Source organism: Triturus cristatus, chromosome 1_2 (genome assembly GCF_964204655.1).
Source record: "Triturus cristatus chromosome 1_2, aTriCri1.1, whole genome shotgun sequence".
NCBI lineage: Eukaryota > Metazoa > Chordata > Amphibia > Caudata > Salamandridae > Triturus > Triturus cristatus.
The window spans coordinates 753,859,482-753,931,570 of NC_140580.1; positions in this window are offsets into that span (position 1 = coordinate 753,859,482).

A 72,089-nucleotide genomic window follows, 5' to 3' on the forward strand; every position below is an offset into this window, starting at 1 on the left:
AAGTACTTTAGTCAGGTTTCTTTGCATGCAAATTATGCAGCAGGGAACTCCACGTGGTGTGTCCCACCCTTGACCCCAGGAGGAAAGAGAAGTGCCCCCTCACACGTTCGTTCGGCAGTGGGGGTGGTTCTTTGGGACCACCCGTGTCAAGTCTATTAACCTGCCCAGCCGGAACACGAACTGCGGACTTCGCAGTTCGTGTTCCGGCTGGGCAGGTTAATAGACTTGATACGGGTGGTCCCAAAGAACCACCCCCACTGCTGGACGAACATGTGAGGGGGCACTTCTCTTTCCTCCTGGGCTCAAGGCTCGGACACACCACGTGAAGTCCCCTACTGCATAATTTGCATGCAAAGAAACCTGACTAAAGTACTTTAGGGATTAAGAGTGTTTAACTCTCTTCCTTACACCACCTTCCTCACTTTTTGGTCCTTGACAAAGCAAGGAAGCACGTCAACAAATCTGTTTCTGCTTTCCTCCGTGACTATGGTATGGGTGCCATTTACCACAACAACTTGCGTTATGACATGCAAGACATTTATAGAGGAGATGGTGTGCACTTCAATGATGAAGGGAACAGAGTCTTCCTCTTGAACCTTAGACTCTGCATCGGTACTTACTTGTAGGTACCACTTAAAAAATCACTTCATAAACACAACGGCTCTTTTTAGAGCCCCCTAATATCTAAACTCTTAAATCTGCATTTCATTTCTTTTTTAATTTTTTTTTTCTTCCGTACGCTTACCGTAAGCTTACCGTACGCGTACCCCGTGATTTTTTAAAAAATCAATAAATGTTTTCTTTGTACTTTTCTGTCCTTCTTTGACCCCCTCACAAATGTAAGGGGGTCTGTAACTCTCCTCCTTGCCCCCTTTTCTTGTTTTCACTCTTTTTTTTCTGAGTGAAACACACAAAATGGCGGCCGCCGCTTCCTGGTTTCGGCCGATTCGAATGTTTACTAAGATCTAACAACCAATCAGAATCGCGCTCGCGCACGCCACCGTACACGTACGGTAAGCTTACGGTAAGCGTACCGTAAGCTGGCTCAGATATATATATTGATTTAAAGGCTATTTTCTCAGAATCTACTGAACAGATTTACACCAAACCTACAAAAGGCACTTCCTTGACCTAGGGACTACCTCTCTGCCAAATTTCTAGTAATTCTGTTCAGCCGTTCGGGCTGTAGCCCTGTCTAAAGGTCCTATGGAAAAATGCATGGGAAAACGCGTTTTGGGACCCCCCTTTTATCTCAGCCCCCGCTTGACGAATCCCCCCGAGACTTTCAGGGTAGGAGCGGAGCGTAGCGCCCCACCTATTTTGAGAAATTCGCGAGGATTCGTCGACCGGCGCCAAAGTTATTCAAAATAGAATGTTGCGGATTTCCTATGGAAAAGGGGTCCTAACTATAACTACCTACTGGCGACCGCCAGTAGGTAATATATATATATATATATATATATATATATATATATATATATATATATATATATATATATATATGTATATATATATTCACTGAAAAAAAACATAGGTTTCAGGGGCGTTATAGTTAGCTGGACATTTCCCTCATACAGAACCCTAGAAATTCCCCTGTTATAGTTAGTTCAGCTAACTATAACTCGCGCCTCCGCAATGCACTGCTGATGACATCACATATTACATCACTCATGACTTGGTCAGTGACATCACTGATGACATCACTGATGACATCTCAAATGACATCACTGATGACGTCATCCATTGAGTATGTGTTTCTGAACAGTTTTAATATGTTTAATATATATAGGGAAAGGCCGGTGGAAGAATGAGTGGGTGTACAAGTGTGTGAATGGATGATTTTCTAGGTGCGTAGCTGACTCTATAAGTGAGTCATTAAATGTATCTTACTGCAGACTAGTGACTAAACTGTGTGCATGTCTGTATCTGTCTATCTGTTGGTGTATAAATGGCTGCATGGTTTTTTGAATAGCAATATGAGTGTCTCTATGGGTTATTGATTGGTTGTCTGAGTATCTGTATGGGTGCCTGAGTGTGTGTGTGGGTGGGGTGTGTGTGACTCTGTGCATAGATGTGTGAGTGGGTGATTCTATGGGTGCATGGTTTTAAGAGTGCAACTGAGGTGGACTGTATGGTTGGGTGAGTGTTTGTAAGGGTGTGTTAGTGATTGAATGTATATCTCAGTTGTAAATGTGACAGTAACTACATATGTGAAACACAGTGTATGTGTGTATAAGAGTAAATAACTATCTATATGTGAGAGTGTGTGATTGCGGGACTGGCTGTATGGATGAGTGTGTGCTTGTACTAGTAATTGAATAAGAGTGTCAACATTTTTTAGTATTTTTATGAGTAAGTGAACTTGAGTGTGTTTAACTGTATAGGTGAGTCAATTGGACTGTGTTTAATTATTTGCACAACTGACTAGGTGTGTCAGTACCTCAATGGATGATTGGCAGTGTGTGAGTGTCTATATATCTGTATAAATGCATATGATAGTCTTGTACGGAGTGACTGTAAGTATGAGTGACTGTACAGGTGAGTGAGTGGAGGTGCATGTAGACCTAAGAGTCAATGAGAGGGTATGTAGTTATTGGTATTGGAGTATCTATGGTCTTCAAAATGTCCGTCTGAAATTTTGAGTTGGTGTATCAAAAGTTATATTAGGGTGTGAGAAGGTGTACTAATTTATCACATAGATGACGCCATCAGTGATGTCATCAGTGATGTCATTTGAGATGTCATCAGTGATGTCATCAGTGATGTCACAGACCATGTCATGAGTGATGTAATATGTGACGTCATCAGCAGTGCATTGCGGGGGCGCGAGTTATAGTTAGCTGAACTAACTATAACAGGGGAATTTCTAGGGTTTTGTACGAGGGAAATGTCCAGCTAACTATAATGCCCCTGAAACCTATGGTTTTTTCAGTGAATTTCTAAGGTTTTTTAAATGCCAATTCCTAACTATAACGCCCCTGAAACCTTTGTTTTTTTCAGTGAATTTCAAAGGTTTTTTAAATGCTAATTCCTATCTATAACTTATCTCTGAAGATATCATGAAAAGCATTCTTTTTTAAAAGTAGGGTGCACATTAGTTTTGTGGAAAAGCATCTTTGTGATTGGTTAAGAAAAAGCAGTTTCAACGTGGAGTACATATCAAACGATAAAACTTGCTCAGATCAACCACACCTGCTACTTGCATTTGGAAGGCACTGTTCGAACATAAAACAATCGTCAACTTTTAACCTGCACGTGTCGTTAAATATTCAAGAAAATGTTACAAAAACATATCGTTAAGTTTTAAAAAATTGATGAACTTTTAACCTGCACGTGTTGTAGAATGTTCTAGAAAGTGTGTTGATAGAATACGTTGCACTTCTGACTTCTATGTGTTGTTGAATATTAAAAAAACGGTTCATATGGAAAATTAAAAAGAAACCAATAGATAAGTTTTGAAACCTAAAACAATCAAGGAACTATTCTAATTTATTCTTTACATGTATTTATGTGTGCAGCAACACAATTATAAACACAACAGCACTAGGAAGAGGAAGAAGCAGGGAGTGGGGGGAGGGGGGAGATGGGCAGAATGGCACACATGCACAATTAAGTACAACACACATATAGATTAACAATGGCCAAAATGAAACACACCAACAAGCAGCACAAGTCACACAACCCGCCAACATCACACCACTGAACGAGCATAGAAGTGAAAACCATGCTGCATTCATACAGGATGTGTACAAAGGCCAGTCGTTGGTGTTGTGGGATGTCTGCGACCATGGTCATCATGGATGAGATGCCCAGCATGTGGCACATGGTCGAGTTCACTGTGTGTTATGTTGCCAAACGGCTGCACCTCCCTCCCACGAGCCCCCACACTTTTGTACGGTGCGCTGTTGTATCTCGTGCACTCGTACGGCACACCATTATAATGCCTATGTGCGCATGTCCTGCTACATTCCAACTACAACATCACAGTGCCGTTTGGAGGTAGTGCATGCCAGTTTACAACATCAACTGCTGCGGCTCTTGTAGCAGGCCACACCAGAACACAGAGACACACTTACCGCACTTCCTGTACACAGACATGTCCGAGACACCCCGTTCCCCTTGCCGGATAGGCACACCCCTGCACTGACCTGTGAACCCCAGACCAGCACACGCCAGTTGTGCATGCAGGAGGATGCGTGCGTAGCTACACATCCAGGCTCACTGCCAACGCTGAGGTGACAGCACACTGTGATGTTGCAGAGCTCGTGCCTATCATGCTAAGACAATGACCACAGGGACACACTTACTAAGATGTGGATTTGGGGGGCATTGGCAGTCCCGGACTTGTTGAGATGAGTCTTCTGGCCCTCATGGGTATCCCTGTATCATGCTCATTGACTCTATGGTACCTGTGGGTATTCTGGTGTGGCTCTTGGCTGTGTTGCCTTTCATGGTGCAGGTAGTTGTCCTGCTGAACACCAGCAGAAAGCAGGTGTAAAATCCCTGGTGCTAACGTGTCTTATCGCCGGAATTTGTTTCGCATTGCAATTGGTGTGAAAGTTGTGATGTGAGTTTTTTTCGTGTGCAGGACAATATACGAACTGAGCAGTGTATCTCATCAAGATCCAGCACCTGACACACTATTCCAAATCAATATAAATACAATGAGATTTCTTAATAGATTTTGTGTGTACACTGTAAGTGCAGCCAATACCTCAGTGCAATTCAATACAGGATTTTAGTATTTAGAATAAATCGGAAAGGTGCACCTTGTGTCTTTTTGCACGGGAACGGCTACTCTCCATTTTATTATCAGCACTTTAACGGAAGTAAAGTTGAGATAAATCTAACACACTATTCAGAAGTTGGTGCAAACTGCAGATATCACCAGTATTCCAGCGATAAGTGCCCCAAAATTTAACACCATGGTGGACTCCATCAAATAACAGTAATAAGAACAAGAAAGAGTCACACAGCAGTTAAGAGAACAACCAAAAACGTTATTAATTTTTTTTTCAAACTTTATTTTTTATAATAATAAATATATAAACGAAAAACTATTTTCAAACTTTTTTTTTTTATTAACATATATATGAACAATAAACTAGTAAACAAAATGTAACAACAATAATAAAAAACAACAAGGCGGAACACTACTGTGGGGACAATGGATTCTCAACAAAATACCACAAGAAACAAATCACAGATATATAAAATGCATACAGATAACAAAATGTTATAAGTTTACCTTACAAAAACTGTAAATGTTGCCGCTTTAAAATATTTACCGAATCTGAAGAAAATGTTTTGCAGAAGGCACCACACCAACAACGTTTTTCTTCAGTGGTGAGGAAATGTTTCACTTTTTCCAAGGAGCAAACAAAGACCCATGCCACCTTCGTCACTCGCAAGATTTGCCAAAGAGTTCTGTTACGAGGAGATCCTAACAAAAAATACTCGTGCGGCACAGCAAGTATGATGAAACACCTAAGGACCCTTCATCCAAACAATCTTGCACAAGAAGAGTGCAAACAGATGAGAAACACTCCTGTTCTGTATCTGTAAAAAAGAATCACAAATAAATGTATAATAATAACTTTCAAATTTATACTATTCCATTACTGTACAAACACATTTTATATAAAAACTGACAATGAAACTATAGCCCTGAACCACAAGTGTGACGATCATTAAAACACTACATGCATAGTGCATACTACTTTGAAGCAGTTCATGCCCTAAAGCCTACCTCACTAAAAGACTACATGCTAACTGACTAAATGATTACAGTACTATAAGGAGACACACTGGGTGACTCACAGGGTGTTTGCTAGAAGAGTATGAATACTAACTAGGGAATAGAAGGTGTGAAACACAACTGTGTAGGTGATTAGAGGACTACATCCATACTGCATAGGCATTTAAAGCAGTCCATGTGCTAAGGCCTGGCTCACTGCATGACTATTTGGGTACTGACTGAATGATTATCGTACAGCAAGGAGAGTGCCTAGGTGAATTTATAAGTGCTATGCTTTTCGCACAGGGAATAGATTAGTACTTTGTACTGAATGGGTCACTAGAGGAGTGCAAAGGCAGTGACAAGTGCTGGACTGTATGGATACTGACTAGGAAATTGAAAGTGTGAAAGAAAAGTGTCTAGGTGGTTAGAAGACTGCATGCATAGTGCATAGGGGTTTGAAGCAGTCCATGTGCTAAGGCCTGGCTCAGTGTATGAATACTTAGGCACTGACTGAATGATTAGAGTACTGCAAAGATAGTATCTTGGTGAATTTATAAGTGTTTGGGTTTTAGCACAGTGAATGGATTAGTACATGGTGCTGAATGGGTCACTAGAGGACTGCAAAGAGAGTGACAGGGTATTTCCTGGAAGTGTATGGATACTGACTAGGGAATTGAAGGTGTGAAAGACAATTGTGAAGGTGGTTAGAGGACTGCATACATAGAGGGTAAGAGTGTGAAGCAGTCCATATACTAAGGCCTGAGTCACTGGATGAGTACTTGGGTACTGACTGAATGATTAGAGTACTGCAAGGAGAGTGGCTGGGTGAATTTATTAGGGTTTGGCGCTGTGAATGGATTAGTACATGATGCTGAATGGGTCACTAGAGGAGTGCAAAGGCAGTGACAGGGTGATTGTTGGAAGTGAACGGATACTGATTGGGGAATTGAAGGTGTGAAAGACAAGTGTGTAGGTGGTTAGAGGACTGCATGCATAGTGGATATGGGTTTGACGTAGTCCATGTGCTAAGACCTGGCTCAGTGCATGAATACTTAGGCAGTGACTGAATCATTAGAGTACTGGAAAGAGAGTGTCTAGGTGAATTTATAAGTGTTTGAGTTTTGGCACAGTCAATGGATTAGTACATGCAGTTGAATGGGTCTCTAGAGGACTGCAAAGGAAGTGACAGGATGTTTCCTGGAAATGTATGGATACTGACTAGGGAATTGAAGGTGTAAAAGACAAGTGTATAGTATGTCAGAACACTTTTATTTGAAGCAATCTATTTGGTACTTAGAAACTGACTAAATAATCAGACTACTTCTAGGCCAGTGCTTAGGTAAAACTTTTAAATTTTCAGTTCTGCCACAGTGAACATAATAGTACATGGTACTGCACCTTAGTGTCAAACCCTGACTCATTTTATCAATGCATAAGCAAAGACTAGCTTCTAATGCTACTAAAACTTGACAACATGAGAGGTTTTAAATTAGTTATCTGTCAGCAAATACACGATGTTACCAAATGCTTCTCTCACACTGGTTCTCAAATGCACACAGACTCACAGTGTAATTCTAGACAAAACCACTAAACCTAGGAGTTTACCAAAAATCATTCACTACTGTGGAAGTGGTAAGCGAACTGCACACAATCTTCATATTTCAGGACTGCACTTTTGTGTCAAAGCCTGACTCATTTAATCAAAGCATAAGCAAAGACTGGCTTCTAATGCTACTAAAACTTTACAACATGACCGGTTTTAAAACAGGTATATGTCAGCAAATACACGATGTTACCAAATGCTTCTCTCACAATCCTTACCCAAATGCACACAGACTCACAGTGTGATTATAGACAAGCAACACTATTCTAGGAGTTTACTAAAACTCATTCACTACTCTGGAAGAGTTCATGGTACTGCACACAATCTACATATTTAAGTACACCACATCAGTGTCAAAGCATGACTCATTTAATCAACGCATAAGCAAAGACTGGATTCTAATCCTACTAAAACTTCACAACATGACAGGTTTTAAAACAGTTATCTGTCAGCAAATACATGATGTTACCAAATGCTTCTCTCACAGTGATCCCAAATACACACTAACTCACAGTGTGATTCTAGACAAGCACCACTATCCCTATGAGTTTACCAAAACTCATTCACTACAGTGCAAGTGGTAAGGGAACTGCACACAATCTACATATTTCACAACTGCAATTTACTGTCAATGCCTGACTCATATAATGAAAGCATAAGCCATAACTGTCTTCTAATGCTACTAAAACCTGACAACATGACATGTTTTACAGCACTTATCTGTCAGCAAATACACACTGTTACCAAACACTTCTTCCACAGTGGTTCCCAAATACACACAGACTCACAGTGTGATTCTAGACAAACAACACTATCCCTAGCAGCTTACCAAAACTCATTCACTATAGTGGAAGTGGTAAGGGAACTGCACACAATCTACATATTTCACGACTGCACTTTAGTGTCAATGCCTGACTCATTTAATCAACGCATAAGCAATGACTGGCTTCTAATGCTACTAAAACTTGACAACATGACAAGTTTTAAAACAGTTTTCTGTCAGCAAATACACAATGTTACCAAACGCTTCTTTCACAGTGGTTCCCAAATGCACAAAGGCTCACAGTGTGATTCTAGACAAGCACCAGTATCCCTAGGAGTTTACCAAAACTCATTCACTACACTGGAAGTGATAAGGGAACTGCACACAATCTACATATTTCACGACTGCTCTTTAGTGTCAATGCCTGACTCATTTAATCAACACATAAGCAAAGAATGGCTTCTAATGCTACTAAAACTTGACAACATGACAGGTTTTAAAACAGTTTTCTCTCAGCAAATACACGATGTTACCAAACACTTCTCTCACAGTGGTTCCCAAATGCACACAGACTCACAGTGTGATTCTAGACAAGCACCAGTATTCCTAGGAGTTTACCAAAACTCATTCACTACACTGGAAGTGATAAGGGAACTGCACACAATCTACATATTTCACGACTGCACTTTAGTGTCAATGCCTGACTCATTTAATCAACACATAAGCAAAGACTGGCTTCTAATGCTACTAAAACTTGACAACATGACAAGTTTTAAAACAGTTTTCTGTCAGCAAATACACAATGTTACCAAACGCTTCTTTCACAGTGGTTCCTAAATGCACAAAGACTCAAAGTGTGATTGTAGACAAGCACCAGTATCCCTAGGAGTTTACCAAAACTCATTCACTACACTGGAAGTGATAAGGGAACTGCACACAATCTACATATTTCACGACTGCAATTTACTGTCAATGCCTGACTCATATAATGAAAGCATAAGCCATAACTGTCTTCTAATGCTACTAAAACTTGACAACATGACAGGTTTTAAAACAGTTATCTGTCAGCAAATACACGATGTTACCAAATGCTTCTCTCACAATCCTTACCCAAATGCACACAGACTCACAGTGTGATTTTAGACAAGCAACACTATCCTAGGAGTTTACCAAAAGTCATTCACTAGTCTGGAAGAGTTAATGGTACTGCACCCAATCTACATATTTAAGTACAGCACATCAGTGTCAAAGCATGACTCATTTAATCAACATATAACCAAAGACTAGATTCTAATGCTACTAAAACTTCACAACATGACAGATTTTAAAACAGTTATCTGTCAGCAAATACATGATGTTACCAAATGATTCTCTCACACTGATCCCAAATACACACTAACTCACAGTGTGCTTCTAGACAAGTACCACTATCCCTATGAGTTTACCAAAACTCATTCACTACAGTGCATGTGGTAAGGGAACTGCACACAATCTACATATTTCACGACAGCAATTTACTGTCAATGCCTCACTCATTTAATGAAAGCATAAGCCATAACTGTCTTCTAATGCTACTAAAACTTGACAACCTGACTGGTTTTAAAACAGTTATCTGTCAGCAAATACACGATATTACCAAATGCTTCTCTCACAGTGGTTCCCAAATGCACACAGACTCACTGTGTGATTCTAGACAAACAACACTATGCCTTGCACTATATCAAAACACATCTAGAAGTAGTACTACATTTTAGTATAGAAACATAACATAACTCATTTCACAAATTCATAAACAATGACTGGTTTCTAATTCTACCAAAATATAAAAACTGCACAGTTATCTGTCTACAAACACATGAAAAACACAAATGCCTATCACAGAATGGTTTCTACATGCACACACATTGTAGAGAAAAAAAGTACTCCCTACACTTTAGCAGGAAAAATACATTAGTCTGATTAAAATCAAAATAGTCTACATACATCCCCTCACAATTAAATAACTCATCTTTCAAGTTCTTTTGTAGATTAAGGAGTATATCAATCACTCACCATATTTTCTTTTACAGAATCTCTGCACTGTGCACCTCTCAGCAAAAGCAAAGAATGGAAAAGTTTCCCTTTCATTTTCCACACATATACATGTAAACATCAAATCACACTCCTTCGCACATAAACTCAAAAGTAAACACACATTTCTATTGGTTAAACATTTCAACCCTTTCCAACTGAAATACATTTCAACCCTTCCCCCAATCTGCCTTCTGCCTGTTACCATAGAAACAGGTCATGGAACACTGCACTGAGCTCACAGGTCACAAGTTCAGCACACAATGTCCCTACACAAGACAGGAAGTGCGCTTGACTTTTCAACATATCAGCTTATCATATATAATGTTCCTTACAATCTGTTTTTGTTAACCAATAACAATCATACCTTTAAAAAACAAAAGTATACACCCTACCTTTCAGTGTAGAAAGTTGTTATTCAACCAAAGATTTCTTGTCGTTTTTCCAAAAACGTTGCCGTGGATCCGCGCACCCACCGCGAGAGAATCCGTGCATCCAACGCGATAGGATGCGCGCACCGTGCGCGCATTTCAGCGCTTTTTTTTTTAAAAAAAAAAGGGGGGTCACAGGGGGTCCTTCTGGGACCCCCTAAGCAGATCTAGAGGGTCAGAGTATTTCCACAGTGCCCCCTTTATATCTTTTACACACTTATTCCCCTTCTATCTTCAGCCTCGCTTCTACCGCGGCAGAAAATGTCCGCCAACAGTTCCTGGTTTCGAATGTATAGAGACGCTCGACAGCCAATTAGCATTCAGCATTCAGCGCGCGATCGGGAGGGTGCGCGCTCCGTTTGGGGAGGGTGTGCTTACGGTGCGGGTACGGTCCGCGGATCCTCCGCGGCCATAGATATCACTAACTTTTTTACCCTAATTTTCTCAGGAACTACTGAACAGATTCACATCAAATATGCAAAAGGCACGAGTCCGAACTGAGGACTACCTCTTTGCCAAATTTGGTGCCATTCCATTCAGCGGTTCGGGCTGTAGCTGCGACAACAGATCCTATAGGAAATTGCATGGGGAAAACGCGTTTTGGGACCCCCTTTTTTCTCGGCCCCCACTTCACGGATCACCGCAAAACTTTCAGGGTAGGAGCGGAGCGGAGCTGGCCAAAAGTTTGGAGAGTTTCGCAAAGATTCGTCAATCAGTGCCAAAGATATTCCCAATAGAATGTTGCGGATTTCCTATGGAAAATAGGTCTTAACTATAACTATCTACTGGCGGACCCAGGCGACATCGAAAGAATCTAACATTGCCGCCGTGATGGGAGGTATTTTCCAAACTTGTCAGCAAAAACAAAGCAGCCTGAGTGATGTGACCTCGAACATCGACCCACTGAGGCATTTGATAATAATTTTGTATGTGGAAAGAAGAGACAAGCTCAGAGAGCAATATTAGTTGCCAAAACTCAATGAACCACAAGGCGTAGCGAGCCACGCCCACAGAGGCGACAAAGTACTCAATAAAGAGGTAAAAAAACAGACTGTCTTACTGTGATGAAATGCCATTGAGAAAGGGAGACTTTACCCGAAACGCGTCTGGCGTCACTGAAGGTGCTCCTGTTTGCATTGCAAAGTCTGCTGCTACAAGTAAATTCGTGATTAAGTAAACGTACCTGTGTTGGCTCTCTGTTTGTGGACAACCTTTCATTTGGATATATTACAGCTCGTCCAAGCCGTGGAGAGCCCCGCCGCGAAACAGCGGACCCAGGCGACATCGAAAGAATCTAACATTGCCGCCGTGATGGGAGGTATTTTCCAAACTTGTCAGCAAAAACAAAGCAGCCTGAGTGATGTGACCTCGAACATCGACCCACTGAGGCATTTGATAATAATTTTGTATGTGGAAAGAAGAGACAAGCTCAGAGAGCAATATTAGTTGCTAAAACTCAATGAACCACAAGGCGTAGCGAGCCACGCCCACAGAGGCGACAAAGTACTCAATAAAGAGGTAAAAAAACAGACTGTCTTACTGTGATGAAACGCCATTGAGAAAGGGAGACTTTACCCGAAACGCGTCTGGCGTCACTGAAGGTGCTCCTGTTTGCATTGCAAAGTCTGCTGCTACAAGTAAATTCGTGATTAAGTAAACGTACCTGTGTTGGCTCTCTGTTTGTGGACAACCTTTCATTTGGATATATTACGGCTCGTCCAAGCCGTGGAGAGCCCCGCCGCGAAACAGCGGACCCAGGCGACATCGAAAGAATCTAACATTGCCGCCGTGATGGGAGGTATTTTCCAAACTTGTCAGCAAAAACAAAGCAGCCTGAGTGATGTGACCTCGAACATCGACCCACTGAGGCATTTGATAATAATTTTGTATGTGGAAAGAAGAGACAAGCTCAGAGAGCAATATTAGTTGCTAAAACTCAATGAACCACAAGGCGTAGCGAGCCACGCCCACAGAGGCGACAAAGTACTCAATAAAGAGGTAAAAAAACAGACTGTCTTACTGTGATGAAACGCCATTGAGAAAGGGAGACTTTACCCGAAACGCGTCTGGCGTCACTGAAGGTGCTCCTGTTTGCATTGCAAAGTCTGCTGCTACAAGTAAATTCGTGATTAAGTAAACGTACCTGTGTTGGCTCCCTGTTTGTGGACAACCTTTCATTTGGATATATATATATATATATATATATATATATATATATATATATATATATATAGATCAAGGACACAGCCTGTGTCCGAAACGCGTCAGAGGCAGCACCCTTTTTTCTGAAAATTAAGCACTAATTTTGGCATCAGCTATAACGTGAGTCCCTGGTCCTGTGTGTGCGTGATTGCACGAGGATATATATATATATAATATATATATATATATCAGCGCGCTTGCCTTTGTTCCTCTGTTCCACGTGAAGAAAGCAAGAGTAGACCCAAATTCGTCTTGAGTGATTTTTATTTTGCAATCACCATGTCGCCATGACGCGTTTCGGCCGGAAGAGTCGGGCTTGATCACATGTATATATATAGAGAGAAGAGAATAGACGAGAAGAGAGAGAAGAGAAGAGAGAGAGAGAAATATAATCCCTTACAGATGGAGAAAAGACAGGTACAATGAAAGCTGGCAGGTGGGGGCACGTTCAATGACAAAAATGAGATAACAGTAATGGAAAACCCCTCAAATGCTGTGAGTAAAACACCAGCTCAACTGGTTAAGGAATTGGAGAAGGCAAGAAGAATGGAAGCCAAGCAATGGTGGGACATGACATCACTGACTGGGCATTTAGACTGTAAAAGAATGCCAAAAGGCTTCTGGGCAATGTTGCTGCCAACATATGAAGACATTGAATAGGATTTGGTGAATGAATGGTGTGAGAACACAGAGGAGAATTCGATAAGATTGACGAGGACCTTGATTAACCATGCCAATAGGAAGGTGGAATTACAATCGGCAAAGGTGAAATTGATTTCAAAAGAGTTAGAAAAATGTAAGGATGATAGTGCAATGAAAAATCAAAGTGCAAAAATGGAAAATTCTTTTCAGGACTACAATAAAGAGATAATGGAAAGTAAGGAAATACACCAAGGATAGGTTGGATTACCAATATGGCTGCATTTATACTTTTGCAAAAAAGTTTGACACCTTGAGAGCCAAAGATAAATTGGAAGTACCAATAAGTAAAACTATGAGTGAAAGTGAAGTTAGTTCTGACCTAGGCTCCAGCGCAGATGAGGCACCTATGGAAAAGGTGGATTTTCACAGAGACCAAGGTGAGGGGACCAGGACGCAACAAAATTACAGAAAATAAACTGTAGTACAAGGAGGGGCAAGAGGAACAGGATGAGGAAAAAACAGGGGATGCAAGTAGGAATAGTACACATGGATAAAATATCTGAGAAAAAAACCTCTTGTGGTGAACATCTCGTCGATTAAGTTGAATCGTAATCAAGTGAGGCTACTCAATTTAGGCCTAAACATTTGCCCTACATCACACCCTGATTTTACGGACTGCAGAATCTAATTGTACAAATATACCAGAAACTTAAAATTCCATAAGTACCACCAAATGAAATGTAAAACACCTACCACCAGGACCCTCAGGAGATCTAAACCATCAATGTTTAGAATATCTGACATCACTGATCTCACTGTCATCCAAGATCTGGCAATGGAGGGTTTGAAGAATACCATGCAACAAATTGATATTGATGTGAATAGTGAGGCAGAAGCTGCAGCAAATACTAACATCAATAATGAACTGGGGAATCAGGAATCAAGAGAAGTAATTCTTCAGAGGGATGCCCGGACAGATATGGGATTTGAAATGCACCATCAATTAGGGAGTGATTTAAAGTAAAGAAGTAGATTCTGCCCTCAGCTAACTCAAATAAATCGAATAGATGTGTTGCAGGAGTTGGTAGTAGAAGATGTGAATACATTACAGAAGAAATTGTAAAATTATCCAAAAAAGAGCAACTTTTTATTGAAAGATTGGAAGGGCATCTTCAACTTAAAGAGCAACCCCTCCTTGGCTATTAAACCTTTGGATGAGGGGGACAACATCGTTTTCATGGATCGCGGTACATATATGTTAGAAGTAAGGAGACAACTTAACAACAGTGCATACTATAGTTGCTTTCCCAGCAATCCCATGAAAGAATTAGAAAAGGAATGCCATCTAAAACTGAAATCATGGTTTGACAGTAAACATTTGGAATGGGATGAGTACCAATACTTATGGATGGAGCATCTAAGGATTGCCACCATTTACCTCCTCCCAAAGAGACATAAAAAATTCAAAAACCCACCATGAAGACCTATTATAAGCTTCATTGGATCTTTACTGGAGAACAGCTCATGATATCTTGACCTATTTTACAGGAATATTTTATCAGTCTGCCCTGATATCTGAAGGACTCAACAGATGTCCTAAAACAATTTGACCATATCCCAAGGAAACAAGAATATATAATGTTCACGCTTGATGTAACATCGCTACATATATCTCTTGACAGAGGAAGCCGAACAAGTGAGTACTTTTTAAAAGACTGACCCATTGAGTTGTTCGAGCACACCCAGATGCCACTGGAGATTTTAAAACACTGCTTTACACATAATGTTTTTCTTTTCAATAATACATTTTATTTACAGCAGCAAGGCAAGGCAATGGGCACCCCCTTTGCCCCCAACTATGCGAATATGTTCATGGAATGGTGGGAGAAAGAGGTGGCCTGGGCCGATGGGAATGAAGATTTTCTCCAGATGATTGCATTATGAACAATATTCATAGATGATCTTTTTTTTTTTTAAACAGTTTTTATTATTTTTATATTCAAGGCACATATCTTTCTGACATATCGATACATATACATATAAACCATTTCCTGACAATAATGAAAATGATAACACTTGGTTTTATAAAGTCGTAAACCCGTCCTTTGACTGACAACTGCTTCGGGTTCTGGGGGTTCACAAATGTATCCCCTGTATTTATTCCATGCCCCCATATTGTGTTCCACTTCCCCGGACAGCCCCGATTTATAAACACCGCTTTCTCTGCCACCATAGCCAAATCGAGATCTCCACACCATGCGGCCAGTGACGGTGTTTCCTTCCCTCCCCACTTTTGTGCAATGTTGCGCTTTGCCACCTTTATTCCCATTGTTGCCCATTCCTGTGCTGGGCGCGTGAGGTCATTTGGCTCCCATATGTTTAAAATGCATCTTCGAGGCTCTGGCGTCAATGATACTTCCACCACTTGCGATATGGTCCTCATCACTTTTACCCAATACTCCATTATCTTGGGGCATTCCCATAAGGTATGGAGGAAGGTTCCCTCCTCCCCGCAGTGTCTCAGGCAGTACGGATGTGACGCTGACCCTATTGTGCATAAGATGCGTCTAGTATAGTAAGTTCTATGTAAGATTTTTAGTTGCACTTAGTTTTAGCCTAGAAGGTATCCCCACCTCCCGCGGTGATGCCAACGCCTCCCGCCATTCATAGTCCTCAAAATCGCCAACCTCTCGCTCCCATTTTCCCCTGAGCACCTCATGAGGGTCGGGAGGTTGTTTACTAGATTTTTATATGTGAAAGAAATGGCGCGCTTATACATACAATCTGTCAGAAGCCTGTCTTCTAAGGGGGTGGCCTCCGGGACCTTCGTGCCGGGTGGTATGGCCGCCTGCAGCGCATGCCGAATTTGAAGGTATCTAAAGTGCTCAGTGGGCGCCCTGAGATGCTCGAACATGGCGATCCCTCCCTTGTGCCACAGATCACCCACAGTTGATATTCCAATTGCATCCCACTTGTCAAAGCCCTTGCAATGCCCTAAGTCACCCAGCCTTCGGGTAACCCACAGAGGGGTGAGCTGTGTTATTTGTCCTGCCCATCCCAGCTTTCTGTGCGCTTCATGCCAGATGTTTACCGTCTGTTGAGTGGGTCCGAGTAGCAGTGGTGTACGCTTTTTGTTCTAAAGTGCTGACAGCATGCCTTCAGCCCCGAACCCATATCTATCTGCCTTATAGGTGGGATTCATCTGCGGAGCATCCACCCATTGATTAATGACTTTCAAATGCGCCGCCCAGTAATAGAGCTGGATGTTTGGTAGCGCAATGCCCCCATCAAACCACCCGTTATTTAGCTTGCGTTGCGCGATGCGTGCCGGTTTGTTCCCCCACAGTAGCCCCGTGACCTGAGCCGCAATGCGTTTAAAGTATGTGGGCGGCACCGGGTACGGCGCATTTTTGAGGGCATATAGGAATCGGGGCAGTGCCATCATCTTAAAAAGTGTATAGGTAGGAAGTGCCTTCAAGGGGTTTGTTGAAAACTTAATTGTGTAACTTGTTTATAGGATAAATATATACCTATAACTGAGATCAATCTTATCTTTTAGATTCCAAAAGGTTATACACCATGCAATAGTCATATGTATAAGGATCTCTATTTACATTAATTTCAAAACAGTTATACAATCAGAATACAGAGAAATGAAAAAATGGACAAAAGGTGTGTGAGGAACAAAATTCATTTATATCAGTGAATGGTGATAAGGGTACATAAAAATGAGACAGTTGTATATCAAAGGGGAGACATGATTATACATCCAGTTATTACTCCACTATACAGTATATCAAACACTTTTTCAAAGATATATAACCAATTATCTAGAAAGAAGTGTGACAGTCGACGTTTCGGTCTTCATACGTGAGTTTGTGAGACCATCTTCAGGACAAGAAGTTTAAAAGTTGACCCCTATAAGTTAAAAAGTATATAATGAATATAAAGACTATACAAAACACACACCTAAGCCAGAAAAATAACAATTTGAGTAATCGACGTCTAAAGAAAAATCAATTATGACATTTCACAAATGTTGTATCAGTCAATTAAACATCCAGTGATTGTAAGACATACTACAATGATGAAACACTTTAGTCAAAGTAGAATGATCAATTATGTTAAGGCTCCATCTTACTAAATTATACTGCACTTTAACCATGATCGTTTAAACCATAAATTCATGTCGTTTCATTTCATAAACAGAAAGAGCTAAATATTCATTCTGTATCTTCACTAATAGTGGCATGTTCAGATAACATATTATAAGGAGAAAATTTGATTCGTCCTTTCCTTAAAACTAAATAAATTTTGGGTTGTTTATAATTGCCTGCGGCCATGTTTGAATCGAATCGCGACAAAGTTTTGTAATAAGGAGGAAATCAATCATAATTACACTTAAAACGGTGAAATTATTCACGTTGTAATGTGAAAAGCTGTTATTAAATCACCGTAATACTCAATAACGGTCCAATATGTATTTTAACCAAGAGAAACATCTTTCAACTAATGCACGTAATCGAAGTAATTTTACCTCGTAATGTTTGATTTGATTATGAAATTCGCGGATATCTTCCTTTCTTTGTATCGAGATTTAAATTATAACCTCTCGGTGGGCGCTATATAAAGAAAGATCATATCGTAAATCTTCAATACTTTGGAGCAACTTAACGTGTATCTTAGCCCAAAATAATTAAAAGTGTATCAAAGTACCTTTTAGATTTGAGGATATTTGAAAAGCAAAACTGTCAAAGTTTTAGCGGTACTGTGTGGTTTCACCGGCAGAGAACGGCATTCGTGTATTTAAAAACTGCAAGAGGGAAATGACAGCGTTTAGTCTGTTGTTGTTACAGTTGTTAATAACCGCATACAAAGTAAGTGAAAGAGATATCTACCAACCTAGTAGTGGTCTTACTGTTGGTTCAGATACAATCACGCCGAATGTGAATGGCGCTGTATTCGCTTGCTGCGTGAATCGAGCACTGGGAATTGTTGCCACAATTGGGGGGCGTTTTACTTAAATCCCACGGAAATTACTGTAAAGGAAAAATGGGTAGTTTTAAGTTAAATTGTACTACCTTGGGGGCATTGATGGCAGAAGCCAAACGAAAAAATATCAACTAACCTGGCGTGAGCACAGCAGTCATCTCAATTGAATCGCGGCATGTAGCATAGGATTTGCCGAGATCGGTTGGTCTTAAATATACGTGTTGCAGCGGTATAGAGATAGGACTTGAAATTAGGTCACATGGTATGTAGGTAACGAAAACGTGTCGGCCATGTTGGAATGGGGTAAAAGCATCATGCTATTCAGATTTTAAAGTAAATCGGCAGCAACGCTCGAATGTAGTATATCTGTCAAATTCTTTTAATGTATCGATGATATACTAATTATATTCTGTTTTCACCTATTCGATCCCTGTAATCGAAGTATATGGGATAAAATATTTGGATCTCGGCAAATCCTATGCTACATGCCGCGATTCAATTGAGATGACTGCTGTGCTCACGCCAGGTTAGTTGATATTTTTTCGTTTGGCTTCTGCCATCAATACCCATTTTTCCTTTACAGTAATTTCCGTGGGATTTAAGTAAAACGCCCCCCAATTGTGGCAACAATTCCCAGTGCTCGATTCACGCAGCAAGCGAATACAGCGCCATTCACATTCGGCGTGATTGTATCTGAACCAACAGTAAGACCACTACTAGGTTGGTAGATATCTCTTTCACTTACTTTGTATGCGGTTATTAACAACTGTAACAACAACAGACTAAACGCTGTCATTTCCCTCTTGCAGTTTTTAAATACACGAATGCCGTTCTCTGCCGGTGAAACCACACAGTACCGCTAAAACTTTGACAGTTTTGCTTTTCAAATATCCTCAAATCTAAAAGGTACTTTGATACACTTTTAATTATTTTGGGCTAAGATACACGTTAAGTTGCTCCAAAGTATTGAAGATTTACGATATGATCTTTCTTTATATAGCGCCCACCGAGAGGTTATAATTTAAATCTCGATACAAAGAAAGGAAGATATCCGCGAATTTCATAATCAAATCAAACATTACGAGGTAAAATTACTTCGATTACGTGCATTAGTTGAAAGATGTTTCTCTTGGTTAAAATACATATTGGACCGTTATTGAGTATTACGGTGATTTAATAACAGCTTTTCACATTACAACGTGAATAATTTCACCGTTTTAAGTGTAATTATGATTGATTTCCTCCTTATTACAAAACTTTGTCGCGATTCGATTCAAACATGGCCGCAGGCAATTATAAACAACCCAAAATTTATTTAGTTTTAAGGAAAGGACGAATCAAATTTTCTCCTTATAATATGTTATCTGAACATGCCACTATTAGTGAAGATACAGAATGAATATTTAGCTCTTTCTGTTTATGAAATGAAACGACATGAATTTATGGTTTAAACGATCATGGTTAAAGTGCAGTATAATTTAGTAAGATGGAGCCTTAACATAATTGATCATTCTACTTTGACTAAAGTGTTTCATCATTGTAGTATGTCTTACAATCACTGGATGTTTAATTGACTGATACAACATTTGTGAAATGTCATAATTGATTTTTCTTTAGACGTCGATTACTCAAATTGTTATTTTTCTGGCTTAGGTGTGTGTTTTGTATAGTCTTTATATTCATTATATACTTTTTAACTTATAGGGGTCAACTTTTAAACTTCTTGTCCTGAAGATGGTCTCACAAACTCACGTATGAAGACCGAAACGTCGACTGTCACACTTCTTTCTAGATAATTGGTTATATATCTTTGAAAAAGTGTTTGATATACTGTATAGTGGAGTAATAACTGGATGTATAATCATGTCTCCCCTTTGATATACAACTGTCTCATTTTTATGTACCCTTATCACCATTCACTGATATAAATGAATTTTGTTCCTCACACACCTTTTGTCCATTTTTTCATTTCTCTGTATTCTGATTGTATAACTGTTTTGAAATTAATGTAAATAGAGATCCTTATACATATGACTATTGCATGGTGTATAACCTTTTGGAATCTAAAAGATAAGATTGATCTCAGTTATAGGTATATATTTATCCTATAAACAAGTTACACAATTAAGTTTTCAACAAACCCCTTGAAGGCACTTCCTACCTATACATATTATCTGCCCAAGCCCTCAAGGGTATATTGGGTTATCCACTACACAGATTGTATCATCTTAAAAAGGCTGCCTTCCCCAGCAGCGTTAGGGGGAGAGTCCCCCAGTGGGCAGCGTCTCTTTTGAGGTGTTCCAGGGGTGGCATGAGATTGTGCTTAAGAAATTCATCGGGATCCGCTGTAATATAGATTCCCAAATATCGGAATCCCGCCACCGAGATCTGCAGTGGACAATCCCCCGGGAGCTGCGGCGGCGGGCCCCGTAGCACAAAGAGTATTGATTTGGACCAATTAATAGTGTACCCTAATGCGCGACCATATTGTTCAAATAAATTGAGAAGTACCAGGATGGAGCGTCTGGGTGAGGCCAGGTAAAGCAGAACATCATCCGAATAGAGCAATATGCGATCTTCCCAGTCCGCTGTCCATCGCAGTCCGCGTATCTGCGGTTCCCACCTGATCCATGCCGCCAGTGGCTCAAGCACTAGCGCAAACAGCAACGGTGACAGCGGACAACCCTGACGCGTGCCTCGAGACAGTGGGAAGTCCTTGGATATGTGGCCGTTAGCTGCTACGTGGGCCATCGGCTTTGTGTAGAGTAGGCGCACCCACGCACAAAACCGTGGGCCAAATCCCAAATGCGCGAGCACCGCAAATAGGAAGGGCCACTCCACCATATCGAACGCCATACGGGCGTCCAGTGAGAGGATAACTGCCAGTTCCTGAAGATAAGGCACATGGGCCATCACTCCATGCAATCGCCTCAGATTCAACGCCGTGTTCCTATTAGGCATAAACCACGATTGATCCGGGTGAACCAGGGTCGTGAGATGCGGAGTAAGCCGTAGCGCCAGGACCTTCGCTAAAATTTTAGCCTCCGCATTAATGAGGGAAATGGGGCAGTTTGATGTGCACTCTTCTGGGGGCTTCCCTGGCTTTGGGATCGCCACCATCGTGGCCACACGCTGATCCCGCGGGAGATCTCCCTTCGTCAAACTATCACAGTACATGGTAAGTAAGTGTGGGGCTAGTGCCCCCACCAGCTTCTTGTGAAGCTCTACGGGGAGTCCATTCGGTCCCAATGACTTTCCTGTCTGCAAGGAGCCGATCGCCACCTGGAGCTCTTCCGCCGTCAGATCCGCCTCCAGTGTGAGGGCTGCCTCTGGGGCAAGCTTGGGCATCGCTATATCCTTGATATAGGTCAGCGCTTCTTCCAGTGTCATCGCTGATTGTGACGTGTACACCCGCTGAAAGTGTTGCGCCAGCCTGTGGACGATGGCTCGCAGTTCAGCGTTCAGCGTGTTATCCGTCAGTCTGATCTGCGCAATCCATTTACTATCTCTCTCTTTTTTATTGAGCCATGCTAACAATTTCCCTGCCTTATCACCGGCCTCGTATATTTTATGTCGTGTGGCTGACAGGCCAAGCGTAGTCACCCCCTTCAGATGTTTCCTATACAATTGTTGTTGGTGGCGCAGGGCGCGGGCCGTATCAGGAGTTGGGTCCTGAGAATACCTTGTGTCTGCCTCTTGGAGGTCTGATTCCAAGGCATCGAGTTCCCTCCGCTGTTCACGCTTATGGCCCGATATCGCGGAGATTGCGTGCCCACGGAGCACAGTTTTATAGGCCTCCCAGAGGGTGGACGGGGAGCCAACCGACCCGGCATTTTCCCTGAAATAGTGCTTTGTGGATTTGCTTATGGATTTCATAATCCCGGGAACTTTCAGGTAGCCCGGAAATATGGGAAATATTCGCTGCCGTCCCCCCTGACGATACGTGTACGTTAAGACCACTGGTGAATGATATGATATACCTCTGGGCTTAATGTCCACTAAGTCTGCGTGTCTGAGGCTTTCCGGGGAGGCCACAAAGTGGTCTATCCTTGACAAACTGTTATGTGCCGCAGAGTGGAAAGTGAAGTGACGCTCCGAGGGGTGCCGATGACGCCAGGCGTCCACCAGCCCCATTGGCTCCAAAAACCCACCGAGCCATGTCCACCCCCCGCCCGCTCCCTCACCGGGTGCCGATCCATATCTCCGTCCACCACATCGTTAAAGTCCCCTCCAATCAGCAGCTCTCCATCCGGGAGATCAAGGAGGAACTCACTCAGGGCCGGAAGCGTAACTGTCTGTAGCGCAGGGGGGACATAGACCGACACAATGTTGACGGAATGCCCCTCCCACTGTCCCACCAGCGCCGCAAAGCAGCCATTTGTGTCCGTCTTTGTCTTGTGTATTATTAGCGGCGATTGTTACGTATCAAGATACCCACCCCCCTAGATCCTGACGTGAACTCTGAGTGTACCACCATCTTGAACCCCCATCTATTCATCGCCTTACATGTATTTCCCGTGAGATGCGTTTCCTGCAGCAGGACTACAGCCGGGGAGCTACGTTTAATACACTGCAGCACCAGCCCCCTCATAGATGATCTTTTAATCCTGTGGGAAGGAGATGAGGCTGATTCAAATTATTTTTTTTAGAGAAATTGAACTGCAATTACCTCAATCTACAATTTACAAGCACATGTAGTCGGACCCACTGTGACTTTTTGGATGTGGAATTAGATGTGGCTAATAATCAGTTGATAACAAAATTACCTACAACAAGCCAAAAACTACAAATTCCTTGTTACATGCTCATACGCCCCCCATTGGGCTCTGCGATCAAGCTCCAAATCCCTACTCAAGATCCCCATAATAAAAAAGACACAAACTGGAGGCAAGTCTTTCTCTTACCAAGCCCCACTCATATGGAATCATCTCCCCCTCGCCTTAAGGCAATGTCCGGATCATCGGAAATTTAGGAAAGCCTTGAAAACAGCTCTGTTTCCAGAATAGCCCACTGCCGTTACTTCTGCTGCATCTTCCGAGCGCTGAGATATCCTTCAGAGGGTGATTCAAGAGCTATATAAGACTGAAAATCAAATCAAATCATAGTGGCCACTCAAATGCTGTCAAATGGAGCATTCCATACCACCAGACGTTGAGGGCCAGGAGAACATGTTTGACTGATGAGCAGTTTGATAAAGAGATATGTGACATGTTGGTGAGAGTGGCTATTCTAGGAGCATTTTGGGAAATGCAAAAAAAAAGAGCCAGTGAAAAAATGAGGGAACAGCTATTATATTCATAAGACATTGATATGAATAGAAAGGACAACAAAGGGAAGAGGTTGTTTTGGAATACAATATGGAAGAATCTAGTATCAAAAAAATAAATTGGCAGGTGTTGAATAAGGATAAACATTTGAAGGATGTCATACAGATTGGCCCTCAGATAACATCGCAGAAAGCCAATTCACTGGAAGACTTGTTTACATCTAGTCACTTTGACTCTGGCAAAAATTATAAGAACTGGTTATCTAACAACATGAAAGGCTTTGTAAAAGGTAGCTCTTGTAAGGCTTGTCGTTATGGATTGCACTGCAAGAGCTACCGGACCTTTGATGTAACCATTTTAGCCCTGATGATGTCCCATTACGGACGAAACGCATAGGCTGATCATGAAACCTTGAACTTTTGGCAATAAAGGCACGGATGCAAAGGAAGCTTGCGTTTTGATTGGATCATTAATGGACTGCAATAATTAATTGAGGACTATTGTAAAAATAGCACGCTCCTTCTTCACAGCAGTATTTTTCAATTTGAGTGATCTGACAGCAGTGGGCCATCAGAAGTTGAGTGTGGTTCGAGGATACTGTTAGAGGAAATATAATAGTGAATACTTACCAGTGCATACCAGGTTTAGAACCCCATGAATTTTGAAAGTATGCGTTGAGAGTACTATCAATAAATTGAAGATAAGAATTCTAAAACACATGAGGGTGATCCCAAATGGTGATAAACATTACCCCATGGATTGTCGTTTTGAATAATATCCTGAACGATCATTGGCAACTTTTAGGTATTATGGAATCAAGCACATAAACGCTCATGCAAGAGGCGGTGACAGAGAGAAAGAATAGCAGAGACAAGAATTGTGGCTCATTGTAATATTTGAAACTGAAACCCTTTGGGCTAACAATGCAGATGCCGAGCTGCATGTCGACTTATGATTGGATACTTCTCTCTGTTTAACACCCCCTCATTTTTTGCCTCTTTCAATATGAACATAATGGTCTGAAAGGATATGAGTGATAATAGCTGTTGGATATTCCCTGCTTCCCCGGACGACCGGCGCTACGTGAGCGATTGGTTTCTCACTCATGCTCATCTCACAGAGATATAGTGGGCGAGAGGGGGCACATCAGGGGCCTTGGGAGCAGGCCCTCCTCTTTTGGGACTGAGGCAAAGGGTCACACTTAACCCTTTTCAGTGTAGCCCGCAAGGGTGAAGGTACAAAACCCTGGCTAAGGGAAGCGTATGGACCCGGAAATCCAAAGGAGGGAAAGTCACCCAATTTGTCTTATGTTTAGTTTACTTTGCTTTATCCTACCCTACTGTCTTTTAGGATTCCTTGTTGGGCCCTAAGGGACCCCTATCCTTCCCTTTCGCACACATCACACGTGAAACAGTGAAGGAACCAGCTATTGTTTGTTTTCGGCCTGGATAGTAACTACCTGTGCTTTCTCTATATTACCTGAGGGTTCTTCCGTACATGAGAGGACGTGAGAAGGGCGAGAGCACGACAGTCCACCCAACTAAGCAAAAGAAAGAGGAGGAGAAAGAAGGGAAGGAAGGATACAAACTCAGAGAACAGGACACAAAGACAAAAAGAACTCCTGGGTTACTCACCTAGGGTCGCTTGTTATAATAAAAACCCACTGGTTCAGCAACCACTAGGCAGTCTCCTGTCTTGTCTTGTAACAAGTGGTGTCAGAAGCGAGATTCCCTTCCGACAATCTACAGGACAGGACCATGCCACAAATCATAAGCCTTGATGATATGATTAAGCAACTCGCAGAGGGGCAGCGCCACCTGCAGCTGGTGGTGTAGGGGCAGACCACAGAGGATCAGAAAGACCGCGAGCACCTACAGGAAGCGCTACAAGCACAAGTGGGGGTGATCGCCAATAACCAGATGGTACAGGACTCCGCCATTCAATGTCTAACGGACACCATAGCCAGTAGCAGGGTTCACCCCAATGTACCCAATTCCATGTGGCAGAAGTACCAGCTGGGGGAGGACCCAGACTTCTTCTTCCCAAATTGTGAGAGAGTGGCCAGTACCGCACAGTGGCCTGTGGTACGGTGGGGCCAATACATTGCTTCCCTGTTGTCAGGGGTGCAACAAACAGCATATCAAGCTGCTAATCCTGCTGGAACCATACGGAGAGATTAAAAAAGCCATGCTGAAAAGACTAGGGTACGATCAGGAATATTACAGAGTAAAGTTTCGGAAAGAAAGAGGGATGCCACAGGACACTCCCCGGGCACTCTTCTATAGGGTACAGGATCTCGGCATCGGTGGCCACAACCAACCACCTCCATAATGGAGGAAGTAATGGAGAACGTCTTCCTGAAACAGTTCCTGGAGGGGCTCCTGAGTCTGACACGGGCATGGGTTAGACAACACCCAAACTTAACCGTAACCAGCGCCATTGACCTGGCCTGTGCATACCAACGAGCACCGGATTTCAGGGTCTTTCAGCCTCAAATGCCAAGATTGGTGGCTTTGCGGTGGAGGTTTTCTGCTCCCAACCTCCCTTCTACCCCTCTTAGACCTCCTCTAGACCCTAGACCAACTGTACGACCAGTAAAAATAGAGACTGGACAAGGACCACAATGCTACCATTGCACTGACTGGGGCCATATCGCACGTAATTGCCCACAAAAGACCACCACGTGAACCGATGGAGGTGGGGTACACACGGGGATGGGTGCTATGGGCAGGGAACAAGCTGAAGTCATACCACCTGCCACTCCTAGTCAACATAAAACAGTACGATGGCTCTAGTGGATTCGGGGTGTTGCCACTCTGTTTTCAGTAGCAAGTGAGTTCAGGATCACCAGTGGCAGATCACCAGTGGCAGCCTGGGGAGATGGTGAAGATAACCTGCATGCATGGGGACTGTAAGGTGTTTCCATTTGTTATAGTAGACATGGAGCAGGAAGGGAAAAGAAAACACATCAGGGTTGGGGGAATGCCCAGACTCGTAGAGGTGATGACAGTGGACACAGAGAATCTGGACTTCCCTGAACTATTGTCAACAGCAATCAAAAAGAAGGACAAGTGTGTGTGGCTGAAGGATGCCACTTTTTCTAAAGAGGTTTTAACCGTCGGTAGGTACAAAGTAGGGAGATTCCGTAGAGAGAAACGGATTAACAACCATCGAGTTGTTCTGAATTGTTTGTCTAACAGCCCATCCACTTCCTCCGTTGCAAATGGGGCTGAGAGAGTACCACGCAGCTTCAGGGCAGCCCAAAAGGAAGACCTCAACCTGGAGAACGCCTGGGTTCAGACCGTGTCGGAAGACAGACAGGTAGGACCTTACTTTTGTCTTTCAAGGAGTTTATTATACAGAAAAGTTAAAAAAACCCACAGAGACAGTCACCCAACTCTAGGTTCCTCTCCCTTTTCGGGACCAGGTCCTACACTTAGCTCACAGTCATGCGGGTGAGGGTCAATTCGGGAGAGAGAAAACCGAAGAATACCTCTGGCGGCTGTTTTATTGGCCTGTGGTGTTCGTGGACATTAGATGCTTCTGTGTGGCTTGTGTTCAGTGTCAATAAATTAACCCCCCCACGTATCCAAGGCCCCCTTATGCCTGTTACCCATCATAGACATCCCTTTTTCCAGGGTTGGTATGGACCTGATGGGGCCTTTGGTTTCCTTGGCCCGGGGATATCAATACATATTAGTGTTGGTTGATTATGCCACTTGATACCCCGAGGCAATACCACTCACCAGTTTGACAACCAATGCAGTCGCACCAGCAATGATGAGGTTCTTTAGCAGAGAGAAATTTCCCAGAGAGATCCTGACGGATTGTTGCAGGGATTCTGCACATACACAGAATTATGCGCATGAAACCATGACCTCAGTGTGTAGTGGTGTGCGAAAATACCCACCTCGGTGCCCAGGACCTCAATCCGACTAGCTATAGTGTCTCATTCATTCTCTGTGCTACAGCGAAGCTACCAATGATTAGACATCCTAGAGCATGCTACTCCGTCCCTTTCAGGATACGTGGGAACAAGAACACTCTTTCGTTCAAACTCTCGTACTTGTCCACAACATGAGTAAATAGAGTCAAGGAATAGTTTAAAATGTTTATTTTAACTAACGTGCTCTATAATGCAGTACACTAGACAAAACTAGCAGCAATATACATAAGATCAAACAAATCAGCATTGCTACAATTCCATATAGAACAAAAGGGGAAATCATATTATAATGATGGTGGAAACAGGACTATAGTGCTTTGCCACCCTCCCCGCGCTAGAAGCAATTTTATTATAATTATAGAAGACCTCCAGGCTTTGTCAGGGGGACCCCATACCTCTGAGTTCAGATGCAGGAATTTACATCTCTGGACTAGCACATCTCTTCTATCCTGGAAAGCGATTCTCCAAGTGTGTCAACGTGCATGCAAGCCAATATTAAAAGCACCAGATTTCCAGGTTTGCAGCTGTGTTCTATGTTATGGCTAGGGATGTGAGACTGACCAAAGCAAATCAACAGAGCTCATTGTTTTTTTACCTTGAACACGCTGTACAGACGAGGAGCAGAGTGTTTTCCTAAATATGTGAAATGCAGACAGTTCTCATGTGAAAGCGAGCAAGCAAAGTGTTTACGAGAAATGTGGCATGTAGTAACGTTAGCAAAAGAGGCAAAATGGTGGCCAAGCATATACTAACATATGCTAACTTAGCAATGTCCGCAGGTGTGTCCATATCCTCACTGCACCCTCCCCTTGGCCAGTCCATCAGACAGAGTGGTCTTAAAGAGAACACAGCTTTCAAACAAAGTCTGAGCAAGAATCAAGAGCATATGTATCAATGATTTGTCAGATTTGCAGGGAATGTGAGCTGAAAAAGAATTTAAAAAATAGTTTGTGTCCAAAAAGGGCACACAAAAAATACAACAATCCAGCAAGGATAAGGTGGCTGAGTCAATCCAGCAAGGTGTACGAACAGTAGGCTGCGATAGCTTCCAAGAGGAAGTCATTGTTATTATCAGAAAAAAGTGATGACACCCAATCAAGCAGAGTAAATGAACATATATGTTCCTCAACAAAGGGTGCTTCCAGCACCATCAAAGGGCAACTTGTGTGATACTCTATATAACTCCATTGTAGGAAATCCTGTGCCTCTGCACATATATCCCATTCAGCCAGAACTTCCAGCACTGCTGCGCAGGCCATAATTCCAACACCGGAACATTCTTGCTCATGGGCCACTAAGGGACTCATTAGCAGTTCAAAATCAGGTGGAGGAAATGCCGTATTGGAGAGGCAAAGATCCAATACCCATTGAAAGGAGCAATCCAAGCAGTTGAAGACAGGTTGCACGCAAATGTAATAGGCAAAGCGAAAAGATAATCCATAAGCCACGCTGAATGTGACCAGGGGCAGAGTACCGTAGCATTCAAGCATATGGCTACGGAGCATCTACAGACAGTCTTGGTCGTGCAGGACCACAGGAAGAGCATCCATTTCATAGCAGGCAAAGTAACAGCAAAATACCAGCGGCTAAGGCAAGTAATAGTGGCAAGCCACCGAAGACGCTGGAAAAAATAGAATGGATAAATGATGGGATCACACCAAATATAGTTTGGAAAGAGGTCACAATTCCAGAGCCCACAGCTTTAAAAAAAATGGGCAATGCCTGTAGTGTTAGAAGCATTGAAGACAGTGTGAATCAATGCACAGAAATGTAGTGGGAGGTCAGTATTAAGAAGCGGTTGTACCTCTGTACGAGTGTTAGCCACGTGAAGGACGAATGTCTCATGGGCAGATGTGAGTGAAACTTCTTTTTGGGATAACAATGCTCTTATTCTGCTCAAATTGTTTAAGTCTGCCTTCATGGTCGGAATGGAAGGCCAAATCGAGTTATCGAGCCTGCCATGTGGGGGTGAGAAAAGCACATTTTTACAGCAAACCACACGCTGTGAAACCGTTACAATGTAATGGATGCTGGCTAGCATACCGCAGCATTCTTCCTTATTTAAAAGCAAATAACTACCATTTGCAAGCAGAGTGAAAGTGGGTGTAAAAGCTGGCATACCTTTTAAAACACATGCAAGATTCGGGGCCGTAAGGTTACAAGCGCCATGCAACTGGATGTTCTTACAAACAAGAAAATGACCTATTGTGGTATCACATGATTCCCCAGTTAGGTATACTTCTTTTTCATCCCGTAGGCATCTGTAAGTGAATGGTAATGACCAAACTTCATGTAGAAATGTACTGCCTAAGGGTTCGAAGTGGCCTAGTGGATAGTGTTTCATGCATGAGGTAAATTTAAACAATGAAAATGGGAGAGTTGTCCCCCATGGATGACCCAGACAGCTGAGTCTGTTTCTGCCACAGAGAATGGTCACACGTGAAACAGTGAAGGAACCAGCTATTGTTTGTTTTCGGCCTGGATAGTAACCACCTGTGCTTTCTCTATTTTCCCTGAGGGTTCTTCCGTACATGAGAGGACGTGAGAAGGGCGAGAGCACGACAGACCACCCAACTAAGCAAAAGAAAGAGGAGGAGAAAGAAGAAAAGGAAGGATACAAACACAGAGAACAGGAAACAAAGACAAAAAGAACTCCTGGGTTACTCACCTAGGGTTGCTTGTTATAATAAAAACCGATTCAAAAGTTGGTCGCACTCTGCTCGTCACACCAGCAAGTTGCCCCAAGGAACTGTTGTAAATGTAACACGAAACACGTGTCCAGGGATGGCTAACGCAACACATACTGATCTTTATACACCGTGGCATAGGCGTACTCGCCGTCGCCACTACATTTACCACAGTTCCTTGGGGCAACTTGCTGGTGTGACGAGCAGTGTGCGACCTACCTTTGCACAATTTATTACGGCTCCCTTGAGCCAACGGGCTGACGAGCCTTGGATCTGCACCTGCGCGCCATGAGAGGTACTTGACCTGTTTTAATTACATTTTGGCAGTCCACGCGGCACCCCTTACACTGACCTGCTCCCTGCTGACGAGAGGCAACTACCTCGAAACACGTGTCCAGGGATGGCTAACGCAACACATACTGATCTTTATACACCGTGGCATAGGCGTACTCGCCGTCGCCACTACATTTACCACAGTTCCTTGGGGCAACTTGCTGGTGTGACGAGCAGTGTGCGACCTACCTTTGCACAAATTATAATAAAAACCCACTGGTTCAGCAACCACTAGGCAGTCTCCTGTCTTGTCTTGTAACAAGTGGTGTCAGAAGCGAGATTCCCTTCCGACAATCTACAGGACAGGACCATGCCACAAATCATAAGCCTTGATGATATAATTAAGCAACTCGCAGAGGGGCAGCGCCACCTGCAGCTGGTGGTGGAAGGGCAGACCACAGAGGATCAGAAAGACCGCGAGCGCCTACAGGAAGCGCTACAAGCACAGGTGGGGGTGATTGCCAATAACCAGATGGTACAGGACTCCGCCATTCAATGTCTAACGGACACCATAGCCAGTAGCAGGGTTCACCCCAATGTACCCAATTCCATGTGGCAGAATTACCAGCCTGGGGAGGACCCGGACTTCTTCTTCCCAAATTGTGAGAGAGTGGCCAGTACCGCACAGTGGCCTGTGGTACGGTGGGGCCAATACATTGCTCCCCTATTGTCAGGGGTGCAACAAACAGCATATCAAGCTGCTAATCCTGCTGGAACCATACAGAGAGATCAAAAAAGCCATGCTGAAAAGACTAGGGTACGATCAGGAATATTACAGAGTAAAGTTCCGGAAAGAAAAAGGGATGCCACAGGACACTCCCCGGGCACTCTTCTATAGGGTACAGGATCTCGGCATCGGTGGCCACAACCAACCACCTCCATAATGGAGGAAGTAATGGACAACGTCTTCCTGAAACAGTTCCTGGAGGGGCTCCTGAGTCCGACACGGGCATGGGTTAGACAACACCCAAACTTAACCGTAACCAGCGACATTGACCTGGCCTGTGCATACCAACGAGCACCGGATTTTAGGGTCTTTCAGCCTCAAATGCCAAGATCAGTGGCTTTGCAGTGGAGGTTTTCTGCTCCCAACCACCCGTCTACCCCTCTTAGACCTCCTCTAGACCCTAGACCAACTGTACGACCTGTAAAAATAGAGACTGGACAAGGACCACAATGCTACCATTGCACTGACTGGGGCCATATCGCACGTAATTGCCCACAAAAGACCACCACTAGTGAACCGATGGAGGTGGGGTACACACGGGGATGGGTGCTATGGGCAGGGGACAAGCTGAAGTCATACCACCTGTCACTCCTAGTCAACATAAAACAGTATGATGGCTCTAGTGGATTCGGGGTGTTGCCACTCTGTTTTCAGTAGCAAATGAGTTCAGGATCACCAGTGGCAGATCACCAGTGGCAGCCTGGGGAGATGGTGAAGATAACCTGCATGCATGGGGACTGTAAGGTGTTTCCATTTGCTATAGTAGACATGGAGCAGGAAGGGAAAAGAAAACACATCAGGGTTGGGGGAATGCCCAGACTCGTAGAGGAGATGACAGTGGGCACAGAGTATCTGGACTTCCCTGAACTATTGTCAACAGCAATCAAAAAGAAGGGCAAGTGTGTGTGGCTGAAGGATGCCACTTTTTCTTAAGAGGTTTTAACCGGCGGTAGGTACAAAGTAGGGAGATTCCGTAGAGAGAAACGGATTAACAACCATCGAGTTGTTCTGAATGGTTTGTCTAACAGCCCATCCACTTCCTCTGTTGCAAATGGGGCTGAGAGAGTACCACACAGCTTCAGGGCAGCCCAAAAGGAAGACCTCAACCTAGAGAAGGCCTGGGTTCAGACCGTGTCGGAAGAAGACAGACAGGTAGGACCTTACTTTTACCTTTCAAGGAGTTTATTATACAGAAAAGTTAAAAACCCACAGAGACAGTCACCCAACTCTAGGTTCCTCTCCCTTTTCGGGACCAGGTCCTACACTTAGCTCACAGTCATGCGGGTGGGGGTCAATTCGGGAGAGAGAAAACCGAAGAATACCTCCTGCGGCGGTTTTATTGGCCTGTGGTGTTCGTGGACATTAGATGCTTCTGTGTGGCTTGTGTTCAGTGTCAATAAATTAACCCCCCCACGTATCCAAGGCCCCCTTATGCCTGTTACCCATCATAAACATCCCTTGTTCCAGGGTTGGTATGGACCTGATGGGGCCTTTGGTTACCTTGTCCCGGGGATATCAATACATATTATTGTTTTATTGTTGGTTGATTATGCCACTTGATACCCCGAGGCAATACCGCTCACCAGTTTGACAACCAATGCAGTCGCACAAGCAATGATGAGGTTCTTTAGCAGAGAGAAATTTCCCAGAGAGATCCTGACGGATTGTTGCAGGGATTCTGCACATACACAGAACTATGCGCATGAAACCATGACCTCAGTGTGTAGTGGTGTGCCAAAATACCCACCTCGGTGCCCAGGACCCCAATCCGACTAGCTATAGTGTCTCATTCATTCTCCATGCTACAGCGAAGCTACCAATGATTAGACATCCTAGAGCATGCTACTCCGTCCCTTTCAGGATACGTGGGAACAAGCACACTCTTTCGTTCAAACTCTCGTACTTGTCCACAACATGAGTAAATAGAGTCAAGGAATAGTTTAAAATGTTTATTTTAACTAACGTGCTCTATAATGCAGTACACTAGACAAAACTAGCAGCAATATACATAAGATCAAACAAATCAGCATTGCTACAATTCCATATAGAACAAAAGGGGAAATCATATTATAATGATGGTGGAAACAGGACTATAGTGCCTTGCCACCCTCCCCGCGCTAGAAGCAATTTTATTATAATTATAGAAGACCTCCAGGCTTTGTCAGGGGGACCCCATACCTCTGAGTTCAGATGCAGGAATTTACATCTCTGGACTAGCACATCTCTTCTATCCTGGAAAGCGATTCTCCAAGTGTGTCAACATGCATGCAAGGCAATATTAAAAGCACCAGATTTCCAGGTTTGCAGCTGTGTTCTATGTTATGGCTAGGGATGTGAGACTGACCAAAGCAAATCAACAGAGCTCATTGTTTTTTTACCTTGAACACGCTGTACAGACGAGGAGCAGAGTGTTTTACTAAATATGTGAAATGCAGACAGTTCTCATGTGAAAGCGAGCAAGCAAAGTGTTTACGAGAAATGTGGCATGTAGTAACGTTAGCAAAAGAGGCAAAATGGTGGCCAAGCATATACTAACATATGCTAACTTAGCAATGTCCGCAGGTGTGTCCATATCCTCACTACACCCTCCCCTTGGCCAGTCCATCAGACAGAGTGGTCTTAAAGAGAACACAGCTTTCAAACAATGTCTGAGCAAGAATCAAGAGCATATGTATCAATGATATGTCAGATTTGCGGGGACTGTGAGCTGAAAAAGAATTTAAAAAATAGTTTGTGTCCAAAAAGGGCACACAAAAAATACAACAATCCAGCAAGGATAAGGTGGCTGAGTCAATCCAGCAAGGTGTACGAACAGTAGGCTGCGATAGCTTCCAAGAGGAAGTCATTGTTATTATCAGAAAAAAGTGATGACACCTAATCAAGCAGAGTGAATGAACATATATGTTCCTCAACAAAGGGTGCTTCCAGCACCATCAAAGGGCAACTTGCGTGATACTCTATATAACTCCATTGTAGGAAATCCTGTGCCTCTGCACATATATCCCATTCAGCCAGAACTCCCTTCGCTGCTGCGCAGGCCATAATTCCAACACCGGAACATTCTTGCTCATGGGCCACTAAGGGACTCATTAGCAGTTCAAAATCAGGTGGAGGAAATGCCGTATTGGAGAGGCAAAGATCCAATACCCATTGAAAGGAGCAATCCAAGCAGTTGAAGACAGGTTGCACGCAAATGTAATAGGCAAAGCGAAAAGATAATCCATAAACCACGCTGAGTGTGGCCAGGGGCAGAGTACCGTAGCATTCAAGCATATGGCTACGGAGCATCTACAGCCAGTCTTGATCGTGCAGGACCACAGGAAGAGCTTCCATTTCATAGCAGGCAAAGTAACAGCAAAATCCCAGCGGCTAAGGCAAGTAATAGTGGCAAGCCACCGAAGACGCTGGAAAAAATAGAATGGATAAATGATGGTATTACACCAAATATAGTTTGGAAAGAGGTCACAAGGCCAGAGCCCACAGCTTTAAAAAAAATGGGCAATGCCTGTAGTGTTAGAAGCATTGAAGACAGTGTGAATCAATGCACAGAAATGTAGTGGGAGGTCAGTATTAAGAAGCGGTTGTACCTCTGTACGAGTGTTAGCCACGTGAAGGATGAATGTCTCATGGGCAGATGTGAGTGAAACTTCTTTTTGGGATAACAATGCTCTTATTCAGCTCAAATTGTTTAAGTCTGCCTTCAAGGTCGGAATGGAAGGCTAAATCGAGTTATCGAGCCTGCTATGTGGGGGTGGGAAAAGCACATTTTTACAGCAAACCACACGCTGTGAAACTGTTACAATGTAATGGATGCTGGCTAGCATGCCGCAGCATTCTTCATTATTTAAAAGCAAATAACTACCATTTGCAAGCAGAGTGAAAGTGGATGTAATAGCTGGCATACCTTTTAAAACACATGCAAGATTCGGGGCCGTGAGTTTACAGGCGCCATGCAACTGGATGTTCTTACAAACAAGAAAATGACCTATTGTGGTATCACATGATTCCCCAGTTAGGTATACTTCTTTTTCATCCCGTAGGCATCTGTAAGTGAATGGTAATGACCAAACTTCATGTAGAAATGCACTGCCTAAGGGTCCGAAGTGGCCTAGTGGATAGTGTTTCATGCATGAGGTAAATTTAAACAATGAAAATGGGAGAGTTGTCACCCCATGGATGACCCAGACAGCTGAATCTGTTTCTGCCACAGAGAATGGTAATAGTTCTAACTTTTCAATATGCAAAAGAGAATACATAGCATCTTTCGTGGACATAAACTGCTGTTTTGTTGTCAAGTTAAAGGGCAAAAATAACGATGAGGCGTTCAAGTAATCCCATGGAACTTTCCCCATCCTAAAAGTCTGTAGAGTCCACTCAAATTGCATAACTGAATGCAATTGATTTTGACCATGATACAAAACAGAAACATCCTCGTGTACAATGTCAACAACAGATGAAACAATATCGTCCAATGTGTAAATGCGGGAAGAAAGTGTATTAATTCTATTATCAACAACAGCAAGCACTTTTTCAAGATTAGCCTGATCAATTGCCCTTAAACATGAAGCTGCTTCAATTTGGGATAGCTTCCAGATTTCATTGTGAGCTGCATAAAGAAATCTTTTTGATCTTAGACCAGCAAGTTCTTTTATAAAATATGTCAAATCAATATCACCTGATAATAACGACAAATATTTCACTGAAGCTAGACTCGAGTGTTGCAACCAATTTTGACATAACTTTCCAACGGAATATGTAGTAACTGAATGGGAGTTTGCTAAACGAGGATCAGGCCTATCCTGTGTGTAACCAGGAGCCTTGTCATGGAAACGAAGTTGGCAAGTATCCGAACTAGTTTGCCAAACCAACCAACCTAGGGGGTCCAAACTAAAAAAATTAAAGGTGTCATTGTTAAAAAGTAATTGTAATTTAGCCATGGAATAATTAGTACAATTGCTCCAGTTCTGATATGCAGCAAGGGCAGGAATAGCAGGGGCATTCATTTGTTTAGAAGTTGCCAATCCAAAACAAGTAGTTTGATAAATTGATTCATTTAAAAATAGAATCTGTGATGGGATGAGGCACACGCGGTGTAACGCTTCTGTGCCTCGCACTTGCCAGGATCTAGAACCCCAAACTGATTTAAGGTCAATTGTGGATTTCCACAGATCATAGCCACCCACTGACAATTTATCAATAAAGGATTTAGAATATAATAATTTGGTGTGGGTGAGCATTACTTTAGAATTTGAAGAAACATTTAATTTAAAATAGAACAACCCAGGGTTTGATTTATCAAAATCTGTAAAATATGTGAATTTAAAAAAGAATGTTTTAGAGCTGCCTTCCAAAGGAGCCGGGCAATGTTCTCATTGTGTATAATTAAAAACATTTCTAAAAGTGTTAGCTTTATGCAGATAATGATGACAATAGTGCTGATAGCAAAACAAATCCGCATAATTTGCAGTACTCAAATACAAATCTTCAGCATCAAATGCAGCATAGTATTTCAAATCTGAAAACAAAGATTGTATGGCTTGTACGTCCCAATCATCAGACCCTATGTTATGTTTCACTACATCACACATTGAAACACGAAGCACATTTGGCACATTAATTATCTCTGTAGGGCCATGGATTTGAAAATTGACAGCATCCCAAACTATGCCACCTATAACTGGCCAGGCAGTGATGTTGACAAAACTCTGGTCTCTTTTCATTATGTGAGAAGAAGAGTGCGGAGCCAAAGTTCCATCTACCAGTTTAACAGCAAAGCATTCAGGAAGGTAGTGACCATTGATTAGATGGAAAACAAATGTCACAAAGCCAATGGACATGAACAAAAAAATTGCAATGAGCACCAACCAGATGTATGTCCAAGGGGGAACCAAATAGGTTCCTTTAAACCAGACGACAAAAATAGAAAATTTGGAAGGGGCCTTTGATGATGTGGAATGTGAGTCAAAGGAAAAACGTGATTCATTAATGGCCTCAGGCTGCAAACCAGGTAATGACACAGTAGTGGTATAAGCATATTCAGTTTCATCATTATGAGTGGAAGCAGGCGGGAGATGCAAAGGATTGCAACAGAGTCCAGCTCAATGGAGGTGTCATCCTGCGTGTTGTTAGTAGCGGGTAAGCCTAGATCCCTCGATACAGTTGTTGTAGAGACCGCTGGCGTGATGCTATTCAGGATCGGCCAGATGTTGTAGCTTGACATTGTCCACTGAGATGTATCTGTTGTCTTTTTGACCAGGAAGCGGTGGTAAAATGACTGTATGAGTACCCTTCACTTCAAGCACTGGAACAGGTGTACGATAAGAGGGGCCAAACTCTTTCTTGTTCTCCACCTTCTCTCTAACCAGGTCTCCGATTTTGGGTAGCCAGCCGACTATCGGAATCAGTGGGTGAGGGTAAATGTTCCTTTGCAAGACTGTCACGGGTCTCTTGTAGATTCTGTAATACAGCAGAATGATTATCTACGTCAAAAGATGCGGCTGATGCCGCCATGCCTAGACCATCAAGGTCTGGCACAAACATTTTCATGCCGAAGATCATTTCGTATGGGGTCCGTCCACCCTGAGATCTTCTAGGGAGATTATTTAGTGCACGCTGTACGCTATACAAATGGGCGAACCAGTTCCTGTCACTCCCTATGACCCTAGCTGTCAAGGATTGCTTTAAGCCGCGGTTCATTCGCTCCACAACCGAATTGCCCTCAGGCCTCTATGGAGACAAAAATTTGACCTACACCCCCAAAGACCTCATGGTATCCTTGTACGCCTTAGAGGCGAACACTTGACCCTGGTCCGAATGGAAGGTGCCACATGCACAATTTCCCACAAAGACACGCAAATCCCTGATGACAGTTCGGGTGTCAGCACTGCGTTGTGGCCAAACCCATGGAAAGCGTGTGCACGAATCAACCGCAACTAAGATAAACTTATAGGCAGTATCTGAAGAAAAAGGACCGCAGTGATCTAAATAAACACAACCGAAAGGTTTGTTAGAAATGAAAAGCTGTGTTTGTTGTGGGCGCGTAGCCGTAGGCGGCTTAATCTGCTGACATATGTCACATGAAAGTACATAATTACGGGTTTGTTTATACAAGCCGCGCCACCAGTAACGCTGCTGCAAGATAGAAACAGTCGCAGACACCCCAGCATGCGCCAAAGCCATACCTTTGTGTGCGGCTGTTATCATTGAAGGTCTGCGGTCTGCGTTGGGAATCAATCTGTCACCAGCATCGTTAATTCTCACGTATTGAACATTATCGGGACTTAAATGATAAGAGTATTTGGAAGGGAAACCCTGCAGGTAATTATCTCCCCTCTCTGTACCAGCTATTGCTGCCAAAATGTCATTATCAATCTTATTCATGGATCTTGTAACTGCTGCAACTGAACACGTGGCTACTGCTGATTTGGCAGCTTCATCTGTCAAACTGTTGCCAACTGCGTGTACTCCTACACGCTGATGACCAAGAGTATGAATTACCTGTGTGAGAGGCAGACGGTCTGTAAGATCTGCGACTCGAACACAAATCATTTTATGTTTAATTGCGCTGACTTTAGAATCACAATAGTCATTTTGAGACCAAAAGAATAAGTTGCCATTGAAAGACTGAACACAGTAGTAGGAAACGCTTACAATTAAAGTAGTCACATTTGGATCTGCAAACTCCAGAGCTAGCACCAATGCGCGCAGCTCCGCAAATTGGGCTGTACAGTCTCCTAGTGCCTGTGTATGGACAACATTGGACTTGAACTCCCCGTTCACTATGGTACCTGCCACTATAGCAAAGACCGCCAAGTAAGAATGCTTCGACCCGGTAGCCGGCTGCGCTGAACCATCGGTGTAAATAATACATTGGTACTACTCAAGGGGGCGCATTGATGGAGGAGGATGAACAAAGTCATACTGCAAGAACTCCTGTGCACGCAATTACGAGTCAAAAATAAACGTGACAGCTGGAGAGGTCAAAGATGTGGCCCATTGTATCCAATGTACAATTACCTTTGTCACCACTTCAAGAGTGGGACATGGTGTTACAACCAAAATCTGTTTCCCTTGTGCCAGTGCGCGTTCCTTTAGGATCGCCATCTGGAAAGCTGTCAAAACTTTTTCGATAGAGGAAAACCGCAATTCTGCTTAGGTGTACAAATGTGATTTGTAAGCAATAGGTACTGTGTCACCTTCATTAAATGTCAAGTAAGTGAAACCCACATGGCCTGGGACAATTCGTATCACTAGGTTAGTATGGTTATCACAAGTCAACAAGAATTTTGATTCAAAAAGATCAGACTGCAAAGATTGCGGTACAGTAGAATGTTCCTGAAGCCAGTAAGCTTTTGAAAAAGTAGGTTGTATCAAAGCATACAAAGGCTTGATACGCTGGGAATAATCGGGAATGTATGTTCGTCTGAAATTCAAAAAACCCAGACTGTAATTTTTTCAGTGTAGTCAGAGGGCGCCAACGTGCACATTTTTCCAAGAAGTGAGGTGCCAAGCCTCTCCCTTCATTGTTGAGCTCATCACCCAAAAACAACACTGTGTACTCTGCAATGTGTGAATTTGCAAAGTTAAATTTGTAACCGTGGTCAGCAAACAAAACTATGATGCGATCCACGCAACAAAGATGCGGCCATAACTCGTCATCTTTTAGATAGAGATCATCAATGTATGTGTATGCGTCTTCGTCTATACTGTCTAACAAAGAGACAATATGGGCGGCTAAACACCAGGGCTATTTTGGTAGCCTATTGCCAAACGTGTAAACGTTTTTTTGTTTTCCGCCCGCTGTGAAGGCGGTCCATTGACTGCTTTCAGGTGATAGATTGTGTGTGAAAAAGCCTTTCGAAATGTCTAGTGTAGTTTTGTATTTTTTACGAACAAGACTGTCGACCAACGCAGAACTATGGGTATTCTGCACCGCACAAGTCTGACAATGTGAGTTCAAATGTCGGTAATCCAAAACTAAGCAGTACGACCCATCGGGTTTTGCTACTGTAAATAAAGGATTATTAATCGGTGACACACATGATACAATTACTCCTTGATACTCTAGTTGATCCAGAATTTTCGCAACGGGAGCTTTTGCCTCCTGCCAGATCGGATATTGGGGTTGCTGCTGTAGCATAGACCGTAATGGTATCTCATGCAGGGGGATTCTTTATCCCAGCCCAACTGAGTATGGTACAGAGCCGGCGGAAGCACCAAAGCCCACTCTTCTGCAAAACCCTGTGCCTGCTCCTTGGAGACGTTATGTGAAAAACTGGGGAGTATAACCTCCTCACCCCTGGGAGCAGATAGAACAAAAGGCGGCGGCCAAGCTTTCTCTGCCAAAAGTATGTCATACGAAGAAGTCAGATTTTCCCAAAAATCCCTTTTATTACACGTTGAATGTCACCTTCAATTAGAAGAACTATATCATATAATCTGTCAGGGGGAGCCACTCGGGTGTCAGCCATTTCAACTTTGAGGAATGTTTCAGTTGCTGTCGCCTCCAGAAATGGACGCAGTGCTTGCCGCACTATTGTAACCTCCGCTGTGCTGTCTAGCAGCGTTACTGCCCATGTTATGTTCCGGAGCCGGATCCTCAACGTCTGTGGCATATCTCGCTGTTAAAGCAGCAACTTTCTTTTTCTGAAAAGGCGGTCGCGGATGAGGAAAATAGTCTTGTTTCCCTTTGCTTTCAGTCTGACGAGGCTGCTCAAGACCTTGCGAGGCACCTCGACCTCTGCAGCGATCCTGGCGTTCCCCTCCCCTCCCCTCCACCAGCTTGTGAGCCTGATGTTGCCTGTGAAGAACGAGGAGAATGCTGATCAGGAACCTGAAACCTGTCAGTTGACCTAATTCTCGCATGGTCACGCAAATCATAAGTGCGCTCAGTGGGTTCGGGAACTGGTGACGCAGCACATGACCCTTGTGTTTGTAGTTGCTTTCCCTGTTTCTTATTTCTCCAATTCTTTTTAGGGAAGTTTGGACAGTCGTCTTTAGAAGACTGTGCCGTCTGTGTTAGCTGTTGCGCTGGAATTCTAGCGAAAGGCTTAACACCCAAACTATTGCGCCCAATTGTCCTGTAAGCTTCTGCAATAATTTTTGGTAATTCTCAGGGTTTCTCCTCATCCCGGACAAGACACTTGAAAGTTAACCGCATCTCCCTTGACATTAGCATGGATCAGATCAGCAACTACATCAAACACTCCAAACAACCTCAACCCCAACTCCACAGCCGCCTCCGGTCCATGTTCATCCTTAACATGCTTAATCACGGAGGGCAGCACAGTCATAGATGGTGTGCCAAAACATTTCGCATACATCTGGGGACGCTTGCACATAACCGAATTAACCATAACCGGACTAATAGTCAGTCCCTCTGTTTCGGCTGGTTGCGCAGCAACCCCAGGTGCTCCCACCTGTAGATTGCGTGAGACGTATTGTACTAGAGCCCTGTGCACCTCGATCAAGGAGGTGTGTAAGACACGTAACTCGTCTACAGAGATTGTCAAATAACGTGGCTGTGGTGAATACCCGGCCAAAACTGTCCAAGTGGCCCCCGGAATCGATAAAGGGCCTAACCGGACCGGAGTCTTGGTTTGGGGTAGGGTGCCATTAAACCAAATACGGTGTTGCCATGCTGAAATCGGAACTTCGAGAGTCGTATATGGCCGATACACTACAGGTATTGCAGTGAGAGTGTATTTATGGAACAAATTATCATCTCGATTCACTGCCGGAAAGGTTACACAAGAATAAAGCACCTCAAAGTGGTGAGCTGCATTAGCTCCTACCACAAAAATGAGTGAGATACCCACGTCGGGCACTCCAAAAGTAGTCAAATGACGACGGAGCGCCCCGCGGCTATGTGCCGCAATATCTACCGCCATATAGAGTGGAAAAGAAGAACAACTTAAAGCGTGGCAGCGCAATAGGGTAGTAATTCAAAAGAACTATAAAACCATTTAATGTATCAAGCTTGAAGAAAAACCTATAAAAACATCAATATAGGTAGGTTATGCCGTCACCGCTGTTTACCGGAAAACAGAAGCGCGGGAATCATGGACAAGAACAAGTACTACTAAAGTGCCTCATATATAAGAACCAGACCAAACGTTAGGTGCGCCATGTTACAGGGATTCTGCTCATACACAGAACTATGCGCAGGAAACCAGGACCTCAGTGTGTAGTGGTGTACCAAAATGCCCACCTTGGTGCCCAGGACCCCAATCCGACTATCTATAGTGTCTCATTTGTTCTCCGTGCTACAGCGAAGCTACCAATGATTAGACCTCCTAGAGCATGCTACTCCATCCCTCTCAGGATACTTGGGAACAAGAACACTCTTTCTTTCAAACTCTCGTACTTGTTCACAACATGAGTAAATAGAGTCAAGGAATAGTTTAAAATGTTTATTTTAACTAAAGTGCTTTATAATGCAGTACACTCGCCAATACTAGCAGCAATATGCATAACATCAAGCAAATCAGCATTGTTACAATTCCATATAGAACAAAAGGGGAAATCATATTATAATGATGGTGGAAACAGGACTATAGCGCCTTGCCACCTTCCCCATGCTAGAAGCTAGTTTATTACAATTAGAGAAGACCTCCAGGCTTCATCAGGGGGGACCCCATACCAGTTCAGATGCAGAAATTTACCTCTCCAGACTAGCACAGCTCTTCTATCCTGGTAAGCGTTTCTCCAAGTGTGTTAACATGCATGCAAGGCAATATTAAAAGCACCAGATTTCCAGGTTTGCAGCTGTGTTCTATGTTATGGCTAGGGACGTGAGACTGACCAAAGCAAATCAACAGAGCTCATTGTTTTTCGACCTTGAACACGCTGTACAGATGAGAAGCAGAGTGTTCAACTAAATATGTGAAATGCAGACAGTTCTCATGTGAAAGCGAGCAAGCAAATTGTTTACGAGAAATGTGGCATGTAGTAACGTGAGCAAAAGCGGCAAAATGGCAGCCAAGCATATACTAACGTATGCCAACTTAGCGATGTCTGCAGATGTGTCCATATCCTCACTACTGGATCAAGGTACCCCCTTCATGTCGAGATTCTTGGCTCAAATCTGTAAGGCGCATGGGGTACAACAGATACGCACCTCGGTCTATCACCCACAAACGGACGGACTGGTGGAATGGTATACCTGTACCATCAGAACCATCCTGAAAAAGACCATATCGATACCTGGAAAGGACTGGGACAGACAGATGCCACTAATCCTGTTTGCAATATGTTCCCACACCCAGTCTTCGTTTAGGTAGAGTCCGTTCGAGTTGGTGTTTGAGAGTAAGCCAAGGACTCTCTTAGACATGGCCGCCGAAAGGTGGGAAGATGAAGAAGAGGAGGGAAAAGCCCTCCTTGACTATGCCGCAAACCTCAGGGAAAAGATAACCACACTGTGGAAGGACAAGCAGTAGAGCCTAGAAGTAGCCCAAACTAGACAGAAAAGCAGTTATGACCACAAGACAGTGTTGAGGGACTTGCAGGTAGACGATAAGGTCCTGCTACTCCTTCCTTCCAGAGACAACAATTTGTTGGCAAAAATGGAAGGCGCCTTATGTGGTATTAGCCCAGGTGACCCCAGTTACATACCGAGTAGCAGTGCCTCATTCAGGGAGAACAGGGCAAGTGTATCACTTCAACCTACTGAAGAAATGGGTAGACAAGGAGTACCTAACGGCTATGTCTTTGACTGACCTATTAGTGATGGATTCCCAGCCACTGGCCATCTCCTTTCCCTCAACGGACAGGACAGCAGGGACAGGGCTAGTCCCCATGGGTCCCCGTCTATCAGTAGACCAATCAAAAATGCTTACCGACCTCATGGATGGCCATCGCAATGTATTCTCCCAACGACCAGGCAGGATACCCCTTATACAACATGACATTAGGACCGAAGGTGTAAGACCCATCAGATTGCAACCCTTTCGGATACCCTAAGCTAGACGGAAAGCCATAGAGGATGAAGTTAAGGAGATGTTAAGGGATGGTATCAATGAACCCTCCCGTAGTGCCTGGTGTACCCCCCAGTTGTGCTAGTACCAAAACCAAATGGAACACTCCGGTTGTGCATTGACTTCAGACAGATGAACGGAGTATCTCATTTTGATACTTATCTCATGCCCAGAGTTGAAGAGATGATCCAGAACCTGGGCACGGCCAGGTATCTAACCACTCTGGACCTGACCAAACGATCTTGGCAGATACCCCTGACACCAATGGTCCAAGAAAAGATGGCCTTTTCTACTCCCTCTGGGTTAAATCATTTCAGGGTCTTGCCCTTTGGCCTGCACGGAGCCCCGGCAATGTTCCAACGCCTGATGGACTTCATATTGCAAAAACACCAGGCGTATGCCGCTGCCTATCTGAATGACATCATGGTGTTTAGCCATACCTGGGAACAGCATGTTGTACTCATAAAAGCAGTACTGGACAGTCTCAGAAAGGCAGGAGTCAGAGCAAACCCCGAGAAATGTACATTGGCCACAAACTCAATCCGATATTTGGGCTATCACATACAGGAAGAGATGATCCGATCCCATGTGGACATGGTGGAGGCCATTAGGACCCTGGACCGCCCCACCACCAAAAAAGGAATCAGAGCTTTTCTGGGTCTGGTGGGTTACTACCACCATTTAATTCCCCGCTTCTCTGAGGCGACTGCTTCATTAACGGATTTTTTGACCAAGTCACAACCAAGCATGATCAGTGAGTAGTTGCCCCACCAGTAGAAAAGCTTTGAGACTCTGAAGGGGCTGTTGTGTGATGATCCTGTGTTTGCTTGTCTGGACTTTACGAAGCAGTTTGTGCTACAGATGGACCCTTTGGACAGGGGATTGGGGGCCGTGATATCATAACCCGGTGGGCGGAATTATTACAGCCCGTGGTCTTCCTGAGCCGGAAACTGTTGCCCCATGAGTACCATTATTCTACTGTCGAAAAAGAGTGCCTGGCAATAAAGTGGGCCATTCAAGCATTCCAATATTACCTGCTGGGTTGTCCCTTTCTACTGTGTATGGATCATGCTCCCCTGGTATGGTTGGCCCGGCACAAAGATCCCAATGCTCACATTCTGAGGTAGTTCCTTGCACTCCAACCTTTCTCTTTTCAGGTGCTGCACTTGCCTAGGAAGGTGCAGGGGAAGGGGAACTTCCTATCCCGGTCAGCGGTGTCATCATGGCCTGATCGGCCATGCCTGGTGGGGGAGCACTGTGACAGAGACCCCCAGGACGGTGGCATTAGGAGCCCCCGGGGTACCATTATAGACTGCCTGACATCCTCGACGGGGCGTGGCCATCTCAATTTCTGGCCCAGGAACTATGGCAGCAGATGCCAGAGGAGTTTACAGGAGCAGACAGCGTCTGTCAAGGAGGAGGAACGCCGACGCCGGAACGTGATGACCCGAATACGGAGGACGAGAACAAGACGACCGCGACTGTGACTGAGAAGGAGCAGGGCTAGAGGAGGAGCCTGGTGGGAAGCAAAGACAAAGTGGGGCAGTGGTGCACGACACACAAGGGGATGGCAAAACGGACGAGGCAGCTGTGGTTCTGTTATCGAGCCACGGCCTCAGGCAAGTAACCCAGACGACCGGCCGCTATGTGAGCGGTTGGTTTCTCACCCACGCTTATCTCACAGGGCTATAGAGGGTGAGAGGTGCCACATTAGGGGCCTTGGGAGCAGGACCTCTTCTTTTGGGACTGAGGCAAAGGTTCGCGCTTATCCTTTTTCAGTGTAGCCCGCAAGGCTGAAGGTACAAAACCTGAGCTAAGGGAAGCGCATGGACCCAGAAGTCCGGGGGAGGGCAGGAAACCCAATTTTGTCTTATGTTTAGTTTACTTCTCTTTATCCTACCCTACTGTCTTATTGGATTCCTTGTTGGGCCCCTAAGGAACCCCTATCCTTTCCTTTTGCATACATCCCGGGTGAAAGGGTGAAGGAAACAGATATTGTTTGTTTTCGGCTTAGATAGTAACCGCCTGTGCTTTCTCTATTTTCCCCGAGGGTTCTTCAGTGCATGAGAGGATGTGAGAAGGGCAAGAGCACAACAGACCACCTAACTAAGCAAAAGAAAGATGAGGTGAAAGAAGGGAAGGAAGGATACAAACACAGAGAACCGTGGACAAAGACAGAAAGAACTCCTGGGGTTACTCACCTAGAGTCGCTTGTTATAATAAAAACCCTCTGGTTCAGCAACCATTACGCAGCTTCCTGTCATGTCCTATAACAAGCACATAGCACTTTCTCCCTCCTTTTTCTGTCTTGACATACAGAAATATTGCACATAGCACGTTCTCCCTCCTTTTCCTCCTCCTTCTTTGACAGCTTTCTATGCCCTTGAGTTCACCAGATTGGGATAAAATTTGAAACTGAAGATGTAGTGCCTTTGGAACATATATGTGGACTTATTCTGGCATATATGCAATCATTTATGCATGTTTCTTGACTTGTGATGTCTAATGACCTTTTATACATATTTATACGTATGGTGTAAAGAGGCGTATGTGTATGCATTAGCACTTTAAATATGGAATCTCTGTGTAAAACTGGCCCTTGATGGTGGAATGCAATCGTCATAACACATACTCTACAGAGCGCCTGCCGGAGTACTGTAGGAGAACAGACATTCATGCATTAGAAATAGAAGTGCATATATGCAAATATGATTTAATTATGCTTAAATATACACATTATGCACTTTAGAAAATTAGACCCGTTTATACATACACATGATGCACTTTAGAAAATTATGCACTTTACAATACCTCAAGTGCTTTGGATGGAGTACTGTGAATGAAAAGCGCATTAGGACTTTTGAAGGTGAGATTTGAGCTGCTAAATGTAATATTGCTATATGCACTATGAAATTTAGAATGTTATGCCCTTTATAAAACATCTTATAGTACTTGGATAGAGAACTGTGAATGAAGAGGCACTGCATTTTTGAAGGAGAAATCTGAGTTTCTGAGCACAATCCAGGTGTATTTACCCATATGCATTATGCACTTTAAGAAATGATGTACCTTATAATATCTTATGTGCTTTGTATAAAACATTGTAAATGAACGAGCATTTAGCTTTTGAAGGAGAAACGTGAATCGCCGAATGTATTGTTTACATGCATGCATTAGACACCCTGTTAAATTTCTTGTTCTATACCAATGTATTACAGGGGTTATAATATAGCGTCTCTTAATATGCATTGTTTTGCACATGGACATCATGCACTCTAGATTTGTGATATTATTTATCCGAAAACAATCTGTCACATGTAGTGTGCGATTCCGTTGGAGGGATTGCCAATGGACATGTCTAATGATCATGAATTTAATAGAAATTGGATCGAAATAACTTATACCTCAAGGCATAATGAAGAGTAAAAAGTAGGACACATATGAATTGAACAAATTAAGAATGTGAAAAGGTATTAATGCATATTTTGTTCAGGAATTGAGGTAAGAAATTGAGGATGTTTTTTTGCCAAATGAGCACTGCAGTTTATGGTTCCAGTGTTCGGAGGCCAAAACAATTGAGACCGGACTAGATGATAAAACAGTGTCCATTGCAATTGTTTATGAGGCCAAGTTGAAGGCATACAGCCGAAACACGTCAGCCCGATTTAAAAACTATTTTGCACTTTTTTGAGTGTCATGTGTTCACATAGGAAAACAGCAGTTACAATTACAGCCGAACCGCGCATTGCCTTAGCAACGCGGTGGGAATAACGAATACGTAATAACTAAGCTTTCCTTTACCACACATGCCGCTGCAACAACATTCCTTAGGTAAAACGGCATTAGACATTAATGTCCAATGCTTTCCCTACTTTTGCGCAGACTAGAATTGGAATATTAAATTATACTGTTCCAAAGTCCAGTGTTTTCCCTAAGGCAAGACTTGCGTGTAAAGGAATGCATGGTTAAGACGCATTTGTTGTTCCTACCAGGTTTTGAAAGAAGGCATGCATGGTTGTGTCATACAACCGTTCACATAATAAACGTCTACATTTATCACCAACCTGACTGTGAAGAATCCTGGTAAAAATATTAACAATTCAATTCCAAAACATTAAATGAATTACCAAACACATAAAATACAAAGCACTTAAAAAGCAAACATTTACAAACATATTATAAAAATGTATGAATAAATACAAATTTAAACAAATATAAAATAAAAATTATAAACAAATATTATAAAAATATATAATTAACCAATAATAGGAAATGCATTGGAGTCTGGGAATAATAGATATACTATTCTCATTCCAGTTTATGCAACAATAGAGAAATTTTAGGACTTCGGAGGGGTTAAATACATTATTACAACTCCAAACAGCGCAATAGTAGGGAAATCAATGGACCTCAGATGGGTTAAATTTACTTTTTCCACTCCACTCTGTGCAACAGTAGATTAAGCATTGGAGTTCAAAGGGGTTGCATTTACTACCCCCTCTCTACTCTGTGCAGCTGTTGGAAAAGCATTGGACTTTGGAGAAATTAAATTTACTATTCCCACTCCAGTCTGTGCAACAGTAGGAAAATAGTTGGACTTCGGAGGGGTGAGATTTACTATTCCCACTCCAGTCTGTGCAACAGTAGGGAAAGTGATGGACTTTGGTTGGCTTAAATTTACTATACCCACTCCAATCTGTGCAACAGTAGGGAAAGCGTTAGGCTTCAGAAGGGTTAAATTCATTATTCCCACTTCAGTCTAAGCAACAGTAGATAATCTACTTCACTTCAAACACCTTACGTACTTGGATAACCCTATTGATTTAGAATAATTATAAAACTCTAAATATGAACATTGCTACTTAACATAAAATATATATATCATTTTTTTTAAATAAACAACAATTATCCAATTTATAAAATTCATAAACAATGTAATAATGAATTTTCAATAAAAAATCATGCTTATTTAATTATTACTCAGTTAACGTTCCACCTTATACCCCTGCAAACCTAATAACTCACACCTAAAATATAATGAAAATAAAAAAGTATAACACAATTTACAGAATTGATAAACAATTACATAATTAATTCACAATTAATATTTAATTGTGAATTAATTATTACCTAATTAACTTCCCCCTCTACAACCCTGCAAACCCAGCACCCCACACCTAAAATTTAACTAAAATATAAAATTATTACGCAATTAACCTAATTATCAATCAATTAAATATTAATGTATACATTAATAATAATGATTATTTAATTAATATCCAACAAACTTCCCACCATATAGTTCAATAAAACTTGCAACCCACATCTAAAATATAACTAAAATGAATTATTATTACATCATGTAAATAATTAAACAATTAATTATAAATTAATTATTACCTAATTACCTTCCCACCCTATACCCCTTCAAACATAGCAACCTGCACCTAAAATATAAGTATAATAAATCAATGTTACATAATGTACATAACGAATATCAATCACATACTTAAAAATTGTTAATTCATTAATAATTAATTATTACTTAATTAACTTCCTACCCTATCCCCCTAGAAACCCAACAACCCACTGCAACACTATAAATTACCATTAACAATTACATTAAAAGTTCTAAATCACTTAAAATTACAGACGATATTTAAAATAATGAATAACAATTATACAAACATTACTAAAGCATAAAATAGTATAGAAACTAAAACACATTAAATTAATTTAAAAACTCTATTCTTCACAATTATATTACTGAAAATGATACTTACAACAACGCTATTCTTAACAACGTTATAACTTACCTGAAAAATGATGTTCTTCACAACGATATTTCTGCATCACAATATTTTTTATCACAATATTGTTTTTTCGTTGTTTCCTTTTCACGATATCTAAAAATGTATATTTTGTCTAAATACTCCTTTTTGCACTCAAATACAATAATTGGGCTTGATTCATAAAGGTAAGCGTACACTTTTGTGTACATTTACTAATTTTTTTCTATTCACAAACTCCGATTCAATAGTAAGTTTATGACTGCGGAGTCTCGGCTTTCAGGCCGTAGATATCCGCACATAAAACAATAGGACAGTTCTTTATTTTTATATGCGGTGTAGACTCCACAGTCTGGGTAGAGAATTTATCACAGAAAAAAATAGGACAGGCCTATCTTTTTATCTGCGGAGTTCCCACTATTAAATCAGAGTTCGTGAATAGCATAAAAATTGAAAACTTACACGAATATGTACGTTTCCCTTTGTGAATTAGCCCCTGTGTGTGTGTGAGGTGCAAATGAAAGGTCTAGAAGCAGAAAGCAAGCCCCATTGTTAGTTTTATTTTTTGCAGCTATAAAACATTTTCTTGAAATGCCATGTTTTTTTATCACTCATGTTAACAAGTCTGAGAAGGAAAATTACTATTCTCTGGTGCATGCACTGTTTGTAGATGTAGCAGCGGAAAAGATCGGTATGACATAGATGATATTGGGGTTTTTTATCCTGGAGGATGAAGGAAGGAAAGTAGCAGTTGACTTCAGAATACCTTATTTTTACAAAGTGCATTATTGAAGTAGCCCGTATAATGGTACAGGGGAGCTCGTGATACATCCCCTCCTTTGTCCTTTGAACACCATGCCTAGAAAATGTTTACATTATAGTGCTACAAGAGGAGTGTGAGACACATGGACTGGTTACTGAAAGGGGTGCTAAAATATTGTGTGCTGAATTTGAGCCGTATTGGTATGTGAGGAGGCATTACATGCCTTTGCATATAGCCATACTAATGTGTAAATAAATCTTACAAAACAATCTTATTAAAAAACTTATTGAAACCAATTGAGCCAAGTGTGGGGATGTGTGATGAAAAATGATTGGGATATTTGTCCTAATTTGCATAATTGCTACTGAGGGGCCGATTCCGATCTCGCTGGGAGAAGGCTCCATCCGACTCGGATCCGGAGGGCTTTCCGACCGACTCGTGCACCGGGGCTCCGAGCGCCCGAGTACGATGCAAACAAGCGCTGACGGACACGGGTCCCTTGGAGCCCCACTGAAGTCAATGGGAGCCTTTTGTACGACTCGTACATATGCTCCCATTGATGAAAAAGGTACAGTGCGCACAAAGGCACCCCCTGTAGTGGGGACGCATCTGTGCCACCCACACCATACATGCATGTGTGGGGGGACCCTTGGGTTCCCCCCTGTGATCGACGAGTAAGGCTACGGGTGAAGGGGGTATGGCGCAGACCCCCAAAGTCCGCTTCCCGGAGTGTTTATGTGTCGGAGGCTCCGACTCGATCCGGCTGTCCGAATCGTGCATCGTACTGGCTCGGTCGGAAATCACCTCCATTGCACGGCATGATTTGTTTACGGACGAGATGTATGGAGCGGTTCGGACCCGGAAACGATTCGGTCGGCGATTTCTTGTTTCTCGCATCGTACTTGCTCACCCGTACAGCTGTATGAGTCGGACGGAAAACACGCGTATGGCTCGTACTTTTTTCAGACGGATCGCGTTCGGAGCCCTTCTGAGCGAGAGTGGAATCGGCCCCTGAGTTGGTTATAATATTTACATGATTTATAGACAAATAGTGTAAAATAAACAATCACATAGTAAAATAGCTAACTATTTTGTTTACTAATTTCAAGGGTACGGACAAGTCTCCATATATTTCTCTCTTGAATGAGAGAGTCTGTGTCTGACCCTCAACACTCATTTTCACTAGATCTTAATTCAGGTGGAGTGAGAGATATCTGCCAGTTCTACTTTTTTTCCGAAAAGCCTGTATCCACCTTTTGCGGCATAGGAAAGCTACCTGGTGTGAACCCAATAAAATAGGGGTAACACAACAGGATGTAGGTATAACTTTGGTGAAGAGTAAGGGGGTTATTAGCATGGCGGGCGGATCGCCACCGCCGGCTCGGCCGTGGCGATCCGCCCACCATCCCAAATAGATTTACCCCCCGCCATATTATTATGGCGGGGGGTATTGCGGCGGACGGAAAGTCCGTCCACTGCTTTTCCGCCGGTCGGCAATCGTTCAAGTTGCCGGCCGGGCGGAGCTGGGGCATAATATGGTGACTTTCATATTATGATGCTGGGTATCACAGGCCTTTCCATGGCGGCCTCGCGGCCATGGAAAGGCTGGCGGGGAATTGCTTTGGAGGCCCATTGCGGGCCCCCAGGGAGTGGGGGGCTGCACTTGGGGGGTACCTATGGTACCCCTCTTCATTGCCACGCACAACGTGTCAGTCACCGCGCGGTCCCTGACACCTTGTGCATGGAAATGCACAACATGCCTCTTTGGCATTGCGGTGGGTGCTGCTAACAGCTGCACCCGCCGCAATGTCAAAGATGCGGAATGCGACCGCTAGGGTGGTGGTCACATCCTAATTGGCAGTGTGGGACCGCCACACCGCTGGCGGCTGGTCCCAGCACTGCTAGGGTGGCGGGCGGACTAAAGTCCGACTGCCATCCTAATGGGCCCCTAAGTGTTTTGCTCTTTTGTGCATGTGTGTTTAGTTATCACCTGTCAGGCAGCATTTGGCTGTCTGCTAGGCAAAGGCCTTTTTGGACTTAACCAAAAGCTTACAGTGGGCTTAAAGGCTTTCCATTACTCACCTTTAGAAGGCTTTATTGTCACTCTCATTTGCTTGCTTCCTATTAAAAGATTTGCCTTCCTCTTCTAGTGTTTGTCCCTTCCATAGAGCAAAACCTATTTGCCATCCTTTTGAATGGCTGACTTGCATGTTTCCATTGCTAACATTTAGGGGACACTTTTCTTTCTTTTCTTTAAGCACTCCATGAGAGTGCATGTATTTTCCAACTCTCTCCTTCATGTTCTGCTTACCCCTCCAAATATCTGCAGGTTTGAACAGGAACTACAAAGTGTGGATTGAGCCTGTCTGTATCCAAGGAGATTCTGACTTCAGGAACACCTCCCTGCACCTTGCCCACCAGTTTGTGTTTAAGGTCACATGCCCCTTATATAAGTTTCTTACTAGTTGCTGCATCTGTGCTCTGATTGGGTCATAGGTCTAGGGATTCTTTGGGACTTATTAGAGTTTTGATTGGCTGATAGGTCTAGGGTCCTGATTGGTTCCTAGGGCTAGGGTTTCTATTGGGCTTAGAGTTAGAGTTCTGAGTAGCTGATAGGTATGGGGTTCTGAATGGGTCCTAGAGCTTGGGTTTCTATTGGACATAGGGCTTAGAGTTTGGCTTTTGATTGGTTGCTAGGACGGTCTGCTTGGTTCAAGAGCTTTAGTGAATAATGAAGAAAGCAAGTGACAAGATCACACAACTTGGCTATAAGGGAAGAGATGATTAAATACTGTGTCTCCTGGTTTCCAAATTCCCACTTGACCATAGCTGGGGTGGTTGTGATTCTGATGGTGAAGGCAAAAGATAGCCCCTCCAGGGAAATCTCATCATGTTGGAGGCTCTGGTCGGATTTGAATTGAGGTTCATAGATAAGATATACTTTTTATATGCTCCCCTCAGAAGTAAGAAACAGCCATAGACCTGATACATACAGTGAGAAAGGTTTGTCAGATGGCATGGGTATTATCTGTTTATAATGAAAGGCTATGACAAAAGCAAAGGCCTGGTCTACTTGTTGTGAAAAGCACATGCTAACACCAATAGGCCTTTTAGAGTGGATTATGATTACACTGTTTTAGAACCTTTGGACATGTCGTTTTTTTACACGTAATTTTGCAGATTACCATAGTATGCAAGCATTTTGCTGTTGGTTATCCACTCTGAACCTTGGAGGTAGACGATTTGCACTGTGCCAATCCATGTTAACACCTAAGAAAAAGAGTTGTATATTGTTTCGCAAATTGTAATTTTCTGCATATTTGCAATTTTATGGTGGTAGGCCTGATGGTTGCATAGTGGAAAAACATATGTTCAGCACTGTAAGCCTGAGTTGGTTATAGTGACCAGACAAGTATTAAGGATGTAGGTCTTCTTAGTTTCTAAGGACAGGTATGTTAGTTGCCAGAAGTCTAAGGGGTATATTCACAAGAACATGTGATAACTACTGCAAGAGTAGCCTAAGGCAACATCCAACATCGCAGCCCAACGCGGGAAAATTACGCCGTGACAACCAAGTATTCACAACGCGGCGGTAGCATGTGATAGTCACCAGATAACGCATCAACTGGCCGCACAAAATCCAACGCCACGCAGCAAAAATGCAAAACGCGAATGCAAAAAAAAATGCGACGAGGCCAACGCGGTACAAAAAGTCGCGAAAACCAGCCTCAGGCCTGCAAATGCCGCGCGTCTGGCGGGAAAATGCACCACAAAAAGACAGAAACAACACACCAGAAACAAGCCAAAGCACGAAGCAACATGGATGCAAACTGACCCAGTACAGAGGCCAACGCGAACCCCACAACCCCCACACACCTCCAGCAAGGAACAACGAGGTCAGGGAGGGCCAAGGAGAAGAGGGAGAGGAAGACGGGGTGCAGACCGCAGGAAAACAAGACCAGTGTCACAGAGGTGACAGAACACTACCAGCAACTGACCCACAAGCAGACCACCTGGAATGCAGTCGGAGTACCGAGGAGGCCAATCCAGGAGGCCAAGAGGCGCCGACATGACATCACAACCGAAACAAGGCACAAACCCGCTGCTAACAGAAAGGCCAAGAAAAAACAGGGGAACCCTACTCACTAAGGAACCAGGTAATAGTTATTTAGGAAAAACAATGGTTCCTGTGGAATAATATACTATGAGGTTATGATACATAAGCACAATCGCGATATAAGAGGGTTTAGATAATGGCAGAGCGCGAAGGAACCACTAACACACCGATTACAGTGTAGTATATTTTATAGATTTTTTAAACAATAAAGTTAGGAGTAAACATTATACATCAAAACAACATTTGTGCATAGTGTCCCAAGTGACAAAGGGAACCTAAACCTAAGTGACAATGTGAATATTAAATACAAGGTTTCCATAGTTTGTACAAGTTGACAATTATCATATTAATTCAATGTGAACAGCAGCTATATACAGTGATATGTGCTGGGGAAATGGTGCGCTTCTTCTGTATGTTGATGGCGTTTCGACCCTCAAAACAATGTGGGGTCTCTTCAGGACTATTGATGAAGGGACGTCTGAATATATGGTTGCGCAGCCTTGTGAAAATGATGTTCCACACGTGAAGAAAAGAGGAAAAAGGTTTACTCAAATGAGGACCGTCCGGATGATGTTTAGAACTGAGTGTTCAAGCTATGATGTAACGGAGCCATGGTCATGATAGAGTTCTAATCTAAACCAGTACTAAGGTGTAATGCTGGAGGTTGTTGTGTTCAGATTCACTTCAATAAAGATCCTGTTTTTGATCTTGGATTTGGACTATTTCCTACATATTGGCGACGAGCGATCTTGTGCAGGGGACAAGCGATCAACCCCCACCTCTGGAACGACACTGTTTTGAGAATCAGTGCTATTGAAGAGACTTTTTGCTGTTTTCTCATCTACTGTAAGTTATTATGAACAAGACTATCTAAAACAGATTAGATTAAAATATAACTACAGTAAGGAAGTACATGTTGTAAATTATGCCTAATTTGCAAGGAATCCTTATTGATGAATGAAAGAACTGTTGATAGAACTGTTAAGACACTGCAAGTGGAAAGCTACGTTTTAAATTAATTGGAACCTCATTTGAAGATTGATGCCTTTAAGATGCTGTTTGGTGGTTTTCATCAAAAAATGAACCGACGTTTTGATGTCTAATTAATGGGAAATGATTCGCTGCCCCGTCCGTGCACAAATTTGAAAATAAACACGGCGCATGGTTACAGCGCGCGAATTGTTGTCTATATCCAAGGAGTTGTTTTTTTTAATTTAAGCGTGAGCACCAATTTGTTACTACGTGTTGTGGAATACAAGTGATTTACAGCATAGAAGCGTATCGGTGAACAAAATACGTAAACAACATGATTCAAGCCATAATACAAATTCGAATGTAAACACGGCGCGTGGTTACCGCGCGCGTGTTCACTACAAAGGTTCCGATTACCATCTATTCAAGAAATTGTGTTGTGGACTACACGTATGATCCAGAGCATCAAAACATATCGGCGAACAAATATGGAAATTGCACAAATTTAAGATTGCCATCATACCTTTCGAACTTCAAGCTATTGGTGTACGTTGTACCGGTGAGTGAGCAGTGAAAAGAAAGAAGGACTTGCTTGAGAGAACAAGGTTCAAGGAAACAATAAAAGGACTTACATGGTGAAACAAAGTTGTTGGGGAAACTGAAATCGGACTTACGTGTGGAACAAAGTTCTAAAGAAACTGGAAAAGGCCTACTTGTCCAAGAAGTAGTGAAAATAGATGGACTGGAGTGGTTTTAAATGACTATTCTAGTTGGTTGTTTTAGTTGATTATTTTAATCAATTGTTTTAATTGGTTATTTTAATTAATTATTTCAGCTAATTATTTTAGTTATTTTTGTTGATCATCAAATTTGAAGATGTCTGACGATTCTATGTCAGCTCCGCCAAAATTTTTGCCCGTGCCTGGAGAACCCACTATCCCATGGAAAAGGTGGAAAAATATTTTTTTCACTTATTTGTTAGCGATTGGTGGCGATAAGTATGGACCTGTCAGGAGACAAGCCATATTATTGCATCATTTAGGTGTTGAAGGTAGGAGAATTTATGATGACTTGCCAGAAATTTCCTTGGGGATGGGGGATGGGCAACCAGTAAACATTTATGAAATGTCGTTGCAAATGCTGGAGAAACACTTCACACCAAAAATTAATGTTGTGTTTGAAAGGCATAGGTTTTTTTCCAGAGGGCAAAAATCTGATGAGAGCATTGTATCTTATGTAGCAACTCTTCGTGGATTAGCTGTCACATGTGAATTTCAAACCCTTTGTGATTCGTTAATAAGAGATCAGATAGTCAGATGCACAAATAATAAGAGGGTTAGGGAAAAGTTATTATCCAAGAATCCTACTCTGGAAGAGGCCATCCAAATTGCTAGAAGCATGGAAGATACTGATCATTGGATTAAGGAGATTGATAAAGAAAAAAAAAATCCAGAGAGTTCATTAACAGTAATTGAAAAAGAAATATCAGCTGAAGTAAAGGATGCAAAGAAAGAGATTAAGAAAACAACATATAAGGGTTGTGGGAATGTACCAATAAAACCGGGAGAGAGAAGACCTGTGATTTGCTACAGGTGTGGGTGTCCTGGGCATATAAGTTCGAGTTTTGCATGCGGAGCTAGAAATGCTACATGCAGGTCTTGTGGAAAAAGGGGTCATTTAGCCAAGGCATGTAGGTCAAAAGGAAGTGTACCAGCAACAGGTGTGAAAGAAATAGGAAACAAAGAGGAAGACGGTGGGGAGATATTTTTAACTGTAGATGGCATTGAATTAAATGAATGCCAATTGATGGAGACAGTTGAGAAAGATAATGTAGAAGTTGTTTCTAAGGTCAGTAAAAACCCAATGAATTTAAAAATGGAAAGTACAGAGAAACTGGTAAAACCACATTGTGAAATTACCGTGGGGGATGGAGTTATGAAATTATTAGTGGATTCTGGTAGTCTATTCACTCTTATTTCTAAAGAAACTTTTCAAGAGAAATTGAGTGGGAAGATGAGTGAACTTACATCTCCTGATGTGAAAGCTGTTGGATACGGGGGTTCAAAAATCAATATCTTAGGGATGCAGTGGACAAGTATTATCTTTGAGAAGAGAGGGGTTTATGGAAGGGTCTATATCACGGAAGAGAGATCCAATTTGCTTGGGTGGACACATCAGAAAGACTTGAGCATAATTCTGAATCCTAATGCACCAGAACCTGTAATGACGATTGAGAACAATGTGGGAGAAAAGTTAATTAAAAGAAATGCAGAGGATGAATGGCGTGAAAGGATGATGAATAAGTACTCCAAGGTATTTACTGAAAATTTAGGAATGTTGAAGGGTTTTACACACAAAATTGTTTTAAAAAGTAATGCAAAACCTGTGGTACATAAAGTAAGGACAGTACCTTACATGATGAAGGAACCCCTGCAGAAGGAATTGGAAAAACTCTTGCAAGCCAAGGTTATTGAACCGATTGAGTCATCGGAGTGGTTATCTCCGATTGTCGTAGCCCCTAAGGAGGGGAATAATATTCATTTGTGTATTGACTTACGAGACCTAAATAGGAACATCTGGGTAGATAGGCAACCTTTGCCCAATATTGGAGAAATGTTGAGTGTGATGGGTGGGGGGGGTGTTTTTAGTGTTTTGGATATGTCTTCGGCTTATCATCAGATAAATTTGCATCCAGATTCACGACATCTGACCTCGTTTGTGACACCACTAGGAGCATTTCGTTATCGTAGGATGCCATTTGGTCTGGCATCAGCTTCTGCTGTATTTCAGAGGGTGATGCAGAACATATTTAAGGGTTTGGAGAGAGTGATGTGTTTCCAGGATGATATAATGATAGTAGGGAGGTAATTCAAAGAGCACGATGAGATCATGGAAGAGGTTTTACATAGAGTTGACAAATGTGGGTTGACGATAAAGAGGGAAAAGTGTCAAGTCAGATTGGGAATGGTCAATTATCTTGGTCATCAAATATCAGCTGAAGGGATAAAACCAAAGAACAGTATTGTGAAAGCGGTTAAGGATGCACCTTCTCCCACCAATAAGGAGCAATTGAAATCTTTTCTGGGACTTGCAGAATATTGTTCCAAGTTTGTTCCCAAGTTTAGTGAGTTAGTGGAACCTATGAGACTCTTGTTGAAAAAAGGAGTTGTTTCTGATTGGGATTTGGATTGTGAAAGAGCATTTGGGGAATTGAAGTCTTGTCTTGCTAGTGCACCATCGTTGGGGCATTATGATCCGAAAAGGAAAACTATTTTGGTTAGTGATGCAAGTAACGTGGGAATTGGTGCTGTATTGCTACAAGTGTCTGATGGGGATGAGAAGATTATAGGGTTTGCTTCTAGGAGATTGCAAGGCGCAGAGAGAAGTTATTCTACAATTGAAAAAGAAGCGCTTGCCTGTTGTTGGGGGATAGCGCATTTTAGGTATTATTTGTGGGGAATACCTTTTGTACTAAAGACAGACCACAAACCTTTAAATCACTTATTCAAGGGTGGTCGTGGTCTAGATGGTAGTGTGACTCCCCGTATATCTAGGTGGTTGACATCAATACTGGATTACAATTTTATTGTAGAGCATGTGCGGGGAAATAGGAATGTGATGGCTGATTGTCTTTCCAGGATGCCAGTAGAAGATGACTCTGGTATTTTAGATGTGGATGTAGAGGATTTAGTTGTAGAGGTGGATGATGAGTTTGCCATAAGTCAAGATGAATGGAAGGAAGCGGTGGAGAAAGATGAGCAATACAAAGGATTGAAATAACTCATTATTAATTGTTGGGTTGATTCTAATGTGTTGCATAAACACAAACAATATTTACAGGTCAAAGATGAATTGAGTCTGCAAGGTGATAGGATTTTGAGAAGGTGTAGGATTGTTCCTCCAGTTGTGTTGAGACATAAGATACTGAGAATTGTACATGAGGGACATCTAGGTAGAAGTTTGACCAAGCGGAGGTTGAGAGAGTCATTTTGGTGGCCTGGAATGGACAAGGATGTGGAAGATCTGGTGAAATAATGTTGCGTGTGCAGTAATAGTGACAAGGTGAAAATCACAAGAAATCCTCCTTTGAAGTGCATGGATCATCCGAAGAAGCCATGGGAAAAAGTGGGGTTAGATATATTAGGCCCGGTTGAAAAATTGGGCAGTAATAACCGATACTTAGTGGTGTTGGTGGACTACCATAGCAAATGGTTTACTTGTAAATCCATGGGTGAAGTGACTTCAAGAAATGTAATAACATTTTTGAAGGAAGTTTTTTTAGAGGAAGGAGTGCCAAAGACACTGGTGACTGACAATGGTGTCCAGTTGGTTTCATCAGAAATGGGCAATTATTTAAGTAGTATTGGAGTTTTCCATAACAAGGTTGCTTTGTTCCATCCACAAGCAAACGGGTTGGTGGAGAGGATAAATCGAATGGTTATGGAATCTATTCAGCTTTCATTGGCGAATGGTTTGTCTTGGAAAGATGAACTGCGAAGAATGATGTGGGGTCATAGGATCACACCTCACACGGTGACTGGAGTTTCTCCTTTTGTTGCATTGAGAGCAAGGGAGCCTGGAACTAAAGAATCTCCAATGTGGTTGCAAGAAAAGAGGCAAATTTGGGTTGACAGAGAAGGAATGAGAGTAAGGGTGTTGGAAAGTCAGAGGCAAAATAAAATGGAGTATGATCACAGGAAGGCAGTTAAGGAATTGGTCTTTGATGAGGGTGATTGGGTGGTGGTAAGAAAGTTTGGATTTATAAAGAAAGGTGAGAGCAAGTTTTCTCAACCCTGTAGAATAATATCGGTGGAAGGTTCTGTGGCTCTTCTTGATGATGGGTAAGAAAGGAGTGTGGGAGATTTATGTAAAGTATCACATTTATGAAATGTCATGAATGTACTTTGTAGAGGATTTCATAAGTGGAAGATTTATGTAAAGTATCACATTTATGAAATTTAATGAATGTACTTTGTAGAGGATTTCATTCATTAACGAATATCAATGGATGGAAGATTGTTTAAGCATTTATGTTTAAGCATTTATGTTTATATTTTTTATTAAATTGCATTGTTTGTAATTATTTCTATAAGGGGGAAGATATGTGATGATGTTTAGAACTGAGTGTTCAAGCTATGATGTGACGGAGCCATGGTCATGATAGAGTTCTAATCTAAACCAGTACTAAAGTGTAATGCTGGAAGTTGTTGTGTTCAGATTCACTTCAATAAAGATCCTGTTTTTGATCTTGGATTTGGACTATTTACTACATATTGGCGACGAGCGATCTTGTGCAGGGGACAAGCGATCAACCCCCACCTCTGGAACGACACCGATTTGAGAATCAGTGCTATTGAAGAGACTTTTTGCTGTTTTCTCATCTACTGTAAGTTATTATGAACAAGACTATCTAAAACGGATTAGATTAAAATATAACTACAGTAAGGAAGTACATGGTGTAAATTATGCCTAATTTGAAAGGAATCCTTATTGATGAATGAAAGAACTGTTGAAAGAACTGTTAAGACACTGCAAGTGGAAAGCTACGTTTTAAATTAATTGGAACCTCATTTGAAGATTGATGCCTTTAAGACGCTGTTTGGTGGTTTTCATCAAAAAAGGAACCGACGTTTTGATGTCTAATTAATGGGAAGTGATTCGCTGCCCCGTCCATGCACAAATTTAAAAATAAACACGGTGCATGGTTACAGCGCGCGAATTGTTGTCTATATCCCAGGAGTTGTTTTTTTTTTAAGCGTGAGCACCAATTTGTTGCTACGTGTTGTGGAATACAAGTGATTTACAGCATAGAAGCGTATCGGTGAACGAAATACGTAAACAACATGATTCAAGCCATAATGCAAATTCGAATGTAAACACGGTACGTGGTTACCGCGCGCGTGTTCACTACAAAGGTTCCGATTTCCATCTATTCAAGAAATTGTGTTGTGGACTACACGTATGATCCAGAGCATCAAAACATATCGGCGAACAAATATGGAAAGTGCACAAATTTAAGATTGCCATCATACCTTTCGAACTTCAAGCTATTGGTGTACGTTGTACCGGTGAATGAGCAGTGAAAATAAAGAAGGACTTGCTTTAGAGAACAAGGTTCAAGGAAACAATAAAAGGACTTACATGGTGAAACAAAGTTGTTGGGGAAACTGAAATAGGACTTACGTGTGGAACAAAGTTCTAAAGAAACTGGAAAAGGCCTACTTGTCCAAGAAGTAGTGAAATTAGATGGACTGGAATTTCTTTTAGAGTGGTTTTAAATGACTATTCTAGTTGGTTGTTTTAGTTGACTATTTTAATTAATTGTTTTAATTGGTTATTTTAATTAATTATTTCAGCTAATTATTTTAGTTATTTTTGTTGATCATCAAATTTGAAAATGTCTGACGATTCTATGTCAGCTCTGCCAAAATTTTGACCCGTGCCTGGAGAACCCACTATCCCATGGAAAAGGTGGAAAAATATTTTTTGCACGTATTTGTTAGCGATTGGTGGCGATAAGTATGGACCTGTCAGGAGACAAGCCATATTATTGCATCATTTAGGTGTAGAAGGTAGGAGAATTTATGATGACTTGCCAGAAATTTCCTTGGGGATGGGCAACCAGTAAACATTTATGAAATGTCGTTGCAAATGCTGCAGAAACACTTCACACCAAAAATTAATGTTGTGTTTGAAAGGCATAGGTTTTTTTCCAGAGGGCAAAAATCTGATGAGAGCATTGTATCTTATGTAGTAACTCTTCGTGGATTAGCAGTCACATGTGAATTTCAAACCCTTTGTGATTCGTTAATAAGAGATCAGATAGTCAGATGCACAAATAATAAGAGGGTTAGGGAAAAGTTATTATCCAAGAATCCTACTCTGGAAGAGGCCATCCAAATTGCTAGAAGCATGGAAGATACTGATCATTGGATTAAGGAGATTGATAAAGAAAAAAAAATCCAGAGAGTTCATTAACAGTAATTGAAAAAGAAATATCAGCTGAAGTAAAGGATGTAAAGAAAGAGATTAAGAAAACAACATATAAGGGTTGTGGGAATGTACCGATAAAACCGGGAGAGAGAAGACCTGTGATTTGCTACAGGTGTGGGTGTCCTGGGCATATAAATTTGAGTTTTGCATGCGGAGCTAGAAATGCTACATGCAGGTCTTGTGGAAAAAGGGGTCATTTAGCCAAGGCATGTAGGTCAAAAGGAAGTGTACCAGCAACAGGTGTGAAAGAAATAGGAAACAAAGAGGAAGACGGTGGTGAGATATTTTTAACTGTAGATGGCATTGAATTAAATGAATGCCAATTGATGGAGACAGTTGAGAAAGATAATGTAGAAGTTGTTTCTAAGGTCAGTAAAAACCCATTGAATTTAAAAATGGAAAGTACAGAGAAACTGGCAAAACCACATTGTGAAATTACCGTGGGGGATGGAGTTATGAAATTATTAGTGGATTCTGGTAGTCTATTCACTCTTATTGCTAAAGAAATTTTTCAAGAGAAATTGAGTGGGAAGATGAGTGAACTTACATCTCCTGATGTGAAAGCTGTTGGATACGGGGGTTCAAAAATCAATATCTTAGGGATGCAGTGGACAAGTATTATCTTTGAGAAGAGAGGGGTTTATGGAAGGGTCTATATCACGGAAGAGAGATCCAATTTGCTTGGGTGGACACATCAGAAAGACTTGAGCATAATTCTGAATCCTAATGCACCAGAACCTGTAATGACGATTGAGAACAATGTGGGAGAAAAGTTAATTAAAAGAAATGCAGAGGATGAATGGCGTGAAAGGATGATGAATAAGTACTCCAAGGTATTTACTGAAAATTTAGGAATGTTGAAGGGTTTTACACACAAAATTGTTTTAAAAAATTAATGCAAAACCTGTGGTACATAAAGTAAGGACAGTACCTTACATGATGAAGGAGTGGTTATCTCCGATTGTCGTAGCCCCTAAGGAGGGGAATAATATTCATTTGTGTATTGACTTACGAGACCTAAATAGGAACATCTGGGTAGATAGGCAACCTTTGCCCAATATTGGAGAAATGTTGAGTGTGATGGGTGGGGGGGGGGTGTTTTTAGTGTTTTGGATATGTCTTCGGCTTATCATCAGATAAATTTGCATCCAGATTCACGACATCTGACCTCGTTTGTGACACCACTAGGAGCATTTCGTTATCGGAGGATGCCATTTAGTCTGGCATCAGCTTCTGCTGTATTTCAGAGGGTGATGCAGAACATATTTAAGGGTTTGGAGAGAGTGATGTGTTTCCAGGATGATATAATGATAGTAGGGAGGTCATTCAAAGAGCACGATGAGATCATGGAAGAGGTTTTACATAGAGTTGACAAATGTGGGTTGACGATAAAGAGGGAAAAGTGTCAAGTCAGATTGGGAATGGTCAATTATCTTGGTCATCAAATATCAGCTGAAGGGATAAAACCAAAGAACAGTATTGTGAAAGCGGTTAAGGATGCACCTTCTCCCACCAATAAGGAGCAATTGAAATCTTTTCTGGGAGTTGCAGAATATTGTTCCAAGTTTGTTCCCAAGTTTAGTGAGTTAGTGGAACCTATGAGACTCTTGTTGAAAAAAGGAGTTGTTTTTGATTGGGATTTGGATTGTGAAAGAGCATTTGGGGAATTGAAGTCTTGTCTTGCTAGTGCACCATCGTTGGGGCATTATGATCCGAAAAGGAAAACTATTTTGGTCAGTGATGCGAGTAACGTGGGAATTGGTGCTGTATTGCTACAAGTGTCTGATGGGGATGAGAAGATTATAGGGTTGCTTCTAGGAGATTGCAAGGTGCAGAGAGAAGTTATTCTACAATTGAAAAAGAAGCGCTTGTCTGTTGTTGGGGGATAGCGCATTTTAGGTATTATTTGTGGGGAATACCTTTTGTACTAAAGACAGGCCACAAACCTTTAATTCACTTATTCAAGGGTGGTCGTGGTCTAGATGGTAGTGTGACTCCCCGTATATCTAGGTGGTTGACATCAGTACTGGATTACAATTTTATTGTAGAGTATGTGCGGGGAAATAGGAATGTGATGGCTGATTGTCTTTCCAGGATGCCAGTAGAAGATGACTCTGGTATTTTAGATGTGGATGTAGAGGATTTAGTTGTAGAGGTGGATGATGAGTTTGCCATAAGTCAAGATGAATGGAAGGAAGCGGTGGAGAAAGATGAGCAATACAAAGGATTGAAATAACTCATTATTAATTGTTGGGTTGATTCTAATGTGTTGCATAAACACAAACAATATTTACAGGTCAAAGATGAATTGAGTCTGCAAGGTGATAGGATTTTGAGAAGGTGTAGGATTGTTCCTCCAGTTGTGTTGAGACATAAGATACTGAGAATTGTACATGAGGGACATCTAGGTAGAAGTTTGACCAAGCGGAGGTTGAGAGAGTCATTTTGGTGGCCTGGAATGGACAAGGATGTGGAAGATCTGGTGAAATAATGTTGCGTGTGCAGTAATAGTGACAAGGTGAAAATCACAAGAAATCCTCCTTTGAAGTGCATGGATCATCCGAAGAAGCCATGGGAAAAAGTGGGGTTAGATATATTAGGCCCGGTTGAAAAATTGGGCAGTAATAACCGATACTTAGTGGTGTTGGTGGACTACCATAGCAAATGGTTTACTTGTAAATCCATGGGTGAAGTGACTTCAAGAAATGTAATAACATTTTTGAAGGAAGTTTTTTTAGAGGAAGGAGTGCCAAAGACACTGGTGACTGACAATGGTGTCCAGTTGGTTTCATCAGAAATGGGCAATTATTTAAGTAGTATTGGAGTTTTCCATAACAAGGTTGCTTTGTTCCATCCACAAGCAAACGGGTTGGTGGAGAGGAGAAATCGAATGGTTATGGAATCTATTCATCTTTCATTGGCGAATGGTTTGTCTTGGAAAGATGAACTGCGAAGAATGATGTGGGGTCATAGGATCACACCTCACACGGTGACTGGAGTTTCTCCTTTTGTTGAATTGAGAGCAAGGGAGCCTGGAACTAAAGAATCTCCAATGTGGTTGCAAGAAAAGAGGCAAATTTGGGTTGACAGAGAAGGAATGAGATTAAGGGTGTTGGAAAGTCAGAGGCGAAATAAAATGGAGTATGATCACAGGAAGGCAGTTAAGGAATTGGTCTTTGATGAGGGTGATTGGGTGGTGGTAAGAAAGTTTGGATTTATAAAGAAAGGTGAGAGCAAGTTTTCTCAACCCTGTAGAATAATATCGGTGGAAGGTTCTGTGGCTCTTCTTGATGATGGGTAAGAAAGGAGTGTGGGAGATTTATGTAAAGTATCACATTTATGAAATGTCATGAATGTACTTTGTAGAGGATTTCATAAGTGGAAGATTTATGTAAAGTATCACATTTATGAAATTTAATGAATGTACTTTGTAGAGGATTTCATTCATTAATGAATATCAATGGATGGAAGATTGTTTAAGCATTTATGTTTAAGCATTTATGTTTATATTTTGTATTAAATTGCATTGTTTGTAATTATTTCTATAAGGGGGAAGATATGTGATGATGTTTAGAACTGAGTGTTCAAGCTATGATGTAACGGAGCCATGGTCATGATAGAGTTCTAATCTAAACCAGTACTAAGGTGTAATGCTGGAGGTTGTTGTGTTCAGATTCACTTCAATAAAGATCCTGTTTTTGATCTTGGAATTGGACTATTTACTACATATTGGCGACGAGCGATCTTGTGCAGGGGACAAGCGATCAACCCCCACCTCTGGAACGACACTGATTTGAGAATCAGTGCTATTGAAGAGACTTTTTGCTGTTTTCTCATCTACTGTAAGTTATTATGAACAAGACTATCTAAAACGGATTAGATTAAAATATAACTACAGTAAGGAAGTACATGGTGTAAATTATGCCTAATTTGAAAGGAATCCTTATTTATGAATGAAAGAACTGTTGAAAGAACTGTTAAGACACTGCAAGTGGAAAGCTACGTTTTAAATTAATTGGAACCTCATTTGAAGATTGATGCCTTTAAGACGCTGTTTGGTGGTTTTCATCAAAAAATGAACCGACGTTTTGATGTCTAATTAATGGGAAGTGATTCGCTGCCCCTTCCGTGCACAAATTTGAAAATAAACACGGCGCATGGTTACAGCGCGCGAATTGTTGTCTATATCCAAGGAGTTGTTTTTTTTTTAAGCGTGAGCACCAATTTGTTGCTATGTGTTGTGGAATACAAGTGATTTACAGCATAGAAGCGTATCGGTGAACGAAATGCGTAAACAACATGATTCAAGCCATAATACAAATTCGAATGTAAACACGGTGCGTGGCTACCGCGCGCGTGTTCACTACAAAGGTTCTGATTACCATCTATTCAAGAAATTGTGTTGTGGACTACACGTATGATCCAGAGCATCAAAACATATCGGCGAACAAATATGGAAATTGCACAAATTTAAGATTGCCATCATACCTTTCGAACTTCAAGCTATTGGTGTACGTTGTACCGGTGAATGAGCAGTGAAAATAAAGAAGGACTTGCTTTAGAGAAAAAGGTTCAAGGAAACAATAAAAGGACTTACATGGTGAAACAAAGTTGTTGGGGAAACTGAAATAGGACTTACGTGTGGAACAAAGTTCTAAAGAAACTGGAAAAGGCCTACTTGTCCAAGAAGTAGTGAAATTAGATGGACTGGAATTTCTTTTAGAGTGGTTTTAAATGACTATTCTAGTTGGTTGTTTTAGTTGATTATTTTAATTAATTGTTTTAATTGGTTATTTTAATTAATTATTTCAGCTAATTATTTTAGTTATTTTTGTTGATCATCAAATTTGAAAATGTCTGACGATTCTATGTCAGCTCCGCCAAAATTTTTGCCCGTGCCTGGAGAACCCACTATCCCATGGAAAAGGTGGAAACATATTTTTTTCACTTATTTGTTAGCGATTGGTGGCGATAAGTATGGACCTGTCAGGAGACAAGCCATATTATTGCATCATTTAGGTGTAGAAGGTAGGAGAATTTATGATGACTTGCCAGAAATTTCCGTGGGGATGGGGGATGGGCAACCAGTAAACATTTATGAAATGTCGTTGCAAATGCTGGAGAAACACTTCACACCAAAAATTAATGTTGTGTTTGAAAGGCATAGGTTTTTTTCCAGAGGGCAAAAATCTGATGAGAGCATTGTATCTTATGTAGCAACTCTTCGTGGATTAGCAGTCACATGTGAATTTCAAACCCTTTGTGATTCGTTAATAAGAGATCAGATAGTCAGATGCACAAATAATAAGAGGGTTAGGGAAAAGTTATTATCCAAGAATCCTACTCTGGAAGAGGCCATCCAAATTGCTAGAAGCATGGAAGATACTGATCATTGGATTAAGGAGATTGATAAAGAAAAAAAAAATCCAGAGAGTTCATTAACAGTAATTGAAAAAGAAATATCAGCTGAAGTAAAGGATGTAAATAAAGAGATTAAGAAAACAACATATAAGGGTTGTGGGAATGTACCGATAAAACCGGGAGAGAGAAGACCTGTGATTTGCTACAGGTGTGGGTGTCCTGGGCATATAAATTCGAGTTTTGCATGCAGAGCTAGAAATGCTACATGCAGGTCTTGTGGAAAAAGGGGTCATTTAGCCAAGGCATGTAGGTCAAAAGGAAGTGTACCAGCAACAGGTGTGAAAGAAATAGGAAACAAAGAGGAAGACGGTGGGGAGATATTTTTAACTGTAGATGGCATTGAATTAAATGAATGCCAATTGATGGAGACAGTTGAGAAAGATAATGTAGAAGTTGTTTCTAAGGTCAGTAAAAACCCAATGAATTTAAAAATGGAAAGTACAGAGAAACTGGCAAAACCACATTGTGAAATTACCGTGGGGGATGGAGTTATGAAATTATTAGTGGATTCTGGTAGTCTATTCACTCTCATTGCTAAAGAAACTTTTCAAGAGAAATTGAGTGGGAAGATGAGTGAACTTACATCTCCTGATGTGAAAGCTGTTGGATACGGGGGTTCAAAAATCAATATCTTAGGGATGCAGTGGACAAGTATTATCTTTGAGAAGAGAGGGGTTTATGGAAGGGTCTATATCACGGAAGAGGGATCCAATTTGCTTGGGTGGAGACATCAGAAAGACTTGAGCATAATTCTGAATCCTAATGCACCAGAACCTGTAATGACGATTGAGAACAATGTGGGAGAAAAGTTAATTAAAAGAAATGCAGAGGATGAATGGCGTGAAAGGATGATGAATAAGTACTCCAAGGTATTTACTGAAAATTTAAGAATGTTGAAGGGTTTTACACACAAAATTGTTTTAAAAAGTAATGCAAAACCTGTGGTACATAAAGTAAGGACAGTACCTTACATGATGAAGGAACCCCTGCAGAAGGAATTGGAAAAACTCTTGCAAGCCAAGGTTATTGAACCGATTGAGTCATCGAAGTGGTTATCTCCGATTGTCGTAGCCCCTAAGGAGGGGAATAATATTCGTTTGTGTATTGACTTACGAGACCTAAATAGGAACATCTGGGTAGATAGGCAAACTTTGCCCAATATTGGAGAAATGTTGAGTGTGATGGGTGGGGGGTGTGTTTTTAGTGTTTTGGATATGTCTTTGGCTTATCATCAGATAAATTTGCATCCAGATTCACGACATCTGACCTCGTTTGTGACACCACTAGGAGTATTTCGTTATCGGAGGATGCCATTTGGTCTGGCATCAGCTTCTGCTGTATTTCAGAGGGTGATGCAGAACATATTTAAGGGTTTGGAGAGAGTGATGTGTTTCCAGGATGATATAATGATAGTAGGGAGGTCATTCAAAGAGCACAATGAGATCATGGAAGAGGTTTTACATAGAGTTGACAAATGTGGGTTGACGATAAAGAGGGAAAAGTGTCAAGTCAGATTGGGAATGGTCAATTATCTTGGTCATCAAATATCAGCTGAAGGGATAAAACCAAAGAACAGTATTGTGAAAGTGGTTAAGGATGCACCTTCTCCCACCAATAAGGAGCAATTGAAATCTTTTCTGGGACTTGCAGAATATTGTTCCAAGTTTGTTCCCAAGTTTAGTGAGTTAGTGGAACCTATGAGACTCTTGTTGAAAAAAGGAGTTGTTTTTGATTGGGATTTGGATTGTGAAAGAGCATTTGGGGAATTGAAGTCTTGTCTTGCTAGTGCACCATCGTTGGGGCATTATGATCCGAAAAGGAAAACTATTTTGGTTAGTGATGCGAGTAACGTGGGAATTGGTGCTGTATTGCTACAAGTGTCTGATGGGGATGAGAAGATTATAGGGTTTGCTTCTAGGAGATTGCAAGGTGCAGAGAGAAGTTATTCTACAATTGAAAAAGAAGCGCTTGCCTGTTGTTGGGGGATAGCGCATTTTAGGTATTATTTGTGGGGAATACCTTTTGTACTAAAGACAGACCACAAACCTTTAATTCACTTATTCAAGGGTGGTCGTGGTCTAGATGGTAGTGTGACTCCCCGTATATCTAGGTGATTGACATCAGTACTGGATTACAATTTTATTGTAGAGTATGTGCGGGGAAATAGGAATGTGATGGCTGATTGTCTTTCCAGGATGCCAGTAGAAGATGACTCTGGTATTTTAGATGTGGATGTAGAGGATTTAGTTGTAGAGGTGGATGATGAGTTTGCCATAAGTCAAGATGAATGGAAGGAAGCGGTGGAGAAAGATGAGCAATACAAAGGATTGAAAGAACTCATTATTAATTGTTGGGTTGATTCTAATGTGTTGCATAAACACAAACAATATTTACAGGTCAAAGATGAATTGAGTCTGCAAGGTGATAGGATTTTGAGAATGTGTAGGATTGTTCCTCTAGTTGTGTTAGGACATAAGATACTGAGAATTGTACATGAGGGACATCTAGGTAGAAGTTTGACCAAGTGGAGGTTGAGAGAGCCGTTTTGGTGGCCTGGAATGGACAAGGATGTGGAAGATCTGGTGAAATAATGTTGCGTGTGCAGTAATAGTGACAAGGTGAAAATCACAAGAAATCCTCCTTTGAAGTGCATGGAGCATCCGAAGAAGCCATGGGAAAAAGTGGGGTTAGATATATTAGGCCCGGTTGAAAAATTGGGCAGTAATAACCGATACTTAGTGGTGTTGGTGGACTACCATAGCAAATGGTTTACTTGTAAATCCATGGGTGAAGTGACTTCAAGAAATGTAATAACATTTTTGAAGGAAGTTTTTTTAGAGGAAGGAGTGCCAAAGACACTGGTGACTGACAATGGTGTCCAGTTGGTTTCATCAGAAATGGGCAATTATTTAAGTAGTATTGGAGTTTTCCATAACAAGGTTGCTTTGTTCCATCCACAAGCAAACGGGTTGGTGGAGAGGATAAATCGAATGGTTATGGAATCTATTCAGCTTTCATTGGCGAATGGTTTGTCTTGGAAAGATGAACTGCGAAGAATGATGTGGAGTCATAGGATCACACCTCACACGGTGACTGGAGTTTCTCCTTTTATTGCATTGAGAGGAAGGGAGCCTGGAACTAAAGAATCTCCAATGTGGTTGCAAGAAAAGAGGCAAATTTGGGTTGACAGAGAAGGAATGAGATTAAGGGTGTTGGAAAGTCAGAGGCGAAATAAAATGGAGTGTGATCACAGGAAGGCAGTTAAGGAATTGGTCTTTGATGAGTGTGATTGGGTGGTGGTAAGAAAGTTTGGATTTATAAATAAAGGTGAGAGCAAGTTTTCTCAACCCTGTAGAATAATATCGGTGGAAGGTTCTGTGGCTCTTCTTGATGATGGGTAAAAAAGGAGTGTGGGAGATTTATGTAAAGTATCACATTTATGAAATGTCATGAATGTACTTTGTAGAGGATTTCATAAGTGGAAGATTTATGTAAAGTATCACATTTATGAAATTTAATGAATCTACTTTGTAGAGGATTTCATTCATTAACGAATATCAATGGATGGAAGATTGTTTAAGCATTTATGTTTAAGCATTTATGTTTATATTTTTTATTAAATTGCATTGTTTGTAATTATTTCTATAAGGGGGAAGA